Source organism: Vicia villosa, linkage group LG7, assembly GCF_029867415.1.
Source record: "Vicia villosa cultivar HV-30 ecotype Madison, WI linkage group LG7, Vvil1.0, whole genome shotgun sequence".
Taxonomy (NCBI): Eukaryota; Viridiplantae; Streptophyta; class Magnoliopsida; order Fabales; family Fabaceae; genus Vicia; species Vicia villosa.
The window spans coordinates 24,384,388-24,456,476 of NC_081186.1; the positions used below are offsets into that span (position 1 = coordinate 24,384,388).

At 36.2% G+C, this 72,089-nt stretch overlaps 2 protein-coding genes across 5 annotated transcripts; one reads left to right on the top strand and one right to left on the bottom strand.

Moving 5' to 3' along the window:
- Window positions 1-25,507: 25,507 nt before the first annotated feature.
- On the bottom strand, window positions 25,508-28,046 carry LOC131620397 (pentatricopeptide repeat-containing protein At1g03560, mitochondrial-like). Its single transcript, XM_058891466.1, has one exon. It carries the CDS (start codon window positions 27,987-27,989, stop codon window positions 26,019-26,021), a length of 1,971 nt encoding a protein of 656 aa, XP_058747449.1. The 5' UTR covers window positions 27,990-28,046; the 3' UTR covers window positions 25,508-26,018.
- Window positions 28,047-43,963: 15,917 nt separating this feature from the next.
- LOC131617038 (E3 ubiquitin-protein ligase CCNB1IP1 homolog) lies at window positions 43,964-47,908 on the top strand. 4 transcript variants are annotated; one of them, XM_058888426.1, is made up of 10 exons: window positions 43,964-44,079; window positions 44,228-44,319; window positions 45,550-45,667; window positions 45,819-45,891; window positions 46,244-46,289; window positions 46,402-46,432; window positions 46,609-46,864; window positions 46,939-47,102; window positions 47,302-47,521; window positions 47,591-47,908. In XM_058888426.1, exons 3-10 carry the CDS (start codon window positions 45,598-45,600, stop codon window positions 47,595-47,597), a joined length of 867 nt encoding a protein of 288 aa, XP_058744409.1. In that variant the 5' UTR covers window positions 43,964-44,079; window positions 44,228-44,319; window positions 45,550-45,597; the 3' UTR covers window positions 47,598-47,908. The 4 variants fall into 4 exon arrangements, with proteins under 4 accessions (XP_058744409.1, XP_058744411.1, XP_058744410.1 ...); XM_058888428.1 differs by having other exon boundaries at window positions 47,332-47,521; XM_058888427.1 differs by lacking the exon at window positions 47,591-47,908 and having other exon boundaries at window positions 47,302-47,525.
- The last annotated feature ends 24,181 nt before the right edge of the window (window positions 47,909-72,089 follow it).

The window sequence follows — 72,089 nt, forward strand, 5'->3', positions numbered from 1 at the left end:
ATGCATGATAGTATGAGTGCATGTTTCATTTATGAGAGATCCTAAAGTCTTTTCATACACTTTCATTTCTTTTTTCTTTTGAAATCAAAGCTTTGTTTTGTATGAAGTATCTTTTCTTTTCTTTTTTCTGCTTCTCTATAGACTTTAGGATCCCCCATAAATGAAGTGGATAAAGCAATGATGTTATGCAATGCAAAAGCATGGGATCAAGGTCCATATAATCTGAGTAGCATATGTACAATCCTCTGAATGACTGATATAAAACCTCCTTGCAGGCCAAATGTCACAGGATCAAAGGTTCGACGCCTTTTTGAATGCCAGAATATCAAGCACCATGAGAACAGACCAAATAAAGGTCCGACCTCAAATATGAAGAAGCAATGGTATGTAGGAGCCAAGGTTTCCTGTCCCACCCCAATCTCACGGGTATGTAGTCTAGACACGGACAAGTGGTCCCTAATGGTCACTAGGGTCTACAGTTCCCATGGGGTACAAAGTGTTTGAGGCAACAAGCGTGCCAGACACAGTGTTCCATGAAAGAACCTCGCCCAGTTGTGGTACCCCATGTCAATCTCGGCCATAGCAAGCGCTACGGGAGTCAACATGAGCATCCACGCTAATCCTATGTGTCACTTAGCCTGGGTAGTGGGCCTTTTACCTCATACAAACCCCCCACCTGCAAAACAGAACAGAAGACCCCAGGGAACACAAAATATAATCCATATGCATGATGTGCAAACAGAAATAAATATGATATGCAAGCAAAGAATAAGCATGCAAACATATATACAAGGTATAGACATAAAACAAGTAAACACCCAGTAAATAAAAAAACAAACGCAGGCTAGGATCGACTCGCTAAGAATGGACCCGCAATAGGTCTAGCAACATCCCCAGCAGAGTCGCCAGCTGTCGCACGCTCGCGAAATGATGAACAGAGTCGCCACCAATATATTTATCCCAAAGAAGGAAAGGAATATCAGAAAACCTAAGATGGATAAGAACGAGGTATTTCGACCAGAGATAGGGTACGGGAGTCGGTTACGCAAGGGGAAGGTGCTAGCACCCCTCACGCCCATCGTACTCGATGGTATCCACCTATGTTTGTTGTTATCTAAAGGGTGTGTACTATGTCTATGTCTATATGCGAATGCATGCAAAAGAAATACGGGGAAAAGAAGGAAATATTTACAAATGTGCTCGTTCAAGCCCCGCGACTTGATGCCTACGTATCCTTTTCAGGAATCAGAGCGCCGTAGTTCGGCTCACAAGTTTCTGTTTGTTTTTGTGTTTTTTAGTTGGGCGGCGTTAACGTTCGCGCTCTTGCACAAGGGGACAGCCTAGGATGCAATGGAGCGGAAATAACGGTGCCCTTAAGAAAGCGAGAGAAGCGAGAGAGTTTGAGTGTTTCGAGGAAATCCCTTAAGCAAGGGAAACTCGAGTTACTCTTTGGTTTGTATTTTTTAAAGGTTGGGAACTCACGCCTGAATGGAACCCTTAAGCAAGGGAGCCCCAAGCACTCGAACATCCCTTAAGCAAGAGAAGTTACAAGCTTCCATTCCCTTTTTATTAGTCAAAGTATTTATTAGTCATTTTTTATGAGTTTTCTTGGTGTTTTTTACGGGAAATTTATTCAAGTATTTTTAGAGTGTTTTATGGTTGAAAAGGAAAAAGAAACTAGCCTAAGTAAACTAGCCTAATATGAATGGGAATTTCTACCTAATATTATCATGGTTTCTACCTAAGGTTAGGATTTAAAAGAGACATGAAAAGTAAAGCACTAGGTGGAATATTGAAAATAGCATAAAAAGGAACAAGTCAAAATATAGCACAAAAGCGAATTAAAAGTACTATTATTTTTATGGTTTTATGAAGGAAATGAGTTCAAAAGATTAATGTCAAAATTAACCTAAAATCTACTTATTTTTATGGTGATTATTTTTATATGTCAAAAAAAATGGATTAAAGTCTAAGGATGATGGTAGAAAATTAGTGATTTATTTACTAAAAGAAATAGCAAAAAACTAATTAAACTAAATGACCAAATGATAGAACCAGGGGGGTGCAAATTTGAATACAGGGGTGCAGTCAGTTCTGGGCGCAGGGCCCAATGGGGAATAGCCCAACAGAGTGTTTTTTGTTCAGTTTTTCTTTATGCCAAGAATGGCAGTGTTATGGGCCAAGGGGCGAACAGAATATGCGGCCCAAGGTTTTTCGATTCATTTTATTATAATATCCTAATTTTATATCAGATTTTTAATAAAAGAAAATAAAAGAAAATAAAATAAAATAAAAAAAATAAAAAGAAACGAGATTAGAATGAATGAAAACGGTGCGTTTTGGTTTGTTATGACCATTGAACTTTCACGTGATCTCAACTCTCTCCTCGTTCTCACCGTCCCTCTCTTAAACAAAACTCTCACCGGAAATCGCTCCGCCGCGCCGGAGGCGGCGGAGCTCAACCAAATCCCTAATTTAAGCCCTATCCCTAATCTATGATCTACCCCGAACACTAATTCAGCTTCAATTTCGCTCGTACACGGTTTCAACACTCTCAAATCAGAAAGGGGATTAAGAACCCTAAATGGTGAAATCGGTACAATCAAGAACAAAAAGAGGAGCGGAAGCATTATGGTGTGACAAAGACGCAGAAAAGTCGAAGTTTGAAGGATCGGAGGGCTCACCTGGATCGAAGAAGCGCGCGAGATGAAGAGAAGACCGGAAGTTCTTGGCGAAATAAACGGTGTGTAACGAAACAAAGCTTCGGCTAATATTCTGTTACTCTTCTTCTTCTTCTCGAATTCTTCTTTTTTTTATCTTTTTCTGTGAGTTCTATTGAGTTGTTGTTGTTGCGTTGAGATTCAAAGTGGAGTGTTGAAGATGATGATTATCTGAGGTGGTGAGGTTGGAGTGAGGTGGGGATTGGAGGCCAAGCTCAACTGTTCAGAGCTTCCATTGATGAAGCTGTGGCAGCTATAGGTTCATGAGCTTTAGTGAGTGAGGTGAGAGAGCGTTGATGGAGGAGATGGAGAGTAGTTGCAGAGAGTGAAAGAAGAGAAGTTGCAGAAGTGATGGTGATTGAAGGAGGTTGAAGATGATTATGGAGAGAGAGTGGATGGAAGAGGATGGCGTGTGAAGAGAAGGAGTGAAGGTGGTGAAAAAATGGCGTGAATCCTTGAATTGTGGAGGGAAGGGTGGTTATATAGGCTGAGGGGATGAAGTGTGAGCCTTAGGATTAGCTCGGTTCTGTTATGAAATGAACGGTGAGGATTGAACGGTTTTGAAGTTAGTTGAGAATGAGTCGGTTAGTTCACTCACTGAGTTAGTTTGTTAGAAAGCTGACTCAGTTAGTTATGTTGGTTTGGATCCAGTTATTGATTCGGTTACAGTCTGTTAAAAGGCGGTTATGAAACTGTTATAGAGAGTTGGGAAGTGAAACTGTTAGGTTAGTTATTTGCTGAGCTGGCTTGGTTAGTTGAGTTTGGTTTTCTGTTAGAGGTAGTTGGAGTTCAGTTTTGATAGTTAGTTAGGTACAAAGTTTAGGTAGTTAGATATTGGTTTTGCTTAATACTAGGTTGTTGGGATCTGTTAGAATACTGTTGGAGGTTTGAAAGGTTAGTTACTGACTTAAGTTAGACTGTTAGTTTGGATGATCGAAGTTAGCGCTGAGTTTCGCTAGTACAGTAGTAGAAAGTTTTGTTAGTTGGTTTGCTTGTATGTGAATATGGCAAGATGAGGTTAGTATGCTTATGATAATTGTATGTGACCTTGTAATATATTCTGTATGGGTGAATGACATGGATGTTCATGGTATGGACTGCAATCTCTGATTTTCTGCCATGTTTTGAGGATAAGTGGAATGGCTTGTTGCAGTAGGTTACAAACTGGTTTTTTTTCAATGTATATGTGCTGGACTGTTAGTGAAGTTGTCCTTTTGGTTTGATTTTGCAGCAAGGAGTTTGGACTAATATGAATTGTACGTTTTCTGCAGGCTTTATTTTGATAGTTTTGGAAATGGCTTTTCAACTGGATCTGACTCGGCTGCGAACTAAGCTCGAGTGTGAACTGGAGTGCTGGATGCTAGCATGGAATTTATTGGAAAAAAGGTTAGTAAACTATGATGTGGAAATTCGTAATGTGACCCGGTGTTAACTTGATGCAGTGCTGCAGTTTATGTGTTAAGTGGCGGACTGTTAGAAAATTTGTTGAGATGTTAGGCTTTTTCTTCGAATTGTATGATGTGTGGCTGCATGTATTTGGAACTGTCATGGATTGAATGATATCTCTTTCTCCTCTTTGAATAGCAGCCTTGTATGTCTTGTTGTAGGTGGTATTGAACTTTGGTTTTGCTCTTGAGTTCCATCACTTTGAAATTCTGAAAAGTTTTGAATGAATGATGTTGGTTCTGTTTGTGCAGCACTGTTTTTGTTCATCCTTTTGCTGATAATTTTGTTTGTTTTTAATTAACTTGCAGCAGATATTTGTGAGGATGGGCAGAAGATGATGGATGAAGGCTTGAAGGAATAAACTCATAGTGAAGTTTAGTGTTAGGGACACCAATGGATTGAATTTGTTTTTTTTGTAATAAAATTGTAACGGTGACACATTATGAATGTAATATGATTTGAAATGTAATGATCTTTTCTGATTTGTAACAAGATCATGATGGAAGCTCAAAGCAACATGGAATAACAAGAACAATCATGGAGAATGGAATGTAAACATGAAGGAATTTGGACTATTTCTGGTGTAAATTTGTAATGAACAGTTGGGTTTTTCTTGTGTATGAAGTATGAAGAAGCAACAAGGATCAAGCATGGGATTGAATGGAGAAGCTTTAAAGGCAAAATGTTGAAGCTTTTAGGAATAGGTCCTTTTTCTTTTGTAATTCAATTTGTTGTAGAGTTTTCTATGTAACGGCATGGATGTATCGAATCTGTATTAAACACGGACATGGGGAAATGGGTGAATATTCTAATGAAGTTCTTTTCTTTCACATGAATGTAACTCTTATTCTCTTCCTTTCCACCTTTTTTGTAATAGCTTCTAGTAATGTATGCATTGAATGGCCGTTTGTCTTTGCCATGTGTGTTTACCCTTTTGTGTAGTCTCTTTATGATCCAGGTAGTCAAACTAAATGCATTGTAACCTTGAACAAAAGGAATCTTCTAAACATGCTCACGCTTTTGGCAATTCAAACCATACCCTTGACTTAATGATCACAAACGGAATGTCCTGAGGAGTCCTTTGGACGAAGACAATACTTGAAGCATAGGAGAGCAATTAACATGAAATCTCGTGATCCTTAGTGAAATTAACAAATTCAGACACCATGTATAAGAAACCATAGTCCTCTCGCCCCTGACGAATCTCCATAGGGGAAAACCTTGTAGCTTTAGGAGAATGAAGTCCACAATGAACGACCATATAAAAACCCTAGCTTTCAAGATCCTTGATCCAGTGTGCAGTTATTGGTTAATGAATGCATGAGTCATGTTAATGTCCTAATGGAGAGTATGCAGATGAAATGCAAAGCCTAAGCCAGTTAGAAATTAAAGGGTAGGACAAATTTGGGGTATGACAGAGTGAGAACTATACGTATATATAAATGTTCATATCTTCCGTGTGTTATGTATCATTTTATTGGCAGGTATTGTATGCTTTTGGCATCGCTGATGTCCGTTTGTTTTCTAGGTGTTTGTTTGGTTACTTAGTGTAACATCCTAATTGTGTTGTATGAAATTTTAATACTCTGATATTTTCTTGCCTAAATGCTTTGGGTAGAAATGGGGTGTTACATTAGTGGTATCAGAGCAGGTCGGTCTGTCCGGTCAGTGTTATCTAATGTTGTTTAATTCCTCTATACGTGATAAGTGTGTGGAGCACTGTCAGTAATTATTGTGCCTCTAGCCGGTTGTGTGCAGCAGTGGTTTGAAGCTTAGTGGGGGAGAAGATATGCTTCTCGGATATGTTTCAGTTGCAAGATGTTAGTATGCTACTGAGGGCAGCAGTACTAGTGTTGTTGGAATTTGTTGTTTTCTGAAGTGAAGGTGACTTGGACTTAAGACTTTGATTGTTAATCAAGTTGGAGTGTCTCAGAGTATATTCTGGTTATTTCTAAAGAATGGAATTTAGAAAGTTGTGATGCTCTAACGCTACTGATGGACTGTGAAGTTGTTGTTTGAGTAGCCTTGTGTGAGGTGTCTTTGTTGGATCAGTGATTTAGGAAAGTATTGTGGTAGACCTGGTTGTAGGATTTTTTGTAAGTAATTGAGACGGTGGTAGGAGTTATTAACGTTGTTGGAAATGTTCTGAAACTCGAGTAAGAATTAGGAATATGAAGAGATGAGTAGGATCTCAGGTATTTTGTTTTGAGATATTGTTAGAAGTGTTTTGGTACGTAGCTACCGGACGTCGGTGTTAGCTGGTTCAGATAATCTTGGGAGATTTGTGAATTATGGAATCATAGTGCTTCTGTGCTATGAGCAAAAGTTGGAAAAGAATATTATTAATGTTGGTACTGATAGTTTATACTCTATTATGATTGTCGGCTACCTATTGACAAATTGAGGACTTGATCACCCTTAATCTCTTGTTGATAGTAGACGGGATCGTATTGGACGTGATAGGCTTATCTAGCTAGTTTGATAATATTGGAAGTGAATGAGTCGGTGCAAGGTGGTACGATGTTGTTTATGTTGTCGACGACTTTGGATGTTCTTGAGGAATAGCAATTGTGGGAATTGCGGATAGTTGTGCATTTGTATAAGTGTTTCTTGAAGGTTTAAGTGATTCGTCGTAGAAAAAGGGGAATTTCGTCTGGGAGTTCTATTTTGACGGATTTAGTTCCTAGAACTATTGTTTTGTCGAGGGTTCCGTATCGGATGCCAACTTCTGAGTTGAAAGAGTTGAGGAGTCAACTTAAGGATTTTCTTGAGAAGAGGTTTGTTCGTTCAAGTGTTTCGCCGTAGGGTGCATGTGTTTTTTTTTTTGGTTAAGAAGGAAGGTTCTATGAGGCTTTGTGTCGATTTTAGACAATTGAGAAAAGTGACAATTAAGGAAAAGTATCCACTTTCGAGGATTGATATTTTGATGGATCAAATTGGTTTGAGCTTGTTTGTTTTGCAAGTTTGATTTGAGGTATAGGTATCATCAGTGTGAAAATGATCACGCTAAGTACTTGAGAATTGTTTTGTCCGTGTTGGGAAGAAGAAGTTGTTTGCTAAGTTTCCTTGTGTGAGTTTTTGGTTGAGTGAAGTGAATGTTCAAGGGGTAAGTGGAGGTTTATGATTTTATGCGAGTTAAGATTTTTGAAAGGATTTATCTGTCACAAGATTTAGAGTTGGCAGTTGTTATTTCTGTTTGGGAAATTTGAAGGCACTAATTTTTCGGATCTAGATTTGTGTGTGTAAGTGACTACAAGAGTTTGAAGTATTCGTTTGATCAGAACGAGTTGAATATGAGAAACCATTGCATACATCTATGTTGATGATTCGAGTATTGTGATTGTTGAAACAGTTGTGAGATTTGAGTTTGGTTCGTAAAGCGACTTCGTCAAGTGTTGAGCTTTATATGTGAAAGCTTACTTATGGTATTCTTGATGAGATTAGAAAAGGTCAGAAATCGGATTTGAATGGGTTGATAAGATGACATTTATTAGTCAAAGATAAAGATGGTGATCTTCGGATTGATAAGAGCAATGTCATGGGATGTCATGATCAAGTTTGTATTCCTAATGTTCGGATTTGAAAAGAGGACTTTGGATGAGGTGTGTCGTGGTGATTTGAGTATTCATCCTGATGCTACTAAGATGTATCAAGATTTGAGAAGGTCATTTTTAGTGGCAAGGTAATGAAGAAGGATATGAAGGGATTTGTTTATTTGTGTTTGACTTGTCAGGAGTCGTGTGGTTTCATGTAACTGTTATCCATTCCTGAGTAGAAGTGGAATAGCATTTCTATGGATTTTGTTTCTGGTTTGCCGAGGACGTCGAGTAATTGTGAGGCGATTTGGGTCATTGTGGATATATTGACGAAATCTGCTCACGTTATTTCAATAAGAATGGATTAACCGATGGAAGTACTGGCGAGTGGTATGTTGATAAAATTGTTTGTTGGTTTGTTTGTTTGCATGGTGTTTCGAAAAGTATTGTTCGGATTGAGATCCGAGGTTTATTTCTGAAATTTTGAGAAGGTTCGCAAAGTACTTTGGGTACGAAGTTGCGTTTGAGTCTGGCGTATCATCCTCAAACGGATGGTCAGACTGAGAGGGTGATTTGGCCACTTAAGGATCTATGAGGGCTTGTGTTGTGAAACAAGGATGTGTTTGGATTAGCTTTTTGCCTTTGATTGGATAATACAAAGACTTTTGTCTGGTGTGCAAGCTGACACAGCATATTAAGAGGTTGAGTATGTTAAGAGAGAACAATGAGTTTCTGGTGAATACTAGAAAAGGCTGGAAGTTGGATATGTAATTGGTAAATCTGTTTGTTGTGGGAAATTAGAGTGTGCATCGGAAGCGTGAAATGACGCGGTTCGTATAAGTATGAATTGTTAAAGTTTAAATTATGGACAGTGGATGTGGTAGGAATTATAAGACCACCAGATGTTTTGGTTACATGTTTGACTGCTATGTCTGGGCATGGTTGTTTGGATGTTGTGCGACCGGGTTGTTGTCTGTGTCTTGGTTATTTCTTGTGTTTTGGTGTTAGTCGATGAGTGCATTGTATGGGAATTGCATCTTGTTGTCGTTGTCGTTGTTGTATTTTGGTTGTTTTGCTTTTAGCTAGAGTGATTCGTTGTTGGTGCTGATTGTGTCGTTGCTTCCGTGGCTTGATAGTTGGTTAGTCGGATGCGAGAGCGTATCCAGGTTTGTTTGCGTTTGGGATATTTCCGAGGACGGAAATGTTCTAAGTGGGGGAGAGTTGTAATGCCCGGAAAAATAAGTATATGCTTGATTTGGACGTTGTGACGTTTATTGGAATTTTACCGTTTTAGGAGTCGTTTCAGTCGGTATTAGTTCGGGATGGCGGACTAATATTTAATTGAAGGTTTTCATATTTTTGGTACTAGAAATATTATTAAGGTAATATTCTGCGTTTTGGGGGCGTTTGAACGATATTTGAGCGTAGGGGCATTTTGGTCATTTCCGCGGGGTAGATATTTTCTTTATAAGAAAGAGATATTTGTGAGAAAGGAAAAAGGGTGGAAAGAAAAAGAAGAGAAAGAAAGGGAAAAGAGAAAGAAGAAGAGCAAAGATGGAGAGAAAGTGAAGAAGGGGATTTTGGAGAAGATGAAGAATCAAACCAAGGTAAGGGGGTGAATCTAATTTATCTTGGATGTATGATTCTTTTAGTCTTGTTCTTGTTCATCTTCTTCATCCTTTCCATGTTTTCCATTCATGCTTGTTTTGTAAGAAGTTGTGATGTTTTCATGATATAGTAAGATTCAAACATGTCTTGGTTGGTATTTTGTATAGAATCATGTCCTTGTTGTGTTATGGTGATTGATCATGCTTTCTTTTGCATTTCATTGGCTTGATTGAGTTTGAATAAAATGTTAGGTTTTGAGAAATATTGATGAATCAACCATGAAAAGTTTGATGTTAGGTTGTTTATATGGTTTGTATGTGTTGTATTGGTGTTATAATGTTGTTTTAGAGTGGTTTTGGTGGGTATAAGGGGATTAGAACAGTTCTGGTTTGTGCTGGTTTTTTCTGGGTTTTCGCAGGTCCGCTGAGCGGAGGGAGGTCCGCTGAGCGCAGTTTTCTTTGGCTCGCTTCTGGCAGGGTCCGCTGAGCGGAGCTCAAGCGGCCAACAGCATTTTCTGTTTTTCCAAAACTTTGAAACTTCGTAACTCTTGGACCGTAACTCCGATTTTGTCGCCGTTCGAAGCGTTGGAAAGCTAACGCAATGAACTATACTATTATCTAATTAAATTATTCATAGGATGTAGTCTCCTATTATTTTTATTAGGATCAAGTGATGAATTGTGTAGTATGTTCAACTATCCAAACTTTGAAACCTTGTAACTTTTGATCCGTAACTCCGTTTTATGCGCCGTTCGAAGCGTTAGGAAGCTATTTGGATGTTTTATATGATAGTATAGGCTTGGTTAGCTTTTTATTAATTGGTTATGAGGTTTGGTTGATGAAAACACATAATTATTTATATGCGCGATATGATTGGTAAATAATCATAGTGCTTGGTTGCAATTGTTGTTGATGTGTGGATTAACATGAAATCATGTTCGTATGTGTTTTATATTAATGAATGTTCATTCTTGATATGTGACATGTTTGGTTGTTTGTTGTTAACATGAAGTTGTGGGCCGATGGCCAATATTAATTTGATGTGTATAAGTGTGTTATACGTTCATCTATGCCGATGTGGCCAGTATGTTTTGATGATGAATGTGTGTTGTGTCCTTATTAATGCCTGTGTGGTAATTATGGTGTGATGTGATTGATAACGATGTTATTAATTGGTGATGTATCCTTTTGGATAGAATATAAACGGTGTAACGTGAGTATGTGACCGTGTTATATTATTGATGATGTTGTTGTCATGTAATAGAGTCATATATTTGCACAGCATAACATTTCAATACGTTAATGGCGGAATGCTATTAACAGGTGGCCTGAATTGGCAATTATTACCAGTGGGGGCTTAATGCTCGGTAACAAGGTGTATTTGCCCGAGTGGCAAGAGGTCATCAGTGGGGGCTAAATGCTCGATGATAGTTAGTCGTAGCTTACTGCTCGACAAAGGTGTATTTTCCTGAGGGAAAGAAGTCCCAGCATAATGCTCGGCAAAGGTGTATTTGTCATAATGACAAGGAGGAGTTTTACTCCGGATTTGGTACCACATGCATATGCATAGTCGAGTCTCATTCATCATTGTCTGTCTTTATAATTTATGTTATCATTCATGTGTTGTAAGAACAAGCATACACTCACAAATGAGTTTTTGATTCATGGCAAACATCACAAGCAACCAAATACAAAAGTATAAATGAATGACTCAAGACAATGGAAGATTATGAAGCTCAAATCACTCAGAAAATGGTATTGCATCTGTTAGGTCGACCAAGCAAAGCCCTAGGTCGACTCAAAACTAGAGCAAACTCAGCAAAACTGACAAGGTCACTGTTATGTCGACCTACCCAGACTCCTAGGTCGACCTAAACTGAAGGGATTTACAGATGTCACTGTTAGGTCGACCTACCCACACTCCTAGGTCGACCTAAACTGAAGAAAAGTCACAAAAATGCATTTCAACTGACTTTAGGTCGACCTAAACCTTCAACAGGTCGACCTAACTGGAAACAACTGCATTTAGGTCGACCTAAACCTTCAACAGGTCAACCTAACTGACTTTAGGTCGACCTAAACCTTCAGCAGGTCAACCTAACAGATTTTAGGCCAACCTAACAGGTCAACCTAACTGGGACAACTTCAACTCTGCTTCTGTTAGGTCGACCTAAGCACTAAAGTAGGTCAACCTAATTGCTAAAAACCTCCCAAATTATGTGTTTTCTCTGCTCCAACATACCAGCAACTATATATATCATTCCATGTTAATTATTCAGTAACACCAACGACTGAAAGATACACAAACGCTTCTCATCTTTGTTCTTCATCATCTCCAACACAATTACACATAATCATTCTTGCGTTGCGGGTTAGTGATGAGTTCGATAACGTCCATGGAACGGAATTGAAGATTCCTAGTGGGTGAAGGTTTGTGGGGTTTGTTGGTGAATAAAATCTGCGGGTTTTGTCCTCCACGACGGGTGGTTCTTGGGGGTTTTTATCAAGAGACGTTCATTGAGGATTCGGCTGAGTGTAACGATTGAGGAACGGGGAGTTCAAGGAATCAAGACACTGCAGAAGGGAATCAAAGTGAAGCTCAAGGAATCAGAGTGAATTTGAGATGAGTCTCATGGGTGAGCTAAATTTCTTCCTTGGCCTACAAATCAAGCAACTCAGTCATGGAACATTTGTGAATCAAACTAAATACTGTACGGAGCTGCTCAAAAGATTTGGAATGAGTGAAGCAAAAGAGATTGACACACCTATGGCAACAAATACTAACCTAGACAAAGATGAGAAAGATATCAATCTTGTCCAAAGGAATCTCACTTAAAAGTTGTCAAAAGAATTCTGCGACATCTACGTGGAACTCCTACATATGGCCTATGGTATCCGAAGGGAAATGAGTGTTATTTGGTAGGATTCTCCGACTCAGATTTTGCTGGCTGCAAATCCGATAGAAAGAGCACCAGTGGAACATGTCATCTATTCTCAAATTCATTGATAAGTTGGCATAGCAAGAAACAAGTATCGGTTGCATTATCTACTACTGAGGCAAAATATGTAGCTGTCAGAAGCTGCTGTGCGCAGATATTATGGCTCAAGCAACAACTTCTTGACTTTGGTATTAAGCTTGATCGTATACCTATCATGTGCGACAACACAAGTGCCATAAACTTGAAGAGCAAGAAGCAACTAGCTGACATCTTCACCAAACCTCTTGCAACGGAGCAGTTCTTCAACATTCATAGGGAATTAGGGATATTAGATATCTCTAATTTTGAGCTAAATGCGTTTGTTTCCTTAATTTTATTCCTTTACTTTATATATATATATTGATTATGCTCAAGCTAACATCTCTCTCAGTATGAAGGTAGTTCATCATCAAATCAAGCATCATTCCACATTGACTAGAGGAATATACTTCATTATACGAAATGATGACGAGATACCTACAATTGAGAAAGTGGTAACATGTTTGTTGTTCACTTCCAAAAATATCATTGATGCTATAATATGCTATCAATTAACATGTTTATAGTGACTTCTTATATGCTTCTCCACCTATCTCATTTACATGTATATGTTGTTCATCATTACTCATAACATATCATGTTTGGACATAAAAATAGTAGAATAAGCATACATCTAACATGTTTGGGCAAACGTTAGCGAGTATTGCATTAGTTCATTGCATTGCATCTCATTTCTGTCATATTATTATGTCTTTTATTACTTGAACTTAAGCTTGGTTTGTACCTTTAAATATGTTTGGATATTATGCTCTATTTCTTTACTATTGTGTTATGTAAGACATTGTTTTGTTTAGATTATTTTGTTATTCTCTTCTACTATTCTCCTGGTTTCTTTCTTTTTGATGTTGACAAAGGGGGAGATGAGTTGAGAGTACGGGAGAGCTTAGTACGGGGGAGCTTACGCATACAAGACCGGGGGAGCTTTCGTCATTTAATCAAATGTTTGCCATCATCAAAAAGGGGGAGTTTGTAAGAACAAGCATACACTCACAAATGAGTTTTTGATTCATGGCAAACATCACAAGCAACCAAATACAAAAGTATAAATGAATGACTCAAGACAATGGAAGATTATGAAGCTCAAATCACTCAGAAAATGGTATTGCATCTGTTAGGTCGACCAAGCAAAGCCCTAGGTCGACTCAAAACTAGAGCAAACTCAGCAAAACTGACAAGGTCACTGTTATGTCGACCTACCCAGACTCCTAGGTCGACCTAAACTGAAGGGATTTACAGATGTCACTGTTAGGTCGACCTACCCACACTCCTAGGTCGACCTAAACTGAAGAAAAGTCACAAAAATGCATTTCAACTGACTTTAGGTCGACCTAAACCTTCAACAGGTCGACCTAACTGGAAACAACTGCATTTAGGTCGACCTAAACCTTCAACAGGTCAACCTAACTGACTTTAGGTCGACCTAAACCTTCAGCAGGTCAACCTAACAGATTTTAGGCCAACCTAACAGGTCAACCTAACTGGGACAACTTCAACTCTGCTTCTGTTAGGTCGACCTAAGCACTAAAGTAGGTCAACCTAATTGCTAAAAACCTCCCAAATTATGTGTTTTCTCTGCTCCAACATACCAGCAACTATATATATCATTCCATGTTAATTATTCAGTAACACCAACGACTGAAAGATACACAAACGCTTCTCATCTTCGTTCTTCATCATCTCCAACACAATTACACATAATCATTCTTGCGTTGCGGGTTAGTGATGAGTTCGATAACGTCCATGGAACGGAATTGAAGATTCCTAGTGGGTGAAGGTTTGTGGGGTTTGTTGGTGAATAAAATCTGCGGGTTTTGTCCTCCACGACGGGTGGTTCTTGGGGGTTTTTATCAAGAGACGTTCATTGAGGATTCGGCTGAGTGTAACGATTGAGGAACGGGGAGTTCAAGGAATCAAGACACTGCAGAAGGGAATCAAAGTGAAGCTCTTGGATAACCTTGATCTTGTTCAAGATTAAGGGGGAAGAAGATTCAAAGGATCGACATAATTGGTTTATCGTTTATCGCTTTGTTATCTTCTTTGTATATACTACTTTCAACATTAATGAAAGATTACCCAATTTCAATTTGGAATTGGGGGCAGACGTAGTCGTAGCGAGGACGATCGACGAACTGCCCAAACAAATATCGTGTTCTTGTCGCTTTCCTTTTTCATTTACATTCTGTTCATATTTGGTTATAATAGCAAATTGATCAACGATTCGAGTGTTAAGATTGTGAATTAAGAACCTATATAAACATCACAATCCATCACATATTGAATCACCATCAATTTGATCATTATCACCAAGTGTTTGTATATTTGTTTCTATCACTCTTACTGCATTGCAAACATTATCCATCATACAAGAAGTTAATATGATTTTCAATAAGAGCAACGCTTTGATTCTGCAACATATACTCTTATCACTTATCTCAAGTCTTCGACTGGTTTTAAACACATATACAATCGTTTCGATAGTGGTTCGGAATAGACGCGAGTCGATTCAGAATCACTTCCGCTGAAAAGTCGTTTAACTCCGCAAAACTGTGAACGATCTATTCACCCCCCCTCTAGATCCTAAGGCCAGCGTCTAACAAGTGGCATCAAGAGCTCTGGTTTATTCCGTGCTACGTGAAACACTTATTGGAAAGATGGCTTCCGGACCTAAAGGGGCTCATAATAGAGCTCCAGTTTTCAACGGTGAAAACTATGGCTATTGGAAGGATTGTATGTGTGTCCACATCAATGCAATTGATAGTAACATCTGGACAGTTATTGTCAATGGTCCCTTTCAGATCACCATGACAAATGCAGCTGGTGCAGTTGTTCCAAAACCAGAAAATACTTGGGATGCTGAAGATGAAAAGAGATATGCATACGATTGGAAAGCGAGAAACATTCTAATCTCAGCTCTAGGAGTTGATGAATACTATCGCGTTTCCCATTGTAGATCCGCTAAAGCTATGTGGGACACATTGCAAGTTGCCCACGAGGGAACGGATGATGTCAAACTAGCTAGAATCAATACGCTAACTCAAGAATTCGAACTCTTCCACATGGAAGATGGTGAATCCATCAAAAACATGCAGAAGAGATTCGTTCACTTGAAAAATCGTTTAAATTCTCTTGATAGACCTGTTTCCAATGCAGTTGCTACTAACAAAATCTTAAGATGTTTGAACAGGGAATGGCAACCCAAAGTTACAGCAATAAAGGAAGCAAATGATCTAAACACTTTAGACATCACAACTCTATTTGGTAAACTAGAGGAACATGAACAACACCTTAAATGCCTTGACATGCATGAGAAAAGGACAAAGAAAGAAAAGAACATGGAGAAAGAGGTAGAGAAGAAGTCAATAGCTCTAAAAGCTTCGAGCTCCAAGACCTCAAAACGAGAGCCAAAGGATAGTGACACAAGTGATGACGAAGACTCCGATGATGAGGAAATGGGACTGTTTGTGCGAAGATACAACAAATATCTAAAGAAAAATGGAGCAAAACATTCCGACAAAGGCAAAAGATCGTATACTCCTTTATATAGTAAATACACTTTTGTACCAAAAGTATCAACTAGCAAAACTCCATATTCTCATCATATTACCTGTCATTATTGTTGCAAAAAGGGACATACCATTGAAAAATGCAAATTTAGGAGAATTTTAGTTCCTAAAGGAGTATTTCAATGGTTGCCTAAGTGCAACAAATTGTGTACTCACTACCAAGGACCCAATGAAAATTGGGGACCTCCCTCTTTAAATTAATCTTGCAGGAAAAGTGTCTTGACATTGCCGAAAGGTTGTGGTTCCTTGATAGCGGATGTTCAAGACACATGACTGGAGACCTATCTCTTTTCGTTGAGTTTCAAGCAAAGAAAAAGGGGTATGTCACCTATGGAGATAACAATCGGGGAGCCATACTTGGTAAAGGAAGTGTAGGTAACCCTTCTACCACTACTATAACTGATATGCTGCTAGTAGAAGGTCTTAAACATAATCTTTTAAGTATAAGTCAATTGTGTGACAAAGATTTTAAAGTAATGTTTACAAATTCTGGCTGCACAATAGAACATACTAAGAAAAGAGACATTATGTTTAAGGGCTTAAGAGTAAACAACATCTACATGCTAAAGCTGATGAGGGCATATTCCTTGGTTACTCAATCTAGCAAAGCATATCGGATATATAATAAGAGATTACTTATAGTAGAAGAGTCAGTACACGTGTCTTTTGATGAATCTTATGCAAAATATGTCGAGAAAGGTCTTTCATTTAATGGTGCAGGTCCGTCCACTGAAGACATTGTCAAGAATAAGGAAGACGAGAATGAAAGTATTGTAAAGAAAGATGCTGAGAGAGAGAAAGATGAGTCTCACAATGAAAATGAAAAAGAAAGCATCTCAAACAATGAAGAACTTCCCAAGGCCTGGACAAATGTGAAAGACCATCCAATTGACAATATAATAGGAGACATCTCAAGGGGCGTTACAACACGCTCAAAGATAAGTAACTTCTGTCATCATTTTGCTTTTGTTTCACAAGTTGAGCCGAAAAACGCTAAGGATGCATTACTTGATGAGCATTGGCTAATGGCCATGCAAGAAGAATTAAACCAATTTAAACGGAATGATGTTTGGGACTTAGTCCCTCATCCGGGAGATCATCAAGTAATAGGCACTAGATGGGTTTTTCGTAACAAACTTGATGAAAACGGCGTTATTACTAGAAACAAAGCTAGATTAGTTGCCCAAGGTTATAATCAAGAGGAAGGTATTGATTATGAAGAGACATACGCTCCTGTAGCACGTCTCGAAGCTATTCGTCTCTTACTTGCTTATGCTTGTTCTAAAGACTTCAAACTATTCCAAATGGATGTTAAAAGTGCCTTTCTAAATGGCTATATAAATGAAGAAGTCTATGTTGCTCAGCCACCCGGCTTTGAGAATTACATGTATCCAACTCATGTCTATAAGCTGAAACGTGCTCTATACGGTCTTAAACAAGCCCCTCGGGCTTGGTACGAACGTTTGAGCAAATTTCTCCTTAGTCAAGGGTACTCTAGGGGTAAAGTTGACACTACTCTCTTTATTAAAAGAAAAGATAAAGATATTCTCTTAGTCCAAATTTATGTAGATGACATTATATTTGGGTCGACTAATGCAAAACTTGTCAAAGATTTTTCTAAGCTTATGCAGAGTGAATTTGAGATGAGTCTCATGGGTGAGCTAAATTTCTTCCTTGGCCTACAAATCAAGCAACTCAGTCATGGAACATTTGTGAATCAAACTAAATACTGTACGGAGCTGCTCAAAAGATTTGGAATGAGTGAAGCAAAAGAGATTGACACACCTATGGCAACAAATACTAACCTAGACAAAGATGAGAAAGATATCAATCTTGTCCAAAGGAATCTCACTTAAAAGTTGTCAAAAGAATTCTGCGACATCTACGTGGAACTCCTACATATGGCCTATGGTATCCGAAGGGAAATGAGTGTTATTTGGTAGGATTCTCCGACTCAGATTTTGCTGGCTGCAAATCCGATAGAAAGAGCACCAGTGGAACATGTCATCTATTCTCAAATTCATTGATAAGTTGGCATAGCAAGAAACAAGTATCGGTTGCATTATCTACTACTGAGGCAAAATATGTAGCTGTCAGAAGCTGCTGTGCGCAGATATTATGGCTCAAGCAACAACTTCTTGACTTTGGTATTAAGCTTGATCGTATACCTATCATGTGCGACAACACAAGTGCCATAAACTTGAAGAGCAAGAAGCAACTAGCTGACATCTTCACCAAACCTCTTGCAACGGAGCAGTTCTTCAACATTCATAGGGAATTAGGGATATTAGATATCTCTAATTTTGAGCTAAATGCGTTTGTTTCCTTAATTTTATTCCTTTACTTTATATATATATATTGATTATGCTCAAGCTAACATCTCTCTCAGTATGAAGGTAGTTCATCATCAAATCAAGCATCATTCCACATTGACTAGAGGAATATACTTCATTATACGAAATGATGACGAGATACCTACAATTGAGAAAGTGGTAACATGTTTGTTGTTCACTTCCAAAAATATCATTGATGCTATAATATGCTATCAATTAACATGTTTATAGTGACTTCTTATATGCTTCTCCACCTATCTCATTTACATGTATATGTTGTTCATCATTACTCATAACATATCATGTTTGGACATAAAAATAGTAGAATAAGCATACATCTAACATGTTTGGGCAAACGTTAGCGAGTATTGCATTAGTTCATTGCATTGCATCTCATTTCTGTCATATTATTATGTCTTTTATTACTTGAACTTAAGCTTGGTTTGTACCTTTAAATATGTTTGGATATTATGCTCTATTTCTTTACTATTGTGTTATGTAAGACATTGTTTTGTTTAGATTATTTTGTTATTCTCTTCTACTATTCTCCTGGTTTCTTTCTTTTTGATGTTGACAAAGGGGGAGATGAGTTGAGAGTACGGGAGAGCTTAGTACGGGGGAGCTTACGCATACAAGACCGGGGGAGCTTTCGTCATTTAATCAAATGTTTGCCATCATCAAAAAGGGGGAGTTTGTAAGAACAAGCATACACTCACAAATGAGTTTTTGATTCATGGCAAACATCACAAGCAACCAAATACAAAAGTATAAATGAATGACTCAAGACAATGGAAGATTATGAAGCTCAAATCACTCAGAAAATGGTATTGCATCTGTTAGGTCGACCAAGCAAAGCCCTAGGTCGACTCAAAACTAGAGCAAACTCAGCAAAACTGACAAGGTCACTGTTATGTCGACCTACCCAGACTCCTAGGTCGACCTAAACTGAAGGGATTTACAGATGTCACTGTTAGGTCGACCTACCCACACTCCTAGGTCGACCTAAACTGAAGAAAAGTCACAAAAATGCATTTCAACTGACTTTAGGTCGACCTAAACCTTCAACAGGTCGACCTAACTGGAAACAACTGCATTTAGGTCGACCTAAACCTTCAACAGGTCAACCTAACTGACTTTAGGTCGACCTAAACCTTCAGCAGGTCAACCTAACAGATTTTAGGCCAACCTAACAGGTCAACCTAACTGGGACAACTTCAACTCTGCTTCTGTTAGGTCGACCTAAGCACTAAAGTAGGTCAACCTAATTGCTAAAAACCTCCCAAATTATGTGTTTTCTCTGCTCCAACATACCAGCAACTATATATATCATTCCATGTTAATTATTCAGTAACACCAACGACTGAAAGATACACAAACGCTTCTCATCTTCGTTCTTCATCATCTCCAACACAATTACACATAATCATTCTTGCGTTGCGGGTTAGTGATGAGTTCGATAACGTCCATGGAACGGAATTGAAGATTCCTAGTGGGTGAAGGTTTGTGGGGTTTGTTGGTGAATAAAATCTGCGGGTTTTGTCCTCCACGACGGGTGGTTCTTGGGGGTTTTTATCAAGAGACGTTCATTGAGGATTCGGCTGAGTGTAACGATTGAGGAACGGGGAGTTCAAGGAATCAAGACACTGCAGAAGGGAATCAAAGTGAAGCTCTTGGATAACCTTGATCTTGTTCAAGATTAAGGGGGAAGAAGATTCAAAGGATCGACATAATTGGTTTATCGTTTATCGCTTTGTTATCTTCTTTGTATATACTACTTTCAACATTAATGAAAGATTACCCAATTTCAATTTGGAATTGGGGGCAGACGTAGTCGTAGCGAGGACGATCGACGAACTGCCCAAACAAATATCGTGTTCTTGTCGCTTTCCTTTTTCATTTACATTCTGTTCATATTTGGTTATAATAGCAAATTGATCAACGATTCGAGTGTTAAGATTGTGAATTAAGAACCTATATAAACATCACAATCCATCACATATTGAATCACCATCAATTTGATCATTATCACCAAGTGTTTGTATATTTGTTTCTATCACTCTTACTGCATTGCAAACATTATCCATCATACAAGAAGTTAATATGATTTTCAATAAGAGCAACGCTTTGATTCTGCAACATATACTCTTATCACTTATCTCAAGTCTTCGACTGGTTTTAAACACATATACAATCGTTTCGATAGTGGTTCGGAATAGACGCGAGTCGATTCAGAATCACTTCCGCTGAAAAGTCGTTTAACTCCGCAAAACTGTGAACGATCTATTCACCCCCCCTCTAGATCCTAAGGCCAGCGTCTAACATGTGTCACATTACTTATATATTGATTGTGGTTAAATGAGTAGATTACTTTGTTGTATGATTCTTGATGATACTTGTTGGCATTACTATATTTATCATGCTTTTCATTATAAATTATATTCTCACCCTTCTGCTGATTTGATGCTTGAGTGGCATCCTGCAGATTAGCAGCTTTGGGAGTCTTTTGGAAGAGGTAGTTCTCCAGTTGGTCTTGTCGGTCGCTCTGATACGTAACACCGGGGAGTCGGGAGTCTGTTGTTATTTATTTATATATGACTCTTTTGAACATGTATATGTGATGATGTGCTGATGTGTATAGTAAACGCTTTATTTTGGAAAACTCCTCTTTGAGAGTGAGAACTATACGTATATATAAATGTTCATATCTTCCGTGTGTTATGTATCATTTTATTGGCAGGTATTGTATGCTTTTGGCATCGCTGATGTTCGTTTGTTTTCTAGGTGTTTGTTTGGTTACTTAGTGTAACATCCTAATTGTGTTGTATGAAATTTTAATACTCTGATATTTTCTTGCCTAAATGCTTTGGGTAGAATTGGGGTGTTACACTAATTGAAGGTTCAAAAAACACAATAAGGGGGGTTGGATTGGGTTTTTGATAAAATAAAAACTTATGACACGTTTGGTTATCCTGGTACGTTTGAACTCAAACTACTCCAGTCCACCCTATCAAGGTGATTTTGCCTCTCTCTTATGAGGTCTTAATCCACTAATCAAACTTGATTACAACAACGTTCACAATGACAACCGTCAAAGTCTTCTTGAGATAAACCACAAACCGGTTTCTCAAGGAACAACAATTATAAACTTACAACTAAAAGTGTTTAAGAATTGCTTCTAGAAAGCTATATCACAACTGTGATGTATACACAATATTTAAGAACAATGCACAAAAAATAAAAGAATGAATGAATAATAATTTGAGAGCTCTTCATAATTGTTTGTGCGTGAGAATTCTTGTTTCAAAATTCAGTAGTGTCTTCAATATATAGTGAAGCTTTGGATCCGTTGAGAGACACACTTCTTTGTTTTTGGAAGGTTGATATAATTTGTTTTAAGTTCTTTCCAAAAATAAGGATTCTGTCCGTAGAATTAAAGCTACAACCGTTACTAGAAGATCTTGAATTAAATGACTTGTAATGGAACTAAGTATCTGAATATTATGTATCAGAGCATTACGTCAGTATTTGGTGCAAGAAGCGTTTTTCTTATCAGAGCTTGATCAAAACTTCTGCTTTTGAGAAATCACAGTCAAAACTTGAGCAATCAACAACCTCACTACTTTGATCTTGGAGAGCTTGTTGTAGTGACTTTCAGAACATGATCTTCTTAGAACGAAGATCAAGTGGCAAATACTTCTTGTTCTTGTGCTTCTTTCAGAATTTGTTTCTTATTCTTTGATCTGGGTAAGCATCAAAACTTCTGTAACATAAATAAACAATTAAGGAGCATATATGTTCTTATTAAAATTATGTGTTTGTTATCACCAAACTTTGGCCCTCTGGTTTCATTCATTTATTCATCATGTAGATCATTTAATTTCATTTTGAATAATTAGGGTTCTTGAGGTTTCTGGAAAAATTAAAGGGCCACAGTTAATATAAATTAGTGTTATTTACATATTTAGAATCGTGTTTGAATTTTGAACTTGTTTCCCTTTTGAATTTATGGAAATGGTTAAGTTTTGATCATGTTTGAATTTTCTGAAATATGTAGAATGTGAGGTTGAAGATGAAGTGAAAATATGATTTTCAAAAATTTGTTTATTTTATGTTTAATGGTGTTCATTTCATAAACAACTTCGTCGTATGGCTCAGTTGGTTTGTGACTGTGTTTGAGGCGTGTGTATAAGGGCGTGGGTTTGATCCCCTCTTTTGCAACTTTTTTCATTTTAACCATTCAATACATGTTTTGATATACTATAAATTGAGTGGGCCTTATGATCACCAATTGGCGCTTGACCTAGTGGTCAAGTTTTGAGCGGTTGAAGGTGAGTACATGGGTTCAAGTCCCTTTAGGGCCAAAACCAATTTTTTAGCACTTGTTTATTTTCTTTTTTAACCAACTTTGATATTTTATTAAAAATAGTAAATCAACTTATTTTTAAGTGATTTTTTGCATGCTTCTTATTTAACTTGTTTATTTTATGAGTATATTTTAAAATCCCAAAAATATTATTTATTTGATCATTTTAAAATTAAATAAAAAACAAGTATTTTATATGTTAAAAAAACCTTTTAAAATCATTTCTTTTGAATCTTTTTTTTCAACAAGTAAATTGTTAATATATTTGTGTGAATTAATTAGGTCTAGGTTAAAATCATCTTAATGATACTATGTTCCCTTAAACCAATCCTCTTATAGGATTTGGCTTTTAATCAATATTAAAATCAATTAGGTTTAGGTGTGTTTCAAAACCCTAATTTCAAAACCCTAAATTGAAATATCTTTTGATCTTTAGTTTCACCATGTTGATATAACTTGTTGCTTTGATCTCTTTATCTATATTTGTACATATACTTGTTAATTTTTATTCTTGTACATATGTACTTTGTTTACTAACCTATATGCATGAGATACTTATTCATCCATCATCACATCACATTCATTCATACATGAAATGATCTTGAGGTATGATATCCTTTTATCCATCATCATTTACATTTGATTCTTATACATTGATATCTTTTTCATACTCACTTGTTTACCCTTATGATACACATGTTATCACAGACATCACTTGAGGTATTCATGATTGATTGTTCAAGTTGTTGCTAAATATCCAAAGGAATGGGAATGGTATTGACTAAAATTTTCAAGGTACTCAATCTCTTTTCCAAACTCTTTTACTTTATGCTTAGTATTGTTAAAGCTTTGCACCCACTTGTTTTTGAAAATGGTTTTGTATTGTTAAAGCTCAACCTTTTAAATCAACCCTTGGTTTTGTATTGTTAAAGCTCAACCAACTTCTTTTAAAATCAAACCTTGCCTTGTATTGTTAAAGCTTGGCATCTTTTAAACTTGTTGGTATCTCACCCCTTCTGTTTGAATGTTATCCTTTGTTGGTAACGTGCAGGTAACGATGAGGAGTAGCCGTTTTCTGTTAGTAGCTCGAGTCGGTGTCTATTGCTCTGATGCGTAGCACTCGGGGGGATTGTCGTTTGCTTTACCTTATGTTGTTATGTTTTAGTTGGATTTTGATATCGTTGTGTGGAGACATGTTGTTTAGTTAGTGTCATGTTGACAGAAATGTTGTGACTTGAACTATATGAGTTTTATGAATTCCGCTGCGATGTTTTGAAATTGTTGAGTTTGAATGACTATTGGATTATGATTCCTCCCGTTGACATGTGTTATGTATCTTTATTAACGAGCTGTTATGTTGTATGTTTTAAGTGGATAATGTGACGCCTCAAATATGTCGTTTATGTGATTTTTGCACTCTGATTTCCATATTAAATTGTGGGATATATTTGAGGTGTTACACCTACGGAGTACCGTAGATGTGCGGGGTGCTTAAAACCTTCCCCTTGCATAACAAATCCCCTCTACCCAAATCTCTGATAATTTTATTAGTTTTGATTTTAAAAACTTATGTGGATTTTATTTCGCTCTTTCTCCCATTTCCTTTGGAAACAATAAAGCGTGGTGACGACTCTGTTAAAATCTGAGCTAAGTCAATCAGTGGCTTTAGTCTCACAAATTTCCCTGCTACACTAGGGTTTCTGATTTTGAGGTACCAGGTGACAACGTGCCTCCACCACTACCTTCACCAGGCTCAGATGATCAGGAGCGTCTCTAGATGATCTCGTTATTGTGGATAATCTCATGGATTTGGTAAACCAGGATGGTGAGGTTTTCATATGTTTAGCTCGGGTTGCACACATAGCCCGTGGAGCGGGCTATTTAGATTTTTTATTTTATAATTGTATATTTTGTATATTATGTGACTCAGACTACTTCTCACATCACAGTAATTTTATTGCATAATTGTTTGCCGATTATATGTTTTGATTAGAAGATAAACATAACACAAGACAGTACAGTACAACAATCATAAGTTAAAAATAACTAAGCATGAAAATGTAGTTACTACCAGATGCATCTGGACGTTTCAGCATCTTGATTATGGCGTCAACCGATCTTGAAATATGTGCATCAAACTCGATCGGCCCCTTAGTTATTCTACGGCAAATCGATTTCCACATGGTCGTCACATCTTCATCGATCTTCAACTCAATCAAGTTGTATTTCACCCTTCCATTATTATCAACTCAATATTCACGAAACTCGATCTTTCTCACTCTTTTGTTCTCGCCATCCGAAAGCTTGAACTCGTCAAGAGGATTGTTTCCGTTGAAATCCACTTCTACCTTAATGAGAAATTGAGGAAAATATTTCTTAAAGATGTCTTTCTCTATAACATATGCCCTTATTTATAGAATCTTGGATTCATTCTAGACCACACAAAATTGTCGGTGAAATCATAGCCCTACAAAACTATTGACTAAATCCTGATCGTCAAAAAAGTTTGACAAAATACACTATTAAAATTTTCAATTATCAACTAAATTTGTAAGGTACCGTAAATTTCAAATGATACTGAAAATTTTGTAACTATACTGAAAATTTAGTTCAGAAATTGTTTTTTTTTTAAGAAGGGGTATTTGTGGAATTAAGAAAATGAGGGGGGTGTCGTATAAAATTTAGGGGAAGGCACGTAGAATCCTCCATCTTACAATCCAATATGATGTGGCTTGAAATGGCAGGGTGGAAAAACTTTTGTATCATTGAATGTGTTTTCAACCATCCAAACTCGGCATAAATTCTTCAAAGCTGTCACAGGGCATGAGAATTTCTAAAGCAACCAACTGGCACAAGAGACAGATGAAAAGTTAACATGAATTCTTCAAGCTAAGAACAAAGTCATTCCATGTGAATTTAAAAGTTAATATATGAATTCTTCAAGTTTAAACCACAACCATTTCATTCAAATTCAATAAGGGAATTTGATTCCCTTGCATCACACGGGAACTAGCAAGAAAGACATACAGACCTATTCATGTCCAAATGTATCAACATTTTCACGACTCCTGTGTTTGAGACAGTGTGCATGATCAATCAGGCCACTGAATGACTGAATACTATGTTTAGTTTATAATAATAATAAAATTGTACAACATTTGGAAACTCATCATTCTCACTAGTGCATCGTGGTTTTCCTATTTTATCTGTATATTGATGGGACCAGCAGCATTGGTTTAACTTCAATCAACTAAAAATTACTATTACTTCTATTCTTGCCCAATTTATCAATAAATTGACATTTGGGGTAAATACTATATCTTGAAGCTAACTATTTCCAACACTTTCAAACTAAAACTGGCTTTGGCCTTTACCAGTTTTCAAATGCCACATGATATCTACCTGAAATATCTCAGTTGTCAAAAAGGGTTTGAAACTTGACTCTCTTTTTAACGCTCCTCATTCGATCATATCCAATACCAATCTTGCTATGCATCAACTTGATAGCCAAATCAGCATTCCCAGCTTTCCTTAAGGAATGAATCATCAGAGTTCTAATCTTCCCAGGTATTTCTCTACCCCTATCCACAATTCCATCAGCCAACTTACAAGCCTCCTTAACACGGCCAGCTTTACACAGCGCTCCAATCATATCTTCATAAGCCGTTTCAAGAACAACCCCCATAGGTGCAAGCTCATCCAGCACTTTACAAGCCCTCGCAACTTTCCCCGAAAGACACAACCCAATTGAAAGAGCCCTAAAACAAGCAACATTCGGCGTTATCCCTTTGTCAATCATCAAATCCCACATCTTGACCGCCTCTTCATTCCTATGCACTCTGAAAAGCTCACTGATAAGTATAGTAAACGTATACACAGTATGCTCACAACCATCACACTCCATCCTCTTAAACAGCGCTAGAGCATCATCTATCCTCCCACACTTACACAGTCCATCGATGAGCGCATTGTAGCAATATGAATCCGGCAGACAACCCCTATGGGCCATTTCATCAAACACCTTCTCAGCTTCATCAACCCTCCCTGCCTTTCCAAGTCCATCAATCAAACTAGAATAAAAAACAGCATTGACAACAACACCATTCTCATTACAACACCGAAAATACCCCAAAGCTTCCTCCACTCTCCCACTCTTACACAATCCATTAACAATAGCACCATAAGTAACCTCATCAGGTTCAATCCCATCCATTTTCATCCTCTCAAACAACCTTAAAGCTCCATCCGAATTTCCACTCTTCCCATAACAATCAATCAAAGCAGTGTAAACAGCCTTATTACCCTTACAACCATTCCTAATCATATTCTCAAACAAAGCATAAGCTTCTAAAACCTTCCCGGTCTTACAAAGCCCGCAAATCACCAAACTATAACAATGAGAAGGAACTTCAAACCCCTTATCCTCCATCTCATGGTAAAGACTCAAACAACAATCAACATCACCTTCCGCATAACAAGCCTGCATTATTGTCATATAACTAACAACATCAGGCTCCAAGTTAATTACCTCCATTTCGCGAACCATCTCACTCGCCTTGCGTGTTTTCCCAATCTTGCAATACCCTTTGATCAAAGTATTGTAGGTTACAACATCAGGCTTTATTCTTCCTTCTTTCATCGCCTCGAAAACACGCTCGGCTGATTCAATAAAAGAGGAACCAACGAGTCCGTTAAGAAGGGAATTGTAAGTGAAGAGGCTTGGTTGGATGTTTTGTTCGTTCATTCCACGCCAAACTAATAGAAGCTCGTTCACTAAGCCGGCGTTACCGAAGGTTTTGATGAGGGAATTGGCGGATGGGGATGTTAAGGGGAGGCGGTTACGTTGAAGTTCTGCGAAAACATTTAATGCGGCGGAGGTGGAGGCGGTGGTGGTTGAAGTGGTGGTTGAGGGAGATAGAAGGAGGTTGATTAGTGAAACGTAGCAATCGAGGGAATGGGAGTAGTTATGTTGGTTGGAAGCCCAGGTGAAGAAACGGAGGGCGGTTTGGTGGTTGTTGAGGGAACGGAGAGTGTGCGCGACGAAAGAGGGGGAGAGAGTGATGAGAAATTGGCGGCAGAAGGAATCGAGATTTGATTCCATGGTTGGGGAGTTGTCGAGGAGGTTGAGGATTTGTGTGAACCATGGAGAGGGTTGGAGGTTTTGTTTAGAGGAAACGACGTCGGAGAGGTCGCAGAAAGGTTCGACGAGTTCTGGGGGAGGGAGAGATAGGGTTTTGAAGGAGCGGGAGAATGAATGGGGAGATGGTGGTGTGGCATTGTTGTTGTGTGGGGGATGGGTTTGGAGGGGGAGAGGGAAGGAGAAGTGGATGTGTGTGATTGTAGGAGAAGGTTGTTTTAGAAGCAGAGAGGAGATTCTTCTCATCACTGTAAAGTTCACTCCTCCAGATTTGATTGATTTTCGAATAAGAAAAACACTTCCCCCTCTTAATCCCCATTCGTTATATAATATATTGTTGTTAGTTTCATTTTCCATTTTGTTTAATTTTAGGCTATGTTTGGATATGATAAAATCAACGGAGCGGAATGGAGCGGAGCGGAGTGGGATGGAGCGGAGTGGAACGGAGCGGAACGAAGATACCATTCCATTGTTTGGAAATTTTAGGACGGAACAAGATAAGTTGTTTATTCCGCCCAAATCGGAGGGTAAGAAAAATGGTGGTAAGTGATGGAATGGAATGAAATTCATACCACTCTATTCCGCTCCGTTCCATCCGTTTTTAAATTATCCAAACAATGGAATATCATTTTATTCCATCCCATTCCGCTCCGCTCCATCCGATTCCATCAATCCAAACAAAGCCTTAAGGTTATGTTTTTTTTTTTATTAGTTGGTTTTGAAATTTGATATTGACAAAAGAATAAAATTATTTTATAAGTATCATTACATAGAAGATAGAAGTTATTAAACAAATGAAATTGATTAAACTTTAATGTTGAGAGTAAAATCAATTAAATGGAATTCAAGAATCACATCGAAAAGAATTAAAAATGTAAAAGTTTGTTTGATCTTTTGTTTAAAGTGTTTTAATCTTTTTTTATTAGTAGTATGTTAAATAAGCAAGAGTAAGTTTTTATGTACTAAGGTGATGCACACATGCATTAAAATGTTTTCAAACTCTTCATCTATTTCAAATTTCTTCTAAAAATGAATTCTAGAAAGTACTTAATCGATTAAGAAGCCATTTTGATCAATTAGAAAAGCTCTAATCAATTAAAGCTTTCTTATAATTGATTAAGGAGCGAGTTCGTCTCCTAATCCATTAGGAACCTTATTGATCGATTAAAGAGCAAATTTGACATAGAGTTTCCTATTTTGGCAAAGTCTAATTGATTACCTTGTCGTTTCTAATTGGTTTGAAAGCTGTCAAAGCCCATGAATTGTTTTTGTTTATACGTCAAACTTTGTTCTGTATAAAGGACTTTTGTGCTCTCTTCCGAAACACGGTTTTTCTTATTCAATGCTCTCTTTTCTCACTCAATCTTTTTTAGAAACAGTTTTTATTCACGATACATTATTTTAGTGCTGAGAGATTGAAAAACTTATATTGAGAGTTATATAATTTTATTATTGTGTTGATATTGCAACTGAAGAGCATACTTCTCTTGGATACTCTAATTAACTTTAAGGTTGCAAGCTAAACTTATAAAAAATCTTGGTTGTAAGGAAGGTTGTTGGATGATCTTGGTGGAAAAGCTTACGTTATTGATAGTGGAAATTTCAAGAGGAAACTCTTGGATACTGGAGTAGTCTGCGTGATTTAAGGTTGACTAGTGTAAATTTTGGATCTCTCTAACTCTATCTCTTTAAAGTGTTGTTCTTTATTTTTTTGCGGCTTAATATCTATTTCTAATTCATTCTTAAAATCAACCAACCTAAAATTAACCTTTTGCAAAAAGTTTTTTAAGAACCAACTAACACAATTCACCCTTTTTCTCTTGAGTTTAAAGTCGCTTGGTTATTATTTGTGTGACTACAAACTATGGTTCACAACTATCTAAAGACTCCATCTGAATATTAATCTCCAAAAATGAGATATATCCATTATATCCTATATGTTGAGATTAAACAATGTCTTTGTCTTAGGCTTGTCGTGTGTATGTATGTGTATGACCACTAACAATACAAAAATATGGATAATAATTTTGATATGTTTATTGATTTTGTCTCGTGTATTATGTGAGTATATAAAAATGATTGGTGAACAACCAAGATACATGCATGGTCAACTATCACAACATGCATCAATTTGTAGAAAGAAAATTTAATCTTATAGGACTGAGTGTGAAGTATGGAAATTATCTAGTACCGTTGAGAGACTTTCATCATAGGGTGAATGATCCCAGACTCATGGAAGACTTTGGGTCCAGAGGAATAACATCGAAATCCATCCTTGAAAGTAAGATTTCCATTAGACGATCATGAAACTTAAATCGAGGAATGATGACATCGTGCAAAATCTAGATGATAGTAAGGTAAGCTTACTTGATAGTGTTAGGAGCAATTCATATCTCAATTGAATAAAATCCCTAACCTTTGGCCGTTAAATGATGATGTTGAGTTAAAGGGATATGTTGCTTGGCAACCAAGGAATCCTCGTTTCAATTGTCACACCGTAAATTTACCTTGTCGACTTTGCCAATCTGCCAATGAGTATTGTCCTTAGCTTGAGTCGTTGTCATCTTAAGAGCATACCAAATAGGGGGATCAATATGATAAGAATTAGTCCCATGAGTTATGTGAACCCTAACTTTAAGCAAGGTGACCTATTGATCATCAAAAGTTATCAAATTTCAAGTAAACTTAAGAGAGGAAACTTCATTAATTTTCCCAATGATCTAAGACCAATGCCACATTATTTTAAAGGAGGGCATGCTTTTTTCCAAGCCAAAGTAATGATCTTCTTCTTTTTTATGTTCTCATCCCAAATAAAGTTTCTAATCCATTGTTCATCTTGTTTAAGAAGAGAAACTGTCCAAGTATAAATGGTAAAGTTGTAGATAAACATATTTTGGATTACACTTTTAAACAATTTCATCCTTCAAACAATTGAAAATATGAGGTTATCTAATATGAAAGTTATGCTTTGATCTTATCAGCAATGGATTGTTGATGCGTGAATTTAAGATTTATCTTAAAAATAGGAATCCCTAATTAGATTAATGTAAAAATACCAAAAAAAAAATCATGTAAAGTGCAACACCCCGAATTTCGAATTAATTATTTTAATTGAATTTTAAATACTTTTTATTTATTTATTTTGGTGATAAAATTTTTATGTAAATTATTTATTAATTGTGGGGTTTATTTAAATTTATTAGATTTTTAGTTAATTAAAATAATAGGAAATTAGGAGATTTGGTGTGAAAATTAAATTAATGAGAAAATTAGAGTGAGAAGGTAGAATAAGGAAAAGTGAAAGGTAAAATGCAAAACTTATTTTAATTAATATTAGGTTAAATAAGTAGAAAAGGTGAGGAGAGCTAAAGTAGTTAGAAGTGGGCAAGAAAATTTAGGAGAGCTTTTCGAAGGGAAGAACACCAAAGCCAAAAAGCTTTGATTGATGTTGGGAAATTAAGGTAGAGGGAATTACTCATCTATGGGTGTAATATGCATGAAGGGTAGAGAGGAATTTTTATCCTGTTTCTTATTTTTCCCATGTTTTCTTACATTGTTGAGTTTGTGTGTTTTTGGAGAATATTAAAACTTATCTCAATTGTTGTGATAAACATAATTTCTTGCTCTGATTTTTTTGGTGAATTTTGTATGAAAATTGTATGTGAAATCTGAATATTAGTGTTCATATTGATATGTAGTAATATGGGTGTTCAAAACTGAAGGATAGAAAAACACTTAGAAAGGGGGGTTTGAATAAGTGTAGTCTAAAAACTTGAACGATAAAAACAATTTGCACAGTTATTTTTATCCTGGTTCGTTGTTAACTAAACTACTCCAGTCCACCCCCACGGAGTGATTTACCTCACCTGAGGATTTAATCCACTAATCGCAACAGATTACAATGGTTTTCCACTTAGCCCACGACTAAGTCTTCTAGAGTATCATGATCACAACCTGATCACTCTAGGAACAAATGCTTAGACACAAGCTAAGACTTTCTTAGAGTATCCTGACCACCACGTGATCACTCTAATTACAACTGCTTAGACACAAGCTAAGACTTCCTAGAGTATCCTGATCAACACTTGATCACTCTAGTTACTTACAAATTAATGTAATCAAATAAGAGTTTTACAATGCTTCTGAAAAGCTATAATCACAACAGTGATATTTCTCTTAATGTTTAAGCTTAATCTCACTAATATATTACAATAGCAATGTAGTGAGCTTTGATGAAGATGAAGTTTGAGAGCTTTGATTTGAACAGCGTTTTAGCAAGTTAATATTCATAGAAATCGTCAACCTTGCTTCTCATCAGAACTTCATATTTATAGGCACTTGAGAAGATGACCGTTGGGAGCATTTAATCCTTTGCGTATTCCGTACAGCATTGCATTTAATGTTTCACGCTTTTGTCAACTACCTCGAGCCTTGTTCACGCTGTTTCTACTGACGTTGCCTTTAATAGCTTCCAACGTTCCTTTTGTCAGTCAGCGTAGCCTGCCACTTGTACTTTCTTCTAATCTGATGTTTATGAATACAATGTTTGAATATCATCAGAGTCAAACAGCTTGGTGCATAGCATCTTCTTGTCTTCTGACCTTGAAGTGCTTCTGAGCGTGATACCATGAGAACTTCAGTGCTTCTGCTTCTGAACTCAAGTTCTTTTGATGCTTCCATAGACCCATGTTCTGATTCTGCCTTGACCATCTTCTGATGTCTTGCCAGACCATGTTCTGATGTTGCATGCTGAACCTTCTGAGACAGAGCTTCTGAGCGCTGATTTGTGCATACTCTTTATATATTTCCTGAAAGGGAAATTGCAATGTATTAGAGTACCACATTATCTCTCACAAAATTCATATCCTTGTTATCATCAAAACTAAGAATATTGATCAGAACAAATCTTGTTCTAACAATCTCCCCCTTTTTGATGATGACAAAAACATATATAAATGATATGAATTTGCGATCAGAAAGAGCAGACGGCTAAAGACAATTACACAGCTAAATCATAAGCATGTGAATATGTCTCCCCCTGAGATTTACAATCTCCCCCTGAGATGAATAATCTCCCCCCTGAAATTAATACTAGAAGAATTTTATAAATAAAAGACTTCCGTGAGTATTTCAGTAGAGACGTTCACATATGCTTGATCTTCAGAACATTCATGACTTCTGATTTCTGCTTCCATAGGACAGCTTCAGAACATTGAATTTCTTTAGATCCTCAGAACATTCACAGCTTCTGATTCCTGCTTCCATCGGACAGCTTCACAACTTGAATTTCTTTGATCTTCAGAACACTCACAGCTTCTGACTTCTGCTTCCATCGGACAGCTTCAGAACTTGAATTTCTTTAGATCTTCAGAACATCCACAGCTTCTGATTCTTGCTTCCATTGGGACAGCTTCAGAGCTTGAATTTCTTCTTTCATCACTTCATGCTAGATTATATCAGAACATTGTTGAATGTACCAGAGCATCATCAGAGCATCTCTACATCCTGAAATGTTACAGAACAAAACTAAACGACAAAAGTCAGCATGAATGAGTCAGAACATAGAATATGTTTCAGAACACATAATATGTATCAGAGCCATATAGAATGTATTAGAACAAATGGACATAATGTTTCAGATCATATTCTATCATCAGAATATCTGAACATTCTTCCTTCTTGCTTCTGATTCTGAAGCTTCATAGCACTCAGCTTGCTTCAAGAATCCAAGAGCTTGATTCATCTTGTTGCTTCTTATGTTGATCTTGAATCTTCAATTCCTGCAACAACACAACTTAAGGCATAGAACTTTGCAAGTTCTGTTAGTAATGTGGGGCCTTTTTACCCGGTAACTGATAATATTTAATCAGATCATTTATCATATATTTTCTCCCCCTTTTTGTCATAACATCAAAAAGAATATAAAAGATTCAGATGTAGAAAACGACAAAGGAAAGAAACAGAATTAAACTTTTCATTGATTAAGCAAACAGAATTACAAAAGATGTATGCAGAACAAGCAGATGCAACAATGAAAGAAAACTACAAGGATTTAAAGACTACAACCCTAGCTTAGACAAAATCTGCGCCAGAATGTCATGAACCCTAGCTTCTGGAAGGTCTTCAGCTTCTGTACCTTCCATCTCAACATCTGAGTCTGACTCAGGAGCAGCCTCAGCATATTCTGGTTCAGGCAACTCAGAAGCTCCAACTTCCAATGCCTGAAGAATAGCTGCTAGGATTTATGATATGAATGCAAAGAGAGATAGAGAGCGAAAAAGAAACTGAATGCAAGAGAGAGAAATATAAGAGGGAAAAGAAACGTTTGAAGAGTATTAAAAGAAAAAGAAATAAAAGGAAATGATGGATAGCATTTAATGTTACGTGACGTAAGGAGAGATAATAATGACAAAAGAAGTGATTAGCACAGTTACCTAAGTAGGCGTCCCCTCAACTGCACGCACGCTTGTCCAGAAATAGTGAACACGTGTTTACCATCTGGATAGCCAGTTACAGCTGTTTTACTTTTAAAGAGATTCTGAGTCAACTTAGACAATGAAACGTTAGTAATAACATAATCACTACTTCTAATTGATTACAATCAGAACTTCTTATAAAAGACTAATTCAATCTCATTTCAGAAGATACTCATACATAAGATCTTCTCATCTTCTCATTCTGGGCATAAATCCATACTGATATTCTTCAGAATGAACTTAAACCTATCTTCAGCAAGGGGTTTTGTAAAGATATCAGCCCATTGATGGTCTGTATCCACAAAGTTTAAAGATATAACACCCTTCTGAACATAGTCCCTTATGAAATGATGTTTAATCTCAATATGTTTAGCTTTTGAATGTAAGATAAGATTCTTAGATAAACATATAGCAGAAGTATTATCACAGAAAATAGGAATGTTACTCTCATATATCTGATAATCTTCTAGCTGACTTCTCATCCAGAGCATTTGTGTGCTACAACCAGCAGCAGCAACATATTCTGCTTCTGTTGTTGAGAGGGCAATTGTAGCTTGCTTCTTGCTGTACCATGAGATCAGGTGACTTCCAAGAAATTGACAACTTCCAGAAGTACTCTTCCTTTCAATTCTATCTCCAGCATAGTCAGCATCACAGAATCCTACTAAATTGTATTCTTTGGATCTTCTGTAAACTAAACCAACATTAGTAGTACCTTTCAGATACCTCAGAATTCTCTTAACCGCAGTTAAATGAGATTCTCTCGGATCTGATTGGAATCTAGCACACAAACAAACACTGAAGAGAATGTCAGGTCTAGAAGCAGTTAGGTATAGAAGCGATCCAATCATACCTCTGTACAACTTTTGATCTATCTTCTTACTTACCTCATCCTTACCTAGGACACATGTTGGATGCATAGGAGTTTTGGCTTCTTTGCTTTCAGAAAGATTAAACTTCTTCAGAAGTTCTTTCACATACTTCGTTTGATGAACATAGGTTCCATCAGAAGTTTGGTTGATTTGAATCCCAAGGAAATACTTGAGTTCTCCCATCATGCTCATTTCAAATTCAGCCTGCATAGACTCAGCAAACTCCTTTCCAAGTGTAGCATTAGATGTTCCAAAGATGATATCATCAACATATATTTGACATATTAAAATATCCTTTTTAAAGGTTTTACAAAAGAGAGTAGTGTCCACTTTTCCTCTAGTGAAACCATTTTCCAGAAGGAAAGAACTTAAACGTTCATACCAAGCTCTCGGAGCTTGCTTCAATCCGTATAATGATTTCTTTAATTTAAAAACATGATTTGGAGACTTGGAGTCTTCAAAACCAGGAGGTTGATGGACATAAACTTCTTCATCTATATAACCATTTAAGAAGGCACTCTTGACATCCATCTGATAAAGAGTGATGTTATGTTGAGTGGCAAAAGAAATTAATAGACGAATAGATTCTAACCTGGCCACTGGTGCAAAGGTTTCTGTGTAGTCAATCCCTTCTTGCTGACTATAACCTTGAGCAACCAGTCTGGCTTTAATTCTTACCACTTCTCCCTTCTCGCTTAGCTTGTTTCTGAATACCCACTTAGTGCCGATGATGTTAAATCCTTTTGGTCTAGGAACCAAGTCCCATACATCATTCCTTGTAAACTGATTGAGTTCTTCTTGCATGGCAATTATCCAGTCTGGATCTTCTAGAGCTTGATCAACAGAAGTTGGCTCGATCAAAGAAACAAGACCTAATTGACAGTCTGCATTGTTCTTAAGGAATGCCCTTGTTCTGATGGGATCGTCTTTCTTTCCAAGGATCACATCTTCTGAATGAGCTGAAGCAATTCTAGGTGATCTTCTGACTGTTGGCTCTTCAGAAATCCTGAGATTCTCTAAAGATGCAGCAACTTGATCTTCTGATCCATTGCTTCTGAGACTTTCAGCTTCTGCAGCTTTGCTTCTTGGTTCTACAGCTTCTGATATATCAATATCTATATCTGCAAAATTCTCAAACTGCTTTGGTTTTTCAAGACCAAGCTTATCATCAAACCTGATATTGATTGATTCTTCTACAATCATTGTTTCAGTATTGTATACTCTGTAGCCTTTAGAGTGTTCAGAATATCCAAGAAGGAAACACTTTTGTGCTTTAGAATCAAACTTACCAAGATGATCTTTAGTATTCAGAATAAAACATACACATCCAAAAGGATGGAAATAAGAAATGTTGGGCTTTCTGTTCTTCCACAATTCATAAGGAGTCTTATTTAGAATAGGTCTGATAGAGATTCTATTCTGAATATAACACGCAGTGTTTATTGCTTCTGCCCAGAAATGCTTAGCCATATTGGTTTCATTGATCATGGTTCTGGCCATTTCTTGTAGAGTCCTATTCTTTCGCTCTATAACTCCATTTTGCTGTGGAGTTCTAGGGCAAGAGAAATCATGGGCAATACCATTTTCTTTGAAGAACTCCTCAAAGAATCTGTTCTCAAATTCGCCACCATGATCACTTCTGACCTTTATGATTTTGCACTCTTTCTCAGGTTGGATCTGAGTGCAGAATTCAAAGAACACTGAATGAGACTCATCCTTGTGTTTTAAGAACTTTACCCATGTCCAGCGGCTATAATCATCTATGATGACTAATCCATATTTCTTCCCTCTGACAGATGCTATTTTGACTGGGCCAAACAGATCAATGTGCAAGAGTTCTAACGGCCTTGAGGTAGACACAACATTCTTAGACTTGAATGCAGGTTTGGAGAACTTGCCCTTCTGACATGCTTCACAAAGAGCATCTGATTTGTATTTCAGATTTGGGAGTCCTCTGACCAGATTTAGTTTGTTAATCTGAGAAATCTTTCTCAAACTAGCATGTCCTAATCTTCTGTGCCAGACCCATTGCTCTTCAGAAACAGACATAAGGCAAGTTACCTTCTGCTTCTCAAGATCAGAAAGATCAATCTTATAAATGTTGTTCTTTCTCTTGCCTGTAAATAGGATTGAGCCATCCTTCTGACTTACAGCCTTGCAAGACTTTTGATTGAAGATTATATCATAACCATTGTCACTTAATTGACTTATGGACAATAAGTTATGCGTTAATCCTTCTACAAGAAGTACATTAGTTATGGAAGGAGAGTTACCAAGACTTATGGTTCCAGAGCCAATGATTTTGCCCTTCTGATCTCCTCCAAACTTGACTTCTCCACCTGGTTTAAGCACCAGATCTTGGAATGTAGACCTTCTTCCCGTCATGTGTCGCGAACACCCAGAGTCCAGGTACCATAACATTTTGCTTTTTGTCTTCTTTGCCGCCAAGGATATCTGCAACAGAAATTATCTTCTCCTTAGGTACCCACAATTTCTTGGGTCCTTTCTTGTTAGTTCTCCTCAAGTTCTGATTGAACTTGGGTTTAGCAAAATATTTAACAGGAGGAACAGCATGATATTCTTTAGGTTTGTCATCATGATATTTCTTAGGATGTGTCACATGCTTCTTGGTGTGAACAGTGTTAAACTTCTGTGCATGTGAAGTGAGCCTAATATCATGAGCATGGCCATATTTGAACTGATCATACAATGGCTTGTATGTGATCTTCAGATCATCAACGAGTTCAAATTTATGTGAGGTATCACCCTCATAGCCAAAACCAAACCTTCTGTTTCCAGAAACACCATATATCATAGAAGCAAGATGACTTCTGCCAATACTTCTAGATAAGAACTTTCTGAAGCTCGAGTCATATTCTTTCAGAATATGATTCATGCTAGGAATGGATTTTTCTGTTTCAGAAGGAGATCCACTATCTTTGGATAGATTTAAAACTTTTTCCTTCAGTTCAGAATTTTCCAATTCCAGCTTCTTAGTTTCAAATTCAAACTGCTTTTTCAGCTTTTTGTATTTGATACTAAGATGAGCCTTGAGTTTCAGAAGTTCTGTTAAACTGGAAACTAACTCTTCTCTAGATAGTTCAGAAAATACCTCTTCAGAATCTGATTCTGATGTAGATGCTGATCCATCATCTTCTGTAGCCATCAGCGCGAAGTTGGCTTGCTCTCCTTCAGAGTCTGATTCTGATTCTGATTCAGAATCATCCCATGTTGCCATAAGACCTTTCTTCTTATGAAACTTCTTCTTGGGATTCTCCTTCTGAAGTTTTGGACACTCGTTCTTGTAATGTCTAGGCTCATTGCACTCATAGCAGACAGCCTTCTTCTTGTCAGATCTTCTGTCACCAGAAGATTCTCCTCGTTCAAATCTCTTTGAACTTCTGAAGCCTCTGAACTTCCTTTGCTTGCTCTTCCAGAGTTGGTTTACCCTTCTGGAGATCATGGACAGTTCATCTTCTTCTTCAGATTCAGATTCTTCAGGATCTTCTTCTCTAGCCTGAAAAGCGTTAGTACATTTTTTAACATTTGATTTTAACGCAATAGACTTACCTTTCTTCTGAGGCTCGTTTGCATCCAACTCTATTTCATGGCTTCTCAAGGCACTGATAAGCTCTTCCAAAGAAACTTCATTCAGATTCTTTGCAATCTTGAATGCTGTTACCATTGGACCCCATCTTCTGGGTAAGCTTCTGATAATCTTCTTTACATGATTAGCCTTGGTGTAGCCTTTATCCAGAACTCTTAATCCAGCAGTTAGCGTTTGAAATCTTGAGAACATCTTCTCAATGTTTTCATCATCCCCCATCTTGAAGGCTTCATATTTCTGGATTAGAGCAAGAGCTTTAGTCTCCTTGACTTGAGCATTTCCCTCATGGGTCATTTTCAATGACTCATATATATCATGGGCAGTTTCCCTGTTAGATATCTTCTCATACTCAGCATGAGAGATAGCATTCAGCAAAACAGTCCTACATTTATGATGATTCATGAAAAGTTTCTTCTGATCATCATCCATTTCTTGCCTTGTAAGCCTTGTGCCACTAGCTTTCACTGGATGTTTGTAACCATCCATCAGAAGATCCCATAGTTCACCATCTAGACCAAGAAAGTAACTTTCCAGTTTATCATTCCAGTATTCAAAGTTTTCACCATCAAATACTGGTGGTCTAGTATAACCATTGTATTGCTCAGCAGAGCCAGATGTAGATGCAGATGGATTTGTTGGAATTTCACCAGCCATCTTTTACTGAAGCGTTTTTCTCTTCCTGAATCTTTTCTAAACACGGTTAAGGGCTTGCACCTTAGAACCGGCACTCTGATGCCAATTGAAGGATAGAAAAACACTTAGAAAGGGGGGGTTTGAATAAGTGTAGTCTAAAAACTTGAACGATAAAAACAATTTGCACAGTTATTTTTATCCTGGTTCGTTGTTAACTAAACTACTCTAGTCCACCCCCACGGAGTGATTTACCTCACCTGAGGATTTAATCCACTAATCGCAACAGATTACAATGGTTTTCCACTTAGCCCACGACTAAGTCTTCTAGAGTATCCTGATCACTCTAGGAACAAATGCTTAGACACAAGCTAAGACTTTCTTAGAGTATCCTGACCACCACGTGATCACTCTAATTACAACTGCTTAGACACAAGCTAAGACTTCCTAGAGTATCCTGATCAACACTTGATCACTCTAGTTACTTACAAATTAATGTAATCAAATAAGAGTTTTACAATGCTTCTGAAAAGCTATAATCACAACAGTGATATTTCTCTTAATGTTTAAGCTTAATCTCACTAATATATTACAACAGCAATGTAGTGAGCTTTGATGAAGATGAAGTTTGAGAGCTTTGATTTGAACAGCGTTTTAGCAAGTTAATATTCACAGAAATCGTCAACCTTGCTTCTCATCAGAACTTCATATTTATAGGCACTTGAGAAGATGACCGTTGGGAGCATTTAATGCTTTGCGTATTCCGTACAGCATTGCATTTAATGTTTCACGCTTTTGTCAACTACCTCGAGCCTTGTTCATGCTGTGTCTACTGACGTTGCCTTTAATAGCTCCCGACGTTCCTTTTGTCAGTCAGCGTAGCCTGCCACTTGTACTTTCTTCTGATCTGATGTTTATGAATACAACTTTTGAATATCATCAGAGTCAAACAGCTTGGTGCATAGCATCTTCTTGTCTTCTGACCTTGAAGTGCTTCTGAGCGTGATACCATGAGAACTTCAGTGCTTCTGCTTCTGAACTCAAGTTCTTCTGATGCTTCCATAGACCCATGTTCTGATTCTGCCTTGACCATCTTCTGATGTCTTGCCAGACCATGTTCTGATGTTGCATGCTGAACCTTCTGAGACAGAGCTTCTGAGCGCTGATTTGTGCATACTCTTTATATATTTCCTGAAAGGGAAATTGCAATGTATTAGAGTACCACATTATCTCTCACAAAATTCATATCCTTGTTATCATCAAAACTAAGAATATTGATCAGAACAAATCTTGTTCTAACAAAAATCAAACCAACCCAATAGAAAACCGCAAACCAAATTAAACCAAACCGAAACCGCAAAAAACCGCATTTGGTTCGGATTAGTTTGATTCATCTTTTAACAAAAACCGCACGGTTCGGTTCGGTTTGCGGTTTGTATTTTGTAAACCGAACCAAACCGAATAAAACCACATTATGTTACAACCTAATTTTTACTTAACTCACATCCAACCCAAACTTAAACCTATTATACCTTAATCTTATGATTACGAACAGTTTTCTCATCCTTACATATATAATTTAAGTCCCGATCTTCTCAAATCTCTAATAACATTATCGCACATTCTTTGCCACATACATCTTACCTCTTCTTCTATAATCTCTATTCTCTTATATTCTTTCTTTTTCACTTTTTCATTTTTATGTAAATGTTTCGTATTTCAGTTTCGTTTTTATCACACATCTTCTTTTCTAATCTCTCAACTCTTTTCTTTTTCTTTTTCACCTTCACTAATCTCTCATATCTTCTATTTTTTGTTTCATTATAATAATTTTTATACTATTTTATGCTATTATTTTATGTTTAATATTCCACTTTTGTCTAATTTAATTTTTACATATTAAATGGAAAATTATTGTCAAAATATGACGAGTTTTGTTGTTATTTGATAGTGTATGAATGCCTAAATATAAAATTATGTTATCATCTATATGTGTATGTGTATGTCTCAATAAAATATTTGTAAGAAATCGAACCAACCGAACCGAACCAAACCGCATTAGTTTGGTTTGGTTCGAATTTTTTTAAAAGCCAACTGAACCAAACCAAACCGCACGATTTTTTCTCTTGCGCTTCAGATGATTTTTTTCGTCAAAACCGCCTAAACCGCACCGTGAACACCCTATGTAATAATATGATGAATAAAAAAAAAATCCTACCTACATACCAAAAAATCCAAACATTCTCATTCCCTCCCCTTACTTCAAATCAACACCAAATTATGTCATCCTTTGCCAACAATTAATCATAGCCTCACTCAATATTTTAATAAATATCAAAACTTTCTTCAACGCAAAACTTTAGAATCTTTATTTCAATAAAAGTCAAAACTTTCAATTAAATCAAAACTTTCTTCAACAAAACTTTCTTTCAATAAAAATCAAAACTTTCTTCAACACAAAACTTTAGAATATCTATTTCAATAAAAATCAAAACTTTCTTCAACACAAACTCTATAAAAAATGTACCTAAAAAGACACAAAAATGGAAGAAAAATAGAAGAAACAACTCACATCCATATTTAGTAGCAGAAAGAATATATATTTTGCATGCATCAGAAAGAGAAGTTACTTAGGTGATATTTAAGACAACACCAAACTGAACACTACTCTTGAATGCCTCACATAAAACAAGAAGGAGCAATTTTGAGAAAAAATTTCAAATTAGAACAAAAAAATTCTAGTTTAGAATCTACTTGTGTTTAGAAGGAGAAGAGAGAATGAGCGAGAGGGAGATGAGAGAAAGAGGGGAGGCGGTTACTGTGACCTAGGGTTCCAAATGTGAACATATATTGAATGAATATTGAATAAAAATTAAAATAAGTGGAGTATTAAAAATACAAAAAAGTAAAAAATAAATAAATCCAGGTCATATATTAATAATGTATCAAAACAGCCAGGCGGTAGTTAACGTTTTTTCTTAAAATTTTTATAGAAAAGACCAATTAGGTTAACAGAACAATTTCAAGGGACTACAATATAATATTTTTTAATTAAGGGACTAAAATGAAATATTAAATTGAGTTTAAAGGACCAAAAGATACATTGAATCTATAAAAAAATTATGACATGTCTTTTAGCTAGCACCTTAATGATAATTATAAACTTAAAATTGGTCATAATTGTAGGTCTATAGCAATCCATTTTATGTGCACAATCAATTTTATGAATAAGGACCACAATATATTATTAGGAGGCATCCAGTTTTTAAAAAAAATATACAAGAATCCCAGATAACTATTTGTGAATAGAGTGAAAATTTTCTGAACCAAGTTAAGCTTTGTTAAATCTAAATCTGATCTGTTTTAAGTCTGATTTGTAGTCTAAATTAATAATCTTAAAGATTTTTGTATGGCTTATATAGGTTAGGTCGTAGGTCAATTTGCATGACCTAAAATATAATTTTAAGTGCTAAAATATAGCATTTACATCAACATCATATCAAAGTTTTTATAAATTTTGTTCACATCTTGTATTATTTTCACAATAGCTTAAAATAAGATAATTTTTTCATATAAAATATTTTAAGTTGATACCCTTTAAAAACATTTTCATTTACATATATTTACTAATTATAATATATATATTTTATAAAATTTATGAACTTCAAAAAAATATAGTCACGCAAAATATTAGGGCAAGCTTTTTTTTTCCACCCTTATACTTTTAAAATTTGAAGATGCATCTTCGAACACACTAACTTTCTATAAAATTGAACGAAAACGAATGACTCACCCTATTATAATTAATTTTAGAGATGCATATCTAAAAACACTTTTTTTTTTACAAAAAATGTTGTTTTCTGATATACATATTCAAAAGTTTTCTATTGTATTTTTTTAAATTTAGTATTAGGTGTATCTAGATAGACAAACCTAATAGTCATGCATTAGCAATACAACAAATATGTAAATACTAACAATTTCTCTATTGAGAAAAATAATTGAAAAATAGAAAAATAATTAAAATAAAATTATAAAAATATGAAAATACAACTAAAAATCAAATAAAATAAAATGTGTACAAATTTTTTCGAAAATATAAAAACAGAAAATAAATCAAATAAAATGGAAAAACAAGGAATTTTGATCATGGTTTTTTTCCTCATGAAATGACGCAGTAAAATTTCAATTCAAAGTTGATTTTCTAGAAAGTCGAGTTTTTTATGCTAGGTCACGTAAAGGGCAGAAGCCTAAGAACGCAAGGGCTAGAATGTGAGAATACAATTCTTATGACTTTAATATTAGTTAAAATTGATAGTCTTCGAAAACAACGCCAATTTTAATGGAAAAATGTTTAGTAAATAAGGTAAGGTATGTTTTCAGATATGCATCTTCGAATTCATCTTGAGTATTTTTGGAAAAGCGTCTTCGAATCAATTTTATAAAAAAACAGGATAAGGTGTTTCCAAAGATGCATCTACGAAAATTTTCAAAAATAATTTCGAGTTTTCAGATATGTAGGATACACTAATAAAGGTGTAAAAAGAAGTTGCCAATATTAACAACCTTATACGGGCCTTTCTAATTTCACAGGCTTTATAAGCCCATAGACCAGAGTTTGTTCATTTTCAAGATTTCAATTCACCATTTCTCTGACTGGTTCCAACGGAAAATCTTTTCGCGCCAAAATTCAATCGATTTCTCTCTGATTTCAACCCTCTCTTGTTCCTTCGATCTCTATTCTACTTTCTGTAAGTGCTTAATTCTTCAATCTCTTCATCTTCTCTCAGATTTCTATAGCATTACGCGAAAGAACAATCTCAGATTTCAATTTTTTTTCAAAATTTCAGAGCTAGTCGTGTGATTTTGATTTCTCCTATACTTTTTCCTTTTCACTAGTGCAGATTTCATGTTCGGATTCGGACACGGTGATTGAATTGAAGTGTTGCGGAAAAGAGGAATTGAACTAGCAATTGGCGTTTTGGTAAATTGTCAGTGACGATCCTGATACTGCTTCTTTTGATTTTACATGTTTATTTGCAGTATTTATGGCGTTTTTGTTAGATTTGTTCTTCTGGCTATTTAGGTTAAAGTTCAATGTATTTGAAGTTCTGTAATTTGTTGCTTGCAATCACCATGAACGAAAATACGTTATCGAGTTGTTGACATGATTGTTTTTGGAATGCTCCCTCTAGTTCTAGGTCATTTAGATTATGATTACTTTTGAATCATTGTTATTTATTTGGTACCATACAAATAGTACTAATGGATGAAAAGAGAGAGGATATACTTGTTTGACAAGAAAGATAGAGACAGAAATCGTGCAGGAGTGGAAGAGAGAAAAGTTTCTCTCATGAAAGGTTTGAAAAAGCTTTGTGTAACATCAAATATTTTCCATTTTGTGATATTTATTGTAATGAGTGAAAGATTTGTTGATACAAAGGTGTAGGGATATAAGTTTGTCATGTTTTTTCCATCAGTTACTTAAAATGTTGTTGGAATTTTTTTTTTTGAATGCTAAAGTTTTGTTGGAAATAGAAGTGCTGTTCAGAAGATAACAGTTTGTTACTTTGTTGTGTATTGATAAATACATACAAACTAGTTCACTGAAAAAGTGAGAGCTAGTGTTATTAGTCAGAGTCTCTGTGTAGAGTGCCGCAGTTACAACTCAATAAATTAGGAGTCTGAACTTTAAACAGTGGATTAATTTGTTTTCCAATCTTATATGTTGTGTTTGGTGTTCAAATTTGTTTCTGCTTTTTAATACTATTATTATTAGTAGACTATGACAATCCTTGTTTCACATATTTGTTTAGACAAGCATCAGTTAAGGATCTAAAATTAGTGTTCAAAATTTTCTTCCTTTTAAGATTTAAAGTATTTAATCTTTATTCATTAAAAAGTGTATTATTTTATGATTATAAGATGATGTAACAATGTTTATATGGAAAATTCTTACTCTAAGTTGTCCTGTTTCTTAACTGATTTTTAGCTTACAGTCCATATATTTTTGATTTAGGTACTTATTTTTTAATTGGAAGCAGTTGGCTGCTTTCGCTGAAGAACTATTGTACTGATTATTATTGCTTTTATTATAGTTGATTGGCTTGTTTCATAGATTAGGCATGCTGCTTGAGTATGCTAGTTCTTTTCTCCCTTTGAGAAATTCTAGTAGTTGCATTGATCTATGTAGTATCCTGATGCATGGTTTTGTCTTGCAGGTATTGTCAACCCTTGGACATGTATAAGTGTAGTATCTGACTGCTGAAATGAGATGCAATGCATGTTGGCGAGAAGTAGAAGGGCGGGCCATTGCCACAACATGTGGTCACCTACTGTGTATCCATTTGAGAGCAATTTTGTCCTTGCATTCCAATTTATAAATAAATAAAATCAAATGGTTCATATCAAATTAGGTAGATATTCCCTTTTGTTTTGTTATTCAAATGGTTAATTCACATATTTCTGGTTTCCTTAACGAAGTTAACAGGCACAGAAGATGCCAATAAGATATTAAGCAATGATGGAGCATGCCCTGTTTGTGATCAAGTTCTTTCAAAGAGGTGAGGATTATATTGGGATCTGTTGCTTATATCCTGACACAAAAAATCGGGATTTTGATGTTCACAAGTTCACATGATTAAATACATAAAAAGCCGTCCAATTGATGGCATTAATCATCCCTAGCGATTTTTACATAAATTTCGTTTGGGTATTCTGTCCTTTATTTAAAGTATATGCTTTCAATTTAGATCGCCGTAGATATGATTATTTAGTGGTACTATTATTCCCTCAATGTTAATTACCAATACTTGCCTGTAATGTGATGTTTTTGTTATTGTATAAATTTGAGTTGTCAATTATAAACTTTATGGATTACTTGTTTTTCTCTAATTTATGTGTTTCTCTTATCAGTCTCATGAAATCTGTGGATATAAATCCCAATGATGAATGGGTCAATGTGAGTAAGCATTCTACGTATATAGCTAACTACATACTACATACACTTTAGATATTTTCTGTAATAATTTGAAGGATATCATTCCCTGTTAATGTGATGTTTTCCTTTGCAGATGGCCATGGCGGGAGTGTCTCCACAGATGTGTATCCTTTATGCCCATTGTTTAGAAGGCACTGCGTTGAAAATTTGAAATTAATGTTGCATGTTATAGTACTCTGTAGTACCTGAGGATTTGACTAACGTGAATGAAGTGCATATTCTGAAATTAAAGAATTTAAGTTTACATCTGACCAATTGTTTTACCTTAAAGAAAACTTAGTAATGAAGAGTGCGCATAGAAGTGTGATGTTCTACATCGGGCAAAAAGAACTTGAGATGCAGTGTAAGATGAACAAGATTGTTAGTCAATGCCAGCAGAGATGTGAGATGATACAAGAAAAGGCTACAGAAAGAGTAGAGCAGTTGCATACTGCTTACCAAAAGATGGCCAAGAGGTGCCAGATGATGCAACAGGAAATTGAGAGCTTAACCAAGGACAATCAAGAACTTCAGGAAAAATTTGCTGAAAAATCCAGGTCAGTGTCAATCACTTCTCCATCTTTTAAAAGTCCAAACTCTTCATCTGCTGACTAAGTTATTTCTGTTTCAGGCAGAAGAGAAAACTAGATGAAATGTATGATCAGCTGAGAAATGAGTTTGACTCAGCGAAGCGGTCTGCCATACAGCCTGCAGGCAACTTTTATTCCAGAAATGAGCATGATTTGTTCTCGAACCCGCCAAACATATTGGATGAAAGAGAAACTGGTCGAAAAGGTAATCTTTTACTTTAAACACTCAGACTATATTTTAGCTTTAATCGAAAATGTTTAATGATACATTAAAGTTTCAGTTAGCTTTAAAACCAAATGAAGTATCTATAATTTAAACAAAATTATGAGAACATGAACTTATGCTGATAACCTCAGTTTTACTTTTAAAATGTTTCCAAAATTAGATAACTTATTTGTTGCAGGTCTGCCGGTATTCCCTCCCCCCACTCCAGGACCAAGAGAGGATCTATGGCCAGCACGGCAGAATAGCAATAACTCTGGGGATGCTGGGATTGGGATCAGAAGGGCTCACCCTGTTTTTGGACCTGGAGCTACTAGCAACCCATCAATGAATTTGAGAAACCTAATACTTTCTCCAATTAAGAGGCCTCAGCTCTCACGTAAACGCAGCAATCTATTCACGTGAGTCAGAAAACTCGACTCTGGTAGATTCATATACTAAACACTTCTTACTCTTGTATTTTGTTTCAGATTGTAGGCTCAAAGGAGGCTTACCTATGCTGTCAGTTAAGCGTTCTGATTTGATTCTGGCTTTGGTCTCTTTGCTCTTTTTCAAATTTTTTCACCTTTTAGTTATTGTTAACAGGGAGCAGAGAAAAACTGTTCTAAGGTTTTGCATATATGAATTTGTTGGCCGCATATTGTACTTTGATATTTTAAATTTCATATCTTGAAACTCTTCTAGATGAAGGGCTGGTAGAAGGAACAATGTATATTTTCATTTCCTTGCCTTGCCTCAATATGTAGATAGATAATTCCCAGCGTAGTTTATGGTGATAGGTGAAAACTTCAGCGTGTTGCTGAAAATTTTCAACTCTGACGGAGCTGTCCGATTTTATTTCTATTGATTTGTTAAGTCTTGTTTTTAGCTCCTAATTTCCTTGTTTCTTCAATGATAGAAATTGTTGGCTTTTTTGTAAGTAAAAATTAAATTAGGCAGATATATTTAGGATGTTCAGTGATTGGTTTTTCAAAATAATCAAACCTGATTTATGGTAAAAGAAAACCATATATAGATCGGATATTAAAATATAACCATAATGAACTGGCTTTAAATCGGAATAAAACTGCCTTCAAACTAGTGGAGATTAGAATATCTTTTGGTTGAAATTCACTCTCAAACCATGCAATCAATAACTCAAATTTCAAAACTGTTGGCTGGAAACACTAACAAAAAAGAGAATGACCAATTGATTCAATATGAAAGCTAAACAATTCCACTTAATATTAACACATAGGATCTAGAATTTCAAACCTTAACATTAATGATGATGTTGATGACTGATTATGAACATTTGACAATAATTGTTGTTTTTTGTTTTCAACGGTGATCGGCATAGTTGTAAATATTCTGATGATTAAATCAATAGAAATAGAAATTGCGGGTGTGAGATTTAAAGTTTAGAATAACGTGTATATAAATTTTAACTATTCATTAGACTTTATAATAGGGTTCTAGAGTTGTTGAGTTGAGAGGCTCTAAAAACTTCCTTGAGGACAACTATCTTAAAGGACAAGTGTCAAAGAATTTTGCAAGCCTTACCATCTGACGCTCTTTAAGGTCCACTCACTCATAACCTAGTGCATCTCTAGGGCATACCGATTTTCTGGTATGTTTTGCTTGATGAGACTTGGGTGACATTGTCTCATGTGGATTGGATTATTGGCCCATTTCAGAATAATTTCCACAAAATCTTAGCTGATTGAGCCAAGTATGGCTTGTCTTTGGCCTCATAGCAACATTGTGTCAATCAACAAATATGGGCAAGGTTGCCCTCCGTATGAGTTGAGTTGTAAGCATTAATGATTTTCATATTAGGTTGGAGATGAAGTGAGATTTAGGTCACCAATTCAGGCTGGTGTCTTGTCAAAAGATTCATCAAATGCGTTTCTAAGCTTACATGATAAATGCAACATGGTCTTCACCTTTTAGAATTTATTAGGGGTCAGAAAGTTGAGTTAGTTTTTACTACCATTACATGTTCATATTAGGTTTGAAATGAAGTGAGAGTTTTTAGGTAGCTAATCCAAAATAAACATTAAAAACAAAGAACCATCAATATTAAAGATTAAGTAGAATTAGATAAAATACCATGACCAATATTAAACATGAGTATATAATGACTACATCTACCTCCAAAAAAGAGATTTTTAGTTACACTTACTCATTGTAGATGTACAAGTATTTTCGAGAAGACAAACTTAAAAGACTATTTGCACGGATCCTTCGAGCAACACTTTCGTCTTTAATTTCTATCTCATACTCTCCTGTTGAGACCAGAGTGAACCTACTTTCTTTTTGCACTACCTTGAATCTGTCATACCCCAATTTTCGACCCTAAGATCCTCCTAATAATTTCCATTACAATCATATCAAGATCACAATCTTGAGGTTCATCTTTAGCTTTGTTCCCACCTCATCCTTAAAGGGATCACCAAGCACTCATGTTTGTTGAACTTGTGAATATTTCTTTGTTATACTAACCAAAATACAAAAAAAATCATATCTTTATTTTTCAAAAACTTTGTGCACTGTAGGTGATTGAACCAAGTGTATCCCACCTCTCCTAAAGTTAGGGTTTAGAGGATCGACCTTCAATTAACTGGGCGTTCATGGAAGTTAAATGGCATAAAATTCAAGAGAGATATCCTTATCATCAAGTGTCATGTTCTAAGCATATTTCCACTTCATTTGGTCAAGTTCATCTCAAGATCATGTGGCTTGATTCATGAAGAAACTTCATAGGTTCATGTGTTTATTTCCATGCCTTCTTCAACAAGTTTCATCAAGATGTGAGCCCCACAATCAAGTGTGAGAACATCATTTTAAGGTCTTGTGTACCTACTCATGCTTTATCATACAAGAAAAATTCAAATATTCAAAGTTGGTTCAAGAAGTTTGACCTAATTAGACAAGTTCTTGGTTCTATGATCAAAAGCGCATAACTCCCTCAATTTTCAACAGTTTTGAATGATTCTTTATGAAAATTACTCTCCTTGACATCATCAACAACTTCTCTTCACAAGTCAAGAGGAAATTTTATGAAGAAAGTCATCAAAAGTGAGAAGACATTGTAGGTCCTCCTTTGAAAGTTCAAGGAATTGTGTGTCCACTTCAAAAGATCATAACTTGCTCAATTTTTATCATCTTGAGCCCATTCTTTTTGCATAGTAATCTTGAGTGAGTCTAATTTAATCCATCTTTGAAGTTCAAGATAAAAATATGAGTGGAAGGTCATGAAATAATGCAAAACATTATAGGTCATGGTTGGATGCCTAGGGTTTAAGGCACATCTTGTTTGCAAAACTAACCTCAAGTACGAATGGTGCAATTTTAACTTTCTCTCGCATAACTTTTGTCCCTTATCCTATTTTTTCATTTTCTGCATCTTTCATGTTGGGACTTTTGGCCAATTCAAGCTCTAAGAGACACTTTTGTCACATACATCAAGGTGTTTGATGAAATGACTTCGAGGGAGTGCCTTGTTTTTGCCCAAGTTGTCAAGATCATATCTTCTAATCCATGGCACCTATGAAGATGATTATTTTTGCAGTATGTTCATCTCAATGATAAGAGCATTTTTCTCAAGAAAATTCATGAAACGCACGAGCCAATCTCTTGAGGCCTAAGGTTGAAGTGAGTTGACCAAGATTGTCAAAATTGCTAAAATTGGCTAAGTGTTTTGTGCATCTTTTTTCTCCACTTTGAAGATCTATAACTTTTTATTCAATAATTTAAATGGAAACTTTCAAGGCAAATTACAAAGCTGTATCCTTCAGCTTTCCAAAGAGCCTAAGATTGCATCATAAAGGTCCCTATATTGCTTTCTCCATGAATTCAAAGTTGGTACCTTAAAGCTGAAGTAAACTCATGATCAGTTTGGTCATTCTTCAAATTGCTCAAAATTAATCCAATGTGGCACGTGTTTTTGCTCTTAAACATGTTTAGCAACCTTCCAGCTGATGTTTAGTGCTTTGAAACTCAAGTTTTGGTTGTGTTTGAGTGAATTACAAGTCACATTTCTCATGCTTGAAATTTCACACGAATTCACTCAAATTCTGATCATTTCACACGCTTCTTGATCCCATGAACTCGGCTATAAATATAGGATCATATTCCATTCATTTCCCAAACTTTAGAGAGCCAATTGACCCTTGTTCAGATCCCACACAAACTCTGAACTTGAATTTTCGTTTTCTTCATTCCTCACCTTAATTCACTAAATTCTTCATTCAGTTATCTTCCTTGACCTTCATTGAAGCTTACCAGATCATTTGCAAGCAAAATCGTGCCTCCATTGAAGCTCCTCAATTCTGTTTTCAGAAGCTTTTTGTTGAACTTCATACAAGTAAAAATCTTCATCAAATCAACTCAAAATTGTGGGTAACATGAAGCTCTTGATTCATTGAAACTCACTAAGTAATTAATTTTAAGGTACGGTTTAGTTTGATGCATCTGTTCTTGAGATTTTCAGTTTTAAACTCTTCGGGTGTTTTCCAAATCGAAGCGGTTTGTAACACCCCATACATAACTGACTAGTATATTATGCATGAAACGTTAAAATTGATATTGAGTACATACAAAAGCTATAGTTATATAAAAATCCATATAAAATACAACATGACTTTCTACTAAGAAGCATAATACATGAGTCTTCAATGGATCTTGCACAGCGGAATGTCAAAACCAACGAGGTCTTCGAGCCAACACCACTTCCAAGTCTTCAGTCCAAACCTGCTACTGACCAAACACTACTAAACTGCACCTGAAAAAATATAAGTTGATTGGGGTGAGATTACTAAATCTCAGTGAGTCCTCCTATCCTATGGGTCCACTCGGTTCTACAGGGTACATTCATCACAAACCGAATCCACCATTGATCCGGGGTTCAACCTCACATCCGGTACAAGTACGGAGCAAACACATGAATCGTCCACCATAGGAGTCATCATATAACAAGTACTCAAACAGTACAACAAACACGTATGCAGACCCATACCCATGTACGGGGAATCCAGAAGTGGTAACAACCAAACTACCAAGGCTGCACGCACACCCTCGGTGGGTTCACCCATGCCTATTTGTCAAGAGACTTGCACAAGCACCCTGCAAGAGTGATTAAATGGGTTCGCACAAGCCTACTTGGCTGCGAGGTGACCTTACCTAAGAGGCGACACCATCCCATTAACCATCTGTACGCACGTGGTGTTAACAGCAAGTGCAACACGCCGTCTCGACGCATGAGCCCATCCGGGTAGGAACCTAATGATGTAGCCTACATGGCATCACTAGAGATGGTTTACCTGTTATGCGTAGGCTTACTTAGCCGCATAACGCCATCATACCGAGCACGCGAGTGTGTACACAGCAAGTGAGTAAAACGCCTCCAGACCCTCACAAGCACACTGCAACGGTAGTTCAGGTGTGTTAATCATACCAAGAACGCCAATGTGTTAACAGCAAGTGAGTAAAACCCCGTACGGAAACTCACGAGCACATCGCAATGGTAATTGGAAACTAGTCCATATACAATGGTGCCTTACCACCTAGTAGTGGCCCACTTCGATTCTAGCATACCACACGCATAACAAGCGTCAATCACACAATACAATCAATCCCGAATGTTTAAACGAAACAATGGGAATTAATGATCATTATCACACAAGGCATCATGGCACAAACAAGCAACCATCTCCGAACGTCAATCGAACGGACGAATAAACATAATATGATCATCATAAAGCATATCAATATAATGCATTAATTAATGATCCGCATATTAAGAATCAACACATCCATGATCATTGACAGCATTAACATGTTCAAATATAATTTAAACAAGTCTCACACGACTAAGGAGGCGTTCGGTTCTCTATTCGGAACGGAACCGCTCTCGGGGGAGTTAGTAACGTAAAATCTCGCCCGACGAGGCGCACTAAGTGGGGTTCTAATATTATCAAATCAAACATTCTGATTTGGGGATCAATTTTATTAGATAGTACATGTTACTAGCTTTCCAACGATATAAAGTTTGCGCGAAACGGACTTACGACGCAAAAGTTATGAATTTTCAATGTTTTGGAAAAATCTGCCCAACAGCAATGTAACGGGTTACATGAATCATGTAACCGGTTACATCACTGTAAAACTGCGTTTTTCACCCTTTTTCGCACATGTAACCGGTTACGTCAACCATGTAACCGGTTACATGACTGACAGTCCCAAAAATCTGCATTTTATCAGTCCCTAACCAAAACCAATCCCAATCCAAATACCTATAACATTCCAAATACGAGTATCATCATATTTTAGCAATCTATAGCATGCAAATGATCATAAGAACACACATTTGATCAATTAAATCACATACTACCAGCAATTATCACATAAACATGTTTTATCATCATAGATTCATGGATCATTCTCACAATTCCCTAACCCCAATTCTAACCCTTGCATGCTAATTCCCCAAGTCACTATCTAAGGACTCACCTTGCATCAATGGAGCTTTGGATGATGAACATGCTGCAATTGAGCTCCTCACTTGACCAAAACTCCAACTCCAAATTCATCAAACCCGTATCCACTCTTTAACACACAATCAGCATGCATGTCCCAACTTCAAACTCGTTTTTTCTCCTTCAAAACAGAAGCTATAAATGCGAACCATAGGTGCAAATCGAAGAGAAATTCGTTAGCTTTCCAATGGGACCAGAATCGTTACGATCGGAGTTACGAGTTGAGAGATATACTTGATTTAGTGAAGGCTGTTCTTAGGGTGCGAAAATGCAAATATGAATATGAGTTTCTTCTTTCTCTCACTTGCTACTAAGTCCCTCTTTCCAAAAAAATCTGATTTGTAACAAGTAACCAACCAAACATGCCCTTAAGCCCATGCAATAGAGTTATATGTCCATAATGCCCTCCAACTAAGTGGTAATTACCAATATGCCACTTAGTTGGATTCTAACTAATCCACTATAATAATACACATTTCTTCTTAGTATCTCTTAATTATGCTTAGATTAATGTGGGATATTACACGGTTGTGTTTTAAATAAATGTTTCGCGAGGATATGGTTGAGATCGTCCAGGAGAGACGAACACAATGATACCACTATGATCGTCTAATTTTACAGTTTGAATGATCCAAGTTTTTCTGCAGGTTCCTTTGAATCTTTGTGGCTCGAGGTTGAAGATGATGAGTTATCATCATCTGGCCAATGAGAACGTCACAATTGTTTTAATTTTGTTGGTTGCCTATTTCCAGATCCCATGCGTTATTTCAATGATGGTTCATGGTGTTCAGCGTGTTTAGATTCTCTGGATCTGCCACATCATTTAATGAACCAAGATCCTACGCTTCTGGATTTTTCTGATTTTATTTCTTTTTCTTATTTTGATTTAACTTCAAAAAATCATATCTCCTTCATTTTAATTTCAAAAATTATGAAGAAATTACCAAAAATACTTTAAATTATTTTTGATTTTATGACTATTTTTCCATATTTTTATTTTATCATTTGATATTTTTAATATTTTCTCTCATTTTTCTTTGAGTTTTAATTGGTTTAAAAATGTTTTTGAGTGTTATAAAATTCTGGAAAAATTTGGAGACGATCCTATGATGGTCCTTGACCTATGGTGATCTTTGGTTTGGATTAATTTAACTTTAAGATACAAGATTTGTTTTTTTGCATCTTATTTGCCTTTTTTTAATTTCTTTAAAAAATTGTTTTATATTTATTTTTCCTCCACTATTTCCTTTTATATTCTTTTTGACTTGGTGATCCATTTGGTGAAAGTTGTTCAATCTTTTCCCTCCCTCTTCATCTTAATCCCATTCTTGGTTTTTGTTTGATATTTTACAAGTGTTACAAATAACAGAAAATGATTTACATATCATTTATCCAATTTGTTTTTTAACACAAATTGTTATTGACCGGCACCGTTGTAGGGTGACTTATATATAAGTTACTTGGCGATTGCTTAACATAGCGCTAATTTTGTCCCGTATCGAAAAATGTCCAGTATCAGAGAATGATCATCCGTGGCCTAAACTTATGTTTACAAGCCCAATGATGATTAATTATTTGACAATTGAATCAAGACCCTTGAAAACTTGTTGTGTAGAGGCTTTGATTCTATCAATCCTCTGATGAGTTTTCATCAACTTTGACCTAAGTTCATTGATTAACCATTATTGATCATTCATGTTGGCTCCTAACTTCTAAGCATTAACATCTAACTATATTTTATGCTTGTTTTATTATTTTTCTTTCTTTATCTTATTTTTCTTTATGGTTTATATTACCATTCATCATCCATATATCATTTTATGTTTATGTATCTTTTCCTTTGTCTATTTGGACTTTTATTGTTTTCTTAAAACATTAATAAACAAACTTGAACTCTAAAAAACTTAATGTGGACTTGGACTTTAGTTACCTTACCCTAAGCTTGGAGGATGGACTATTGGACTGAGACCTTGACTGCGATTGTACTTTGTTAGTATTCTGGAAGTCCTTGGAGTTTACTCCAATGTATTGGATTGTTTCTCTTTGTGTGTACAGGTTGTAATGCCCCAAATTTAATTAAATTGGTTAATTAAATTATGGAAGGATTTAAATATTGGATTCTGTCGTAATTGGATTTGTCGATATTATTTTAAGGAACGTATTTGGATTTATTAAGTTAAAGTCGGAAAATAATATTAAGAATAATATTATTTAGGGTTAATACCCATTTTCACCCCTGCCATATGAGGTTGGTTTGAAAAACCCTACCAAAAATAAAGTTGCGAGAATTCCCCTAAAAATTGAAGATTCTCTCGTTTTAAACCTTGTAAAAATTTTATTTTTAAAACCAACCTTGCCACTTGAAGAACTCTATCATTTTGAACCCTGTAAATTATTTTTTTTAGTAAAACCAACCTTGTCTGTCATATTCCAGAGGGTTTAAAATGACATAATCTACAAGATTATAGGGTTTAAAATGACTGAATCTTCAAATGGAAAGGTTGGTTTTAAAAACAAATTTTTTACAAGGTTTAAAACGAGAGAATCTTCAAATGTTAGTGAAATTCTTGCAACTATTTTTTGACAGGGGGATTTTTCAAACCAACCCCATATGGCAAGGGTAAAAATAGGTATTAACCCTATTATTTATAAGTCGAAAATATTATATTGATGGAATATTAATAAAAGTGATATAATTGGTTATTTGGAGTTATTTGTCTTATTGGGCCTAAATTGAGTTGTAAAGATTAATAAAGAAGAGTTATTGAATGCTAAGCCCAATTGGAATATTATATTAGGGTTTTAGAGATTAAAGAGTAGTGTTGTTATAATGAGGAAAGAAGAATAGAAGAGAAAGAGACAAGTTTTGGAGGATAAGAACAAGCTTAGAGATTTCATCCATGGTGTCAAATTGAAGATGCAATTGGAGACCCATTGAGTTGCTTCCATTGATAAGGTAAGGGTGGAGTTCTCTTCCTATAATGGGGCTTATGAACAATTGTATGTGGGGAATTGGGTGTGTATATTTATTGCATTTGCTGTGTTGTATTGTTGCTGGAAATTATGGATTTGCCATGAATAATAGGAATTTGTAGTGTTGCTTTCTGTTAAATTGTTGTCGTTGTTGTTTGATTGAAGAACATTAAAAGGAACTGGAAACATTATAGAACTGTAATAATAATTGCAACGGGTGTTAATGGAATGTGGAATCCGTGAAATGGAAATGAGACGAGGGAGTGAGAGATTTAAAGACGCACGCCCTTGGATGGAAGAGGGGGAGGTGGACCGCGACGGCCGGCTGCAAAGCCCATGACGGGCGGCACACGACCTCGACGGTCGTCACGTCAATGCCCATGAAGGGCGGCAGGAGGGCACTATACCATTCTTTTTGTTTTGATGCATTTTCAATGTGTGCTATATATTGTTCCTTATTGTTCCATATTCTGTTTCCCATGTTGTTTGCCACTGTTTACTTAAGATACATGTATATATAATGATACAACATAAGTGAACTAGTAGGAAATAAGAATTAGAACCTAACTGGGCAATATGATTGATTATAAGAATGGAAATTAAATATTGGGTGGTTTACGTTAGCTTTAGTCTCCTTATACCAGTAGTATTTATATAATGCAAAATAGTCTTGTTTGATCAAAATAGCTGAATTAAGCGGTGTGGTGTCGTTTTTTTTACCTCCCCGTTTCACTTGGGAGGACGGCACGCTAAACCCTTCACACGAAATTTGGAAGGAGAATGCGCCCGTGGCGGGATGAATTTTATTTCAGTTCTTCCTACGATGTCACACGAACTTTTTAATTATCCTACGAGTAGGAAAAGGGGAAAAAGATCTCAAATAAACCCTAAGAGTTTGCTAAGTGTGGGGATTCACCTAGACTAGAAATTCTGGAGTCCGGGGGGTCAGTTATACATAGGGAAGAGTTTAAGCACCCTACATATCCGTAGTACTCTACGGGAACCTTCTTTGTGTCTATGTGATTGTGTTTGTTGCTTATTATTGGGAAAGTTTCTCCTTTGTGTTAGGAGAGAGAATTGATTTGATTTAAAAGAAAGACAGACAGACAGACTATTTTTGGTATTTTATTAACTCGCTGAGATTCCTTGTGAACCTCATGCCTACATATCCCTAATGGAAGTCAGAGATTTTTGTAGTTCGGAGAACTAATTAGGGAAATTACTGATTTTTTGGGTTCCTTGCTTGAAGCTCAAGGTTGAAGCTTGAATTAAATCTCTATTTACAGTAAAGAGACATGAAATTATCTTTACAGAGAGGTATTTCTACTATTCCACCACAAACATTTAAAAGAGTGACAGAAAAGCTGAATTCATTTCATTAAGAGAGGGACCTTACTTGTATGTTTGCAAGTATGCCAGTCACGTGTCTCTTGAATGAAAGAAGGATTCTCATCCAAATTAGGGAAAGTGTACAAGTCTGGGTTTGTTTGCCTCAGAGCATGCCTTTCAAAGTCCTAAATGGGAGAATGTTTAAAATTGAAATTGAAATGTTTGTTTGTTTGAATGTGGTGAGATAGGAGGAATATCTTTCTATAGAGATAAGCTATGTCTTCCTACTGTTTGAAAGATTTGATTTTTAGCTGGCTTGCATGAGGCCCAAGCTTGAGGCTTTTGATTGATTTTATTGACTCTGGGAGATAACTCCACTGGGGATGGATTTAAACTAAAGAGTTTTTGTGTTCTATACAAAGCCCGGAATTGAGGCTGACTCTAGCTGGAGAGTATTTATTTGATGGATTCTATTTGGTGTTCTGTACAAAGCCCAGAATTGTGGCTGACTCTACTTAGGGAGACTCTATTTTGTGCCTTGTATGAAGCCCAAGGTTGTGGCTGACTCTTAACTGGGGAAGCCATTATTTCATGCCTTGTATGAGGTCCAAGGTTGAGGCTGACTCTTTGGGGAGTTTTACTCTGCTGGAGGATTTATCTATTAAAAGACTGATTTTTTTGGAGGCTAACCCTTTCCAGGGATTTTGACTCAGCGGGTAAAATTATCTTTTTAAAGAATGAATTTTTTTGGAGGCTAACCCTTTCCAGGGATTTATGAATGATAGCAGAAATATTATCTAATTGAGACTTCTTGTTTTAAAGCCCAAGATGAAGGCTGACACTGACTGAGGATAGATAACTATGGATCCTAGACTCTGCTAAGGAAATTAATGAAGATAAGGGTGACAGAGACTGTCCATGTCTCTCATTCCAAAAGGTGTACTCAATATGAGATTGAGACATTCTTAGCTTGTTTAAAGTCTGGTTTGAAAAGTAGAAGAAACTCACCAGGATAGGCTAAAAGGTGACTAAAGACCTGTTCCTATGTTTATAAGAAACCTGATGGGTCCTTGTATACAAGCTCAAGAGGAAGCTGGAAATGCTTTTAAGAAGCTTGTGGGTCCTTGTACAAAGCCCAAGAGGAGGCTAATCGAGGGTCATCGAGGGTCCTTGTTATAGCACAAGAGAAAGCTATGTGGTTTTTGAACTTATTTTGGCTTTAAGCAAATGGGTAAGAGGTTTCACCGGGAATAATTCCTCTTGGGTGGATGTGTCCTAGTTTGGGTTCTAAGGCTTTTTCAAGATGTTTCACCGGGAATAATTCATCTTGAGGGTTTGAACTACAGATCTCTAATTAGGAAAGAGCCTTCACCGGGAAGACATTCTCAATCCTAGGCCATATTCCTATAATATATATATATAGTTTAACTGTCCTAAGGTTTACACTCAGACGTAGTTCTAAACAATATATAAACAGTTCTATACTTGACAGTAATTTAAATAAAGACTGTAAATTGAAAGCTATAAAGCCTAACCTGGATGGAGTGGAGGCCTTTGAAGAAGTATGTACAAAGCCTTACCAGCAATTTTATTGATAATAGTTGAATATTTATAATAAACAGTTAAAGGTTTTTGAAAACAGAAGAAGTGAAGATGGACAAAGGTCACATAGGTATCTGAAGAGTTTCACCAGGAATAATGCCTTTCAAATACCATAAGAATGTTTTGAAAACAGATGAGAAGATTTTGTAAATACAGTTTTGAAAACAAACTAATAAAAGAAAAAGGGGTTGGGACTTACACTCTATTAGAGGCCCAGTACTTTATAGTACTAGTTGACTGTAGTGAAAACAGTTGAAAGATTTGAAATGACACAAGGTTTTGTTGTCTGAAAACCTTAGTCGTCTGTTTAATTAAGGTTTGAAAACAGTTTTGAAAATTGACAAAAGTCAACTTAATTAGGGTTTAGACAAAGTCTATACCTAATTAAGACCTACGTGATTAGGGTTTTATCACAAAAATATTTACAAGAGATTTGGTTTTGAAAATCAAGAGAAAACTATATTTAAAGTATTTTAAAATACTTAAAAATGTGTTATTTTAAACCTAAAAAATATATATCAAATAAATAATATTTTTGTGATTTTTTGGGTTATTCATAAAATAGATATATTAAATGATAAGTGTGTGAAAAATGAAGTGAAAGTGATTTAATTTGATAGGTGAGTTAATTGGTTGAATTTGTGAAGAAAATTAAAGAAAATAGTGATAAAAAAGATGTTTTGGTCTCACCATGGTTTGAACCCACGCCCTTGCAATCAACTACTCAAAACAACACCACTGGGCCACCGCGCGCTTGGTGTCAAAGGAGTGACTCCATTGCAATGCATATGTTATTCAAGTGTATAGAACAAAAAAAGAAATAAAATTAAAAGGTATGGGGCGAGGGGGATTCGAACCCCAGACCTTGGGCACGCGCAACGCACAAACACTCTTTACCACTGGGCTATAACGATTTAGTCGTTTATGAAACAACCACCATTCAAAATAAAATAAACTTTAGCCCTGAATTTGAATTTTGCGCGCCACCACCATTGTCATCTTCAACCTCAAGCTCTCATATTTTTGAAATTCTGAACTCTCTCAATTCTCAACCATTTGCAAAGATGTAAAGACCAAACTTGCTCTAAATTCACTCACGATTCCAGATATATAACTAACATAAATTTCTATTAACTAAATCTACTGAATTAAACAAAATACGTGAAGAACCCTAAAATTCAAAAACAAAATTAAATGATGATGCTGATGAATAAATGCATGAGAGTAGAGGGATTTTGATCCTCTAAGGACACTGAATGAACTGGTATCGAGCTTTATAAGAAAGAGTACTTGAATAAGTGAGTTGGGGTTTGAAAAAATACCTCTGAAAATGGAGGTCGTGAGGATGATGGAGAACACCTGGGCTTGTATGAATTATCCTAAAAGCTTCCTTGGAACTCAGTGATGCTAACTGGATACTTATTGCTCCTTGAATGCCTCAGGATTGCTCTACTCGACACCTTCTATTTGAGCTTCAAGTGAACATGGAGGTTGGTGATTCTGTGATTACAGATGTGCTGCAGGCATCTGGATAGCTTCACTATCACCTAAGGAACGTGCCTGGATGCTTTGGCTAGCTTGACACCTTCTGAATTGCTCTATGGACCTCCAATTGCACAGGCTCCAAAATGAAAGCAACAATGGTGTTCTCCCACCTACAGAAGTGATCCAGATGTTTGGATCATCTCCAATGAACCTCTTTGAGATGTTAGCATGCTTACTTCTCAAAGAAGAGCTCTGGTTTGAAGAAAACGATTCTTCTTGCCAAAGAACTTTGAAAAACCATAAGCATGAGAGAGAGAGAGAAGGAGAAAGCAAGGAATTGAGTTGCTTTGGTGTGTTTGATACTGAGGTATGCACTTGTATTTATAGGCAAAATGTTCAGAGCAGTTGGAGATAGTAAGCTTGCTTAGTGAAGTGAGTTTGATTTCTTGGCCATGAAGGAATTCAAAGAATATTCCAAGTGCAATGATGAGCTCTTTGATACCACTCCCTAGCCATCGGTTTTTGCTTGATCTTAGGGGAAAATTCTGATGCAGAAGTGAGCTCCAATTGGTTGGGAAGAGATTCCTTTGGTGATTCATCAATTTGCCATAAATTCCCAAATGTAATCATTACATAATCACATGCCTTTGTTTTTGGGAATATTCTTCAATCCTTATGCAATGATGAAAATGGATGTATGGTATGCTTGCAGATGTATTATGGGTCGTGTAACATCATTTAGTGAAGCCATTTGCACAAAATTGCGAAGTTTCAAATTGTACATGACCTATAATTTTACTCCATGAGGCCAACTTTGAACAAGCATAACTCCTAGCTCAAAATGAATTTGGAGGAGGTTGAGCATAATTTGGAAATCCCTAAACATCTACTTCAATTCATTAGTTTGGGGTTTCTTCGGAATCATTTGGGAAAATGGTGAAAAATGAGCCCAAAGTTGGAAGAAAACTAGGTCAAAAACACTTAGAAAAATTTCTAAGTTTTTAAGGCCTATAACTTCCAAATCCTAAATCTCTCAAATGATTGATCTTTTGAAAAAAGTTTCTATGTAAGATGTTATTTTATTTTGCAAGATCTACAACTTTCATGTTGGAATTTTTTTGAGTTGTGTAGGTGAAATGTTGAGTTCCCATAATGCCCTTAAAAACCCTAATTCCTGACTTTTTGATCCATGATGAATTTTCTTGAGTTTCTTTTTCCAAATGACTCTAATAATCATATATTGATGATATTGATCTCAAAAACTCATGGTTTGGCCAAAAACCCTAAAAGTCAAAGATAATCTTGTATAGTTGACTTTTTCCTAATGAAGTGAAATCTTGGACTTTTGTGATGAAACAAGTTCTCTTCCTCAAATGAGTGATGTGAATGGATTATATTGAGGTAATAGAAGTTCTTGAACCATGTTTTGAGTTTTGGATCCATGTCCTGATTAAAAGTCAATTGTCCAGGTGAATTAGGTTAAAACCCTAATTGTCGACCAGATGAAATTGATGACTGTAGATCTTGAATTGAAGTGTAATGCCTTATGGGTAATGTCATATTAACCAATTGAAGATATTTGAACCAATTTATAGATGTCCTGGAGCTTTTTAGGGTTTCCCCAATGTGATCCCTGATTACAGTCCCTGATGGACTCAAAACCCTAGGTTAGTGAACTAAGCAAACTTGGGGCCAGATGATTGGGTGTCTAATCAATCATAGGTGAATAGAATGAAGCTTTTTGAGTCCCATGATTGTATTAGAGACTAATCCCTTTATTGATTGATCCTTTGCCCGAGCTCTTTTGTTTCTGAACATCCTCGATTAAGCACCAGATGAACAAGTGACTGTTCTGAGTATCTGTTTTGATTCTGATGAAAAGCCTGAAAGTATGACATCTCAGGGGGGGTAAAAATTAGGGTATGACAAGCGGTATATTTAGTTGTCCGGAATTTGATGGAAATTGACGTGGTAGCTAAGTTTAATTAGTACATTAACGTGATGGTGTTATTTTGTCGAAATTGTGATATTAATCGGTCCATTAAATTAATGATTGAATTAATGTCCAATAAGTCTATCTAATTGGAATAAACTTGAATTTAGATTAAATGTTCGGTTGGTCGGTAAATAACGGTATCTTGAGAATTTGACCATAATCTTAATTTGGGATTTAGTAAATAACTTAGGAACTATGGTATAATAGTAAGTAGTGAATTTAACCGAATGAATTGAATAATCGGTGAAGTAATTGAATTGTGTCCGATTAACCGGTATCGAATTGTGATCATACCTTAAGAATTGTTATGGATATCTTGGTGATTATTTTGCTAATGATATCGACCGTTGGCTTGGTGAATTGTCGGAATTGTTCCGTTGTCATATGAAGTTGTTGTATTATGTGTGAAGTGTTAATATCTTTTATGAATTGATGATTGTGATATGGGCGTGTGCCTTGTGACGAATATTTTATGAAGTAAATAATAAATGATGATTGTTGTGATGATTTAGTTAATATGTGAAATTATATGTTTGCCGTGATATGCCAAAACATGATGATGATGATGTCGTGATGAGTTTATTTCTATGTGAAGATGAATGATTAATTGTGACGTTGAATTACCTCTTATAATTGGTAATTATAAGTGACGTGGGCGTATGCCTAGTGATGATGTGTGATTGTGATGAGTATGTTGTGTATGCCTTGTTTGTCGAGTCACGTTTCATATGCATACTCTGTGACGACCTGGATTGGCAAATTAGTGACGGCCTGGATTGGCAAATTGGTGACGAAGGCTTATGCCTTATAACCTGAATTGGCAATTGGTGACGAAGGCTTATGCCTTATACCCTGAATTGGCAATTTGTGACTTGTTAAATGATGGGAGTATGTGAAAATGTAAATTGATGATTTTATGAATAGTATGATGATATCAATACTTGTGAATGCAATTAACTGAACATGTCTTGTGTGATTTATATTCGATATTTGGTGAATAGATGTTTGACTTATATGTGATGTTTTGTGACTAGATGTGTGACTTATATGTAATGTTTCGTGAATAAATGTATGACTTATATGCGGTGATGTTTTGGGGACTATAATTGTGACTTATACTTGTGATCTAACGTGAATTAGCTTGCAAAGTAAATAAGTGATATATATATATATATATAATATATATATATATATAATTGATGTGAATATGAAGTGTTGTGACTTGTGGTGAGATGAAAAGTATGTGAGATTTGTGAGTTAGTGAAAGCATGAAGTGTATAGCAATGTTAATACTTGCGATGTGATATCTATATATGCCTGAATCCTAATATACAATTTATCATGCGCTCACTTATATGATTTGATATCTCACCCTTTTCACTTGTTCGTCGTTGTTTCTATATTGGTAACGTGCAGGTGTTCGAGTATGAAGATTTACTTGCCGTTTATCGAGTCGGCTGTCGCTCTGATACGTAGCACCCGGGGGGATGATTTATGATGCTTATGATTTGGTTGTTCTTTGTCTTACCGTAGCTGAATAATATGTTATCGATTCAAAGATTGAGAACTATGATTCCGCCATGATCTAAAAAAAGAAGTTATTCTGTTTTGAAAAGTATTATATGATGAGTATTTATTTAGTTGATTAAAGAAAGTGCTATGTATCTGTTAACTGCGATAAAGTGATTTGTTATGAAGTGAATATGTGACGCCTCATTTGATTGTCGAGAAATTTTGAAACTCTGATTCTTGTATATATTTGCCGGGTAGAAATGGGGTGTTACACAAGTTATTCTGTATAAAGTCCTTGAGGTTTAATTTTAAGGCATTGTGATTGGGAATTCATCTATACACAGTTGTTACTCTGCCCAATTTTTGTCTCAAGTTCTTATGGAGTATGTAATACGGTGAACTGACTTTATTTGAAATGTCGCGGATAGCAAGAGTCGCCACCGACTATTATTTTATCCAATTTAAAGAAAGGCTAAAAGAACAGAAAAAACCTTTTTGAAAGAGATTGAGTTCGGGGGGTATGTTATACAAAGGGAAGGTGTAAGGCATCCTTTGCATCTATGGTTATCCATGGGCTCTTAATTGCTTAGCTCACTTTGTTTTCAAAATGTTTGAATTGTTTGAAAAGCGGGGTGTGAATAGTAAAAACTTTGAAGAAGAACTTTAGCTTGTAAATAAGCGTAGTCTCTTTGAAAAGAAGTGGGAAAAGATTTTGAATTTGAATTTGAATTTGAAAAAGAGCGAGCAATTAATAGCAACTACCCTAAGTTTAGAAATTTGTTCTTTTAGCTTTTCAGGGCGAATGGGTCTATCCATACCATGAGAGGGCAGAAAGTCTTTCAATTGGATGTTTAAGGGTCATCGAGATATTGTTCGCCATAAGACTGTCCCTTGCCATAAAGAGGGCAGGTAGTCTAAGGGAAGGATATAATAGTCATTAATCTTTTTAGGCATCATGCGAGGATATCTTAGCGATTGGGACAATCATCTTTTACCGAGGCAACTTCGAGGGACTAGATGATTTTTTATTCTGTAAGGAAACCTTGCTTTAGGCATCCTCAGAATCGAGGGACTTTGACTATTTAGCATACTTAGAGGCAACAGAATTATAAGGCAATAGGCAACAAAGCCAACAAGAAGGGTTACCCTAAAGGTGTGTGGGTGCACAATCATGCGGTTCAATTCAATTATATTTATCTTATAATATAGTGATGCTAATTCAGTTCAAGGCTTGCACTCCCTAAGATTACTAACCACGCAATTTAAAATTGCAGAAATTAAAGGCAGAAAAATAAAAGTTCTACGCTATTACAATAAACACCTGCGGGGATGGGGGAATTAGAACAGAAAATAAGAAATATAAATAATTAATTTAATTATCTTTATCTTGAGCCTTGATCTTCCTCGAACCTTCGATTGACTCTAAACATCTGAGAATTAAACAGAAAACAATAGGGGTGAGTGTAGGAGGGATTCATCGACATTTGAAAGTAAACCCTAATCTATATTTTATAAGGCAAAATAAAAATGTTATTTAACCAAAGAAATTAGAAAACTTAGCTTTTTGGTAGGGTGAGGCGCGTGGCGGAAAGATCTTTGATCAACCCTGAAAATTAGCCACAAAGAAGAAAAAATGTTTAGTGCATTAAAGATCTCCACAATTATAACGTGGTAGATTAAAATGAAAGTAGTAATGATTTAGGCAAACGGCAGGGCGAAAGGCAAACCCCGAAAGGGACGAAAATTAATTATGGTTAATAGAACAAATAGGTGAAAATCTAGACTAAGGTTAATGGACAACACCTACCAATGACAATGATTAGTGTTCATGATAAAATCAGGGATTAAAGCAGCGGGTTTAAACATGAAAAGTGAATAATTTAATGTATTTGAGAATTAAGAAAAATCGAAAGTTCGATTAAATAAATAATAAAAAAAAGTCATGAAAATATTTATTTAATAAATAAAAGATTATTTAAGTAATTAGAATAAAAAGAGTTAGGATTAGAAAAGAAATAAAATAGATAACAAAATAGCTTACGTAATTAAAATAAGTAAATAAATTAAAAAAAATACTTAGCTGGGATTCAGTGTGGTGAGTCCATGAGGAGTCTATGGTGTGCACTCATTCCTGGGGCATTAGATTCTGTTAGGTAAAGATCTGACGGTAGATGGAGCTGGGGTGCACTGTATGTACGTGGAGCGCGTACACCTGATTTGCAAGCATATGAAACGACCAAATCAAATAAAAATAAAATGGTCATCCACCAGGGATCGAACCCCAGTTGTGTGGGTGATGGATTCTCCTTGAACCAACAAGCTGCGCGCAATTAGTCAACACTTTGGCATAAAGAATAAATTATATAAAAAAACGAAGTGGATTTAAAGACCAGTCAAAACAAACGCAATTGTGGGGTCCAGTGGCTTGCTTGTGTCTAATGAAACAGAGAGAGAGCGAGGACTTGTTGACTGTCCAACAAGAACGTGTCGCGTGTGACCCAAAGTCTCCCCCTTTGGAACAGACGAACCATCACGTGACACGCAGCTATCGCCGGAGCTTCAAAAATCAGAGACGCCGGAGACGAACTCCGGTCGTCTTCTCCGACCTGCAAGCACTCCAAAACACACAAAAATGCACCGTTTGTTATGAAATAAAAACCCAGATCAATATATTAACACATTGTGAATGAAATGATGTAGTTTTTTGGTCTTGAGGATAGCTGGATCATGTGCTTCGAAGCTTGACAATTGATGAGCCCTAACAATGGCATCCGATTGTTCCTGCGCTAAAACTCGAAAGCAAAGGGTCAAACTTGTAACACCCCATATTTTCTAATTTTAATTTAATCGGAAATTAAATTATTATTTAGAATTTTTTGGTATTTTCGTTGAACTAATTGGAAGAATTATGGAGTATTGGTCTTTGGGCCAAGTGGGGTATTTAGTAATGAGGGGGTGTTAAGTGTTGAGCCCATTACTAAATTATATCATGTTTTAATAAAACAAGGAAATAAGAGAAAATTGAGAAATAGAGAAGGAAAACCTAGGAGGGGGAGAAGGAGAATTCATGGAGAAAAGAGATTTTCGTATTCATTGTGCAGCCCTCACAAAATGGGTCATAACTTTCTGCTCGTAGCTCCAAATCAGGTAATTCTTGAAGATTCGGATTCTACACGAAATTTCATTCGATTTGATATATTAATTCGTGTCAGGGAAGTTCTCGATGAGGGAGATAAGTCGGTTTGAAGATTGGAGATTCTTGCTGAAAGTGATGAAAAGAGACTTACGGGATTGGTGAAGAAGAAGGAGAAAAATCCATATTATTGGCTAAGGTAAGGGGGACTCTTCCAATTATCATCTCTTATTGTGATTATAGATGAATAGTGTATGAATAGTTGTGTTGTTGAGTCAATTAGATTTGTATGTCAGAGTTAGGTTTTTGGGTTCTAAAAATTGATTTAGATTTTGGGGTTTTGATGTGTGAATTGATATAGGATGATAGATTAATCTGTATGAATGAATCCTATGAATGAAAACGTGAAAATGGACTGTTTTAGACTCAAAATCGTAGACTGATATGAGTAGAAACGAGTGAGAATTGGACTATTACGAAACTGCAGAATTCTGGTTTTTCGCGTATGGAACAGTGTCATACGCGTATGGGATAAAGTCATACGCGTATGAGGGACAACCCCAAGGGCGATACGCATATGATACGTAGCTGCTCTGTCCCTAAATACCCTGTACTGGTGATATGCGTATGAGAGTGTATGAGGATGCTCATACGCGTATGAGAATTTTTAAAGAGGAAATTAGTTCTGATGATACGCGTATGGCAAGGCTGATACGCGTATGAGGTTGCTTCTAGGCAAAATCTGGTTCTGGTGATACGCGTATGGTACGCGTAAGGGCAAAGGGTGATACGCGTATGGGATTGGTGATACGCGTATGGCTTCTGTGTGTGAAAATTCTGTTTTGTGATTTTTCTGGAAAGTTCAATGATGCGTAACTTTCGATTTGTAGGCCTGTTTTGTGTGCTGTTCGAGAATGAGTAAACCTTGTGATGTGGTCTTGTGGTTTACTAATGATTTGAATTGTATTGAATGATGTTAATGTGTATATGAACATGCTTAATAATGATGATGATGGTGATGTAATGAGTATAAGATGATGCTACTCATAGAACGATGATGATGAAAGTATGTTGTATATATGTTTACATGCATTCATAAACATTGATGAGGGCTGAATCCTAGATGATGAGAGGATTCATTGAAGGGCAGAATAATTTGTGCTGGCAGGGCCGTATCTGGATGATGATAGATCGGTCGGTGGGTGATTCCCATTGATGATGTTTGGTACCACATGCATAGAGTCAGTTGCATTCACATTGCATGAATTTAATAACATGACTGGAGGTATTCTCTTGTATTGTTTTGGTGGTATGTGTTTTGTATGATGATCTGGATATAGATGAGTTGGGTGAATAATATAACTGTTGATGTACTGTTATTTATAATGCAATAATATTTGTTAATTGCGAATGAGACTCACCCTTACACTATATTTTTCAGATTGAGGATAGCGGCTTCGACTCGGTGAGGATTAGCTCATGAGTCAGTGTGTCGGTTAGCGTCGGGTCATGCTCTGATAGGTGTAACACTGGGGAACGCTGTTTTTTTAGTTATGGCATTAACTCTGTTTTGTTTATTTATTTGAGGATTAAAGCATTGATTGATGTAATTCTAGTTTGATGACTTATTCCGCTGTGTAAATATGAGATAATTGATCTATGAGTTATATTAAGATGTTTCTTCAGTGAATGCATGATATACGACTGATGTGGTTTATTTTTATATAGAATTGTGACGCCCTTGTGCATGTTACTCTGATTTAATTAATTAATTGCCGCGGGGTTTAGAAGGGTGAAAATCTAGACTAAGGTTAATGGACAACACCTACCAATGACAATGATTAGTGTTCATGATAAAATCAGGGTTTAAAGCAGCGGGTTTAAACATGAAAAGTGAATAATTTAATGTATTTGAGAATTAAGAAAAATCGAAAGTTCGATTAAATAAATAATAAAAAAAAGTCATGAAAATATTTATTTAATAAATAAAAGATTATTTAAGTAATTAGAATAAAAAGAGTTAGGATTAGAAAAGAAATAAAATAGATAACAAAATAGCTTATGTAATTAAAATAAGTAAATAAATTAAAAAAATACTTAGTTGGGATTCAGTGTGGTGAGTCCATGAGGAGTCTATGGTGTGCACTCATTCCTGGGGCATTAGATCCTGTTACGTAAAGATCTGACGGTAGATGGAGCTGGGGTGCACTGTATGTACGTGGAGCGCGTACACCTGATTTGCAAGCATATGAAACGACCAAATCAAATAAAAATAAAATGGTCATCCACCAAGGATCGAACCCCAGTTGTGTGGGTGATGGATTCTCCTTGAACCAACAAGCTGCGTGCAAATAGTCAACATTTTGGCATAAAGAATAAATTATATAAAAAACAAAGTGGATTTAAAGACCAGTCAAAACAAACGCAATTGTGGGGTCCAGTGGCTTGCTTGTGTCCAATGAAACAGAGAGAGAGAGAGAGAGAGAGAGAGCGAGGACTTGTTGACTGTCCAACAAGAATGTGTCGCGTGTGACCCAAAGTCTCCCCCTCTGGAACAAACGAACCATCACGTGACACGCAGCTCCCGCCGGAGCTTAAAAAACCAGAGACGTCGGAGACGAACTCCGGTCGTCTTCTCCGACCTGCAAGCACTCCAAAACACACAAAAATGCACCGTTTGTTATGAAATAAAAACCCAGATCAATATATTAACACATTGTGAATCCAATGATGTAGTTTTTTGGTCTTGAGGATAGCTGGATCATATGCTTCGAAGCTTGACAATTGGTGAGCCCTAACAATGGCATCCGATTGTTCCTGCGCTAAAACTCGAAAGCAAAGGGTCAAACTGACTCTAAAAAACATCCTGAACATGTATGTATGCATGAAATCAGTTTAAACATGACATATTAAGAATTTGATATTCAAGAACATTGCAAAACCTGTGAGAGTTTAAAGAAGGTGATCCGGGAAGCTTCAATCTCGAGTAAGGGTTGGAGACGATCCAGGGTAGCCTCAGGAAGAGTTTTCAATGGCTGGGACCGATCAAAATTGGTTGTAATCCATGTTTTGTGCTTGCCCTAGCTTTGAGAAAATTTGGAAGCTTTGCACCTTGCCTCTTCTTGCTCTCAATTCGTCCCCTAGTGCTGAGTGTAAGTTATCTATATATAGTAGTGTGTATTAGGTTAAATTTTTGGCTTAAGAATCAAGTGATTGATTGAAAAATTTGTTTTGGAAATATGCATTCAATCTTTCTATTTTGGCCTCAATATCTCTTCAATCCCCTTGAACGAAATTTACTCATATATTTAGCCCTTTGAATGATTGAAATTGATTGGAATATAAAACCAAATCAAATCTTTATTATTTTCCTTCAATCATTTGATTTAAATTGCATTTTAAATGAATAAAAATTCAAATAAAAATGAAATAAAATCATATGGACGTGGGAATGGACTTGTAGGTTCTTATTAACATTAGAAACAAGTTTGGATCAAAAAAGATTGGGCCCATTTGCAATAAAATCCAATTTGGCCCTTAGTTGTTTCATGCACCTCGCCCAAAATTGACCAACTTCAACAAGTCATAACTCCTTCAATATTTATCATATGAAGGTATTCTAGGACTTTTTGGAAAGCTCAAGATGTCCTCTACAAGCCACTTTGGAACATATTTTGCATTTGAGGATTTTATCTTGAAGATATAGCTTCTGACAAAAAACAACTTTTTGCGATCTTCTAAAAGGACCTGTAATGTTTTGATCTATATCTCTCAAATGAAGCATTTTTGGACTTGTCTTGTGAGAGGCAAATTTGTAGAGAATTCAATTTCCTTCAAGTTGAGCTTTGGACGGAAAATTTCTGATGTTCCATGTGAAAGTTATGGCTGGTCAAAGTTTAGTTGACTTTAGGTTAAAAACCCTAATTTAGAAACTTTTGAATTTGTTGATTTCTGATCTTTTCTTGATGAACCATGATCAATCCTTGATCAAATGATGAATGATACTTCATAATGAGGATGTTGACCAAAAATCAGAAGTTTTAACTGTGGTTTGACCATAGTTTGACTTTTAGGTCAACTAGTCGAATATTGATCGTTTGGGCCATTGGATGAGCAATCTTTTGATTCAGAGCTTGAAAATTGGAATGAGTATTCTTTGAGGCATACAAGAGACCATGGGATCCACTTGAGGTATCAGAAACTAATTTTACTTTGAGAAGATCAAAACCCTAGTTTTGGTCCTCCCTGCTTAGAAGGAGAATGAATGTGCTTGCAATTAGAGATTGTGTGAGCCAGTGGAGACTACCTGAGCCAAACTATCTTGAAATATAATGGGCAAATTTTGGGGTATGACAGCTGCCCCTGTTAATTCTTCTTGAACCTGAAGATGTAGATTGGCCTGTGTGCCTGTCGGCATCTGA

Bases quoted from the DNA above. Each gene is read 5' to 3' on its own strand.
- LOC131617038 (XM_058888426.1), top strand. From the start codon at position 45,598: ATGAGATGCAATGCATGTTGGCGAGAAGTAGAAGGGCGGGCCATTGCC. The intron at 45,892-46,243 runs GTGAGGATTATA...TTCTCTTATCAG, and splicing joins GATCAAGTTCTTTCAAAGAG to TCTCATGAAATCTGTGGATA. The intron at 47,103-47,301 runs GTAATCTTTTAC...TATTTGTTGCAG, and splicing joins AAGAGAAACTGGTCGAAAAG to GTCTGCCGGTATTCCCTCCC.
- LOC131620397 (XM_058891466.1), bottom strand. From the start codon at position 27,989: ATGAGAAGAATCTCCTCTCTGCTTCTAAAACAACCTTCTCCTACAATC.